This window comes from Schistocerca piceifrons, chromosome 4 (assembly GCF_021461385.2).
Source record: "Schistocerca piceifrons isolate TAMUIC-IGC-003096 chromosome 4, iqSchPice1.1, whole genome shotgun sequence".
NCBI lineage: Eukaryota > Metazoa > Arthropoda > Insecta > Orthoptera > Acrididae > Schistocerca > Schistocerca piceifrons.
In genome coordinates this window covers 464,596,468-464,668,556 of record NC_060141.1, presented here as the reverse complement: position 1 = coordinate 464,668,556, position 72,089 = coordinate 464,596,468, and the positions used below count along the sequence as shown (strand labels likewise).

The 72,089-nt window shown below is 41.3% G+C and overlaps 1 long non-coding RNA gene across 1 annotated transcript; it reads right to left on the bottom strand.

The window, feature by feature from the left end:
- Nucleotides 1-33,318: 33,318 nt before the first annotated feature.
- On the bottom strand, nt 33,319-45,508 carry LOC124794674. The gene is made up of 3 exons (XR_007016596.1): nt 45,424-45,508; nt 33,564-33,643; nt 33,319-33,439 (listed from the first exon to the last, which is right to left on the bottom strand). It is a non-coding gene; the product is annotated as an uncharacterized LOC124794674 (long non-coding RNA).
- Between the last annotated feature and the right edge of the window lie 26,581 nt (nt 45,509-72,089).

Below are 72,089 nucleotides of genomic sequence, written 5' to 3'. Positions count from 1 at the left end.
GCACCCTCTCCTGGGGCAAGGTGACCCGTAGCAGTTTTAACTAATAGTTGATATCCCCGCTACGGTCGCAGGTTCGAATCCTGCCTCGGGTATGGATGTGTGTGATGTCCTTAGGTTAGTTAGGTTTAAGTAGTTCTACGTTCTAGGGGACTGATGACCTCAGAAGTTAAGTCCCATAGTGCTCAGAGCCATTTTTGAACTTTATATCCTGGGTCCTGACACTGCGACAGAATTGGCGTCCGAGTTTGATCCCATACATTTTCTATCAGGGACAGATCTGGGGGTCTTGCTGGCCACTGGAGTATCTCAGCCTTACGCAGACAGTTCATAGAGACACTTGTTATGTGTGGGCGAGTGTTGTCCTGTTAAAAGAATGTCACCACGATACTGTCACATGAGAGTTAACACACGATGACATAGGATGTCCGTGGCGCACCGTTTTGCCGTTAGAGTTCCCTCCTCACTACCAGCAGTGACCTATGTCATACGCGCTGGTTCTCCGTATCATGACACAAAGGGTACACTACTGTGCATCTTCAAAACACTAAAAAACGAGAGCACCCCCAGCTCGCCGCCGTGGTCACTGATGGTCATCCAGGGTAGCGCCGGACCACGAGTCTTCATTGCACACAATGCGACGCCATTTATTAGTAGTTCAAGCTTCCTGTCACGGCATCACTCGACGCGGAGTTGTTTGTGTTGTGGTGGGGTTCACGGCAGCCTTCGCATGGGACGGTAATTCCCTAGCTTAGATAGCAGGTTATCAGTGCCAGTTCTACCTGCGATCTGGTTACAACAGGTTTCTTATCTGAAGGTCAGGGGTATCATGTTACACTTGAAGATTTGGAAGTTTGTGGTAAGAGTCTATGGGACCAAACTGCTGAGGTTATCGGTCCCTAAGATTACACGCTACCTAATCTAACTTATACTAACTTACGCTAAGGACAACACACACCCATGCCTGAGGGAGGACTCGAACCTCAGGAAGGGGAACCCGCGCGAACAGTGACAAGGCGCCCATGCGCCCCCCCCCCCCCCACCCACCCGGAACCCTCATTCAGCCTTCGCATTAGAGGTAAGTGTTTGAGTTATACTCGAGGTCACCCAGGGCACCCCCATGCTACCCACGCTCCTGTGGCAATTCTGTGTGATACATTCGAGATCACGACGTAACCCGATAATGATCAAGTGGTCGACAGACACTTGTCTGACAAAAAATTGACGCGGAAATGCTCACTCTCTTGGTCCAATAACATTGAAGCTCCTCCACCCCCAACTCAACATCTATAATTAGAGCAGTTACTTAGGCCTATTGGTTCGATGTCTGTGCACCATTGAGAGAAGTTGAGATTTGCTATAAACAAATTATTATAAACAATATTTTTGTCCTACGATTCACTTATACTCTTTAATGAAAGGGTCAGGATATAATAACAATGATATGAAAAATAGCTTCAGGTTTATTAAATACATATTTGCCCCTCAACGACTGGCGAAAAAGTACTAGAGAAAGGTATCATTGAATCCCTGCAGCAGCTGCGTTAATCCATTCGACTTTACTGTTATTATCATCGTCATCGAGTGCACCTAGAAACATTTAACAGCTCGTGTAAATGATAATACATGCAAGGGTGTCCGTGGAGAAACATATTATTGTAGAATGGAAAGAAAGAACTACTACTTATGCATTCTGGACTCGCATTCGGGAGGACGACGGTTCAATCCCGTCTCCGACCATCCTGATTTAGGTTTTCCGTGATTTCCCTAAATCGCTTCAGGCAAATGCCGGGATGGTTCCTTTGAAAGGGCACGGCCGATTTCCTTCCCCATCCTTCCCTCACCCGAGCTTGCGCTCCGTCTCTAATGGCGTCGTTGTCGACGGGACGTTAAACACTAATCTCCTCCTCCTCCTCCTCCTGCTCTTAATGACTGGAGTTAATTCCATGAGAACACTGAAGAAAGGCGTCAGCTCAAATAACGGATCTCCAATGTGGAAGGACTAGGTATTGAACTCTCTCCTCCTCCTCCAATGTAGCAAATCAGTTTCGGTAACAGACTGTGGTGTGGAGTTAGTAGTTACTGTATTTGGCTGTAGCTATCCATTTTCAATATGGCAGTGTCAATGAAAAGTTCAACAACACACAGTAAAAAAGCATTACGTTCGATAACTGCGCTATTCACACACAAACACATAAAGAGAGGGAAAAAACTACTACTTACATTCGCAAAATTCATTCGCCGGTTGGCTATGAGTCATCGTTTGGAGAACCAATAGGGCACGTCAGATCCTCGAGTGTACTATCAGGCGTCAAGCATTTCTCCATCACGCATTTTCCTTTCCCTAGGTCTTTGAATAGGTACACTTTTGAATATGTCACGTAACCACAACATTTTTATATGTTGTTTTTATAATTGTAGTTTTGGAGTGATGTCACCATTCCTTCACACTGCATTCTCGCGTCATTCCAACGCTTTCCTGGTGAAAACGAGTCAACAAGGAGCCGTCTGACGAACCTTCCCACTCTCTAATGTCCTAAACGATCTGGGCAAAGCAACGATAGAGGATAACATCGCCAATACTCGTCTAGTGTTGGTGAACGCGACGAATGCAACACCTTTAGACGCAAATTGCCCAAATCGTCATAGAGACCTGCACATCTGCACAATATTCGCCCTTTGATGGACCGCACCAGAATGCCTCGGGGGTTAAGCAGCACCTTTACATTTATACTTATCACTGTCTGATTCCTGCAAGTAATTTATTAAACGATTGTGCAAAAATAATGCTTATGCCATGGTTCTTGGAGGATAAATGTATGCTGATTCAAATTCAATACTGTGCTGTTTTTATGCCCGCATTTTCTTTTGAGCAGTCAATCATGACAATTGGCGCTAGTACTCTAAACTTCTGTGAGCCGAACATGCATCCATATTCATCATCCTCGTAGTAAGAAGAGTCAAACATTGTGTATATATCATGCACTAGACTAATATTGTTACTGTGCCGGTCGAGCTGCAGATTATCGTATAGGTCATATACACAGTTCAGGAACCCTCTCGCGTAGGTTAGTTTACAGTTGTTGAGTATTCTAGAATTCTTCAAATGCCTTCTCCTGTCTGTCAACAGCAACAGAATAATGAATCGAGGCATTTCTTGTTAACGGATGTGTTTATTGTCCAAATTCTATTGAATGTCGTCAGTATAACTGGATATTCGTAGAGTTACTATGAATGGAAGCTAAATGGCACCTAAACTCCAGAACTCAGTACGCATAAAAGTTCCAGAAGCTCCTGATCTAATACGGATATATTTAGGCATTTTCCATGTAAACTTCTCCAAAAGAATTTTATTTTGTAGTGCTTGTGCCTCTAGAATTTATGCATTATTATCTCTAGCACTTCAAATGAAATCAGTTCCAGTTTGGCGTTAGTAAGGACGTTATTATTATCCTTACAGAACCCCATAAGCAGTTTGAGAGGGATACCCGTACTAACATGATTACATATTGGTCCATCTATGAACCATTTTGCATTTTGTGGAGGATTCAGGCCCAAATTTGATGTGGATATGTAAGGTTTGAGTGTTATTATGATTTCAGTTTCCCTTGCGCCATCGACTTCGACGTCATTAAGCTCATATTGTATTTCTTGAAACGAAAGTTGAACGCATTACATGTAACTTGCGATGTTTCCACTGGAGCACTTCCATCATTCCTCGTACATAAGCGTCCCAAGTATTATGCAGCTCAGAACTGTTAAATCATCTTGATGTTGGATGAGAATTCTTACTTCGTAGTTATTATTAAATGTCATTGAACCAAAAGGTCTGTGGGAGATTTATTGCTGATGAATAATTCATTCATCATATTGAAGAAAGATGCTGTATCGAGTGATGCCATTGTGAGGTTTCAAACCTGTAAATTTAAGAAACTCATAATTGTGACATGTTCCGGCAATGTGCTTCCCTTGCAGATTGGTGTGTGGATTGGTTATACTACATACCAATAATGATGCTGCTACTTCAAGTGAGGGCATATGACAATTTCCTCCCCTCTAAAATAAACCAAGCTAAAAATCATATGACTGACCTTCATGACACTGGGCTTCTAAATACAGTATAGAATCGTATTTTGATTGTGGATCCACGCAGCAGAAATTCAGTGTAGGTGATTTGACATGTATTCCTAAATAGAGACCTGCATTTGAGAAGTCTTACCTTGATGGGAAATGAATGGCCATTTGTATGAAGCACAAAGATTACAAGGCATTCACATGCACGTTTTTTTATGGATCTGTTTGGATACTCAAGAATACTTGCTTTCATGTGGGAGAGCATTGAGTAGTGGTTTATTCCACATTGATCCATTGCTGACTTGAAATATCTGTTGAATTCGCCTCCATGGTTGGTCTGTACATAATAAAGAAACTGATTCATTCCATTCTGCAGGAGTCGTTCAAACACCTGAGCAACTTCCTTCCCATTCTTTGCTTTCATTGGAGGGGCTTAGGAAAATTTGGAATATGTATGTATGACCATTGAAAGACATCTAAAACCGTTATTCAGTCATGAATATTCTCTCAAATCCGTGAAACGAACCAGTCATTAATTATCTAAACCTTGTACTACATAAGAATGTTTTGCGAGCACGGCTATGGAGCACACACACTACCATCCCTAAAAGCTCCAAAATTATTGATATTTTTTTGGTCATGTCAGGTGTAATCCCTACAACAGGTGATTCTGTGAGTAGCCATAGTCACTCTCTGATTTTGTTGGGATCATCGCAGCGTACATACAACAGAGATGACGAGCTCAGGGTTTTTTTTTTTTTTTTTGCTATATGTCAATGCCTTCATCTTCACTATGTACATTGGTTAATTCGATTCTAATAATGTTAATAGCTTTCCTTCCATTTTAGCTTTTTAATTGTACATTTGGGGCGTTGTCTCATCTATGCACAATAGTCATAGATAACATTTCAGCAGATATTATTATCTTTTCCAGCAATTGCTGCTTGGGGTTCCAAGATGTTAGGAATGTTAATCCCACTAAACTGGATGTCTGCTTGAACTCCTTCAATGTGCGTGGTGTGCTTTGTTAGGCATATATGATGCTATTTCACCGTATACAATTGATCCTTGCTGACACTTTATTTTATCTGATTCACTGGCACTGTGATTGTTGATGAAATATATCACAGTACATCCTCCTTCTTTTTCTTCTTCTTGTTGGTTCTCTTCTTGTTCTTGTTTTTCTTCTTCTTCTTCTTTTTCCTCCTCCAATTGCAGTGTGTGAGAGCTGTTTTAATACTTTTTGTTATTGGATTAAACGTTTCACTGAGGGACTGTTCCTGTTCCAACGGTCCTAACTTTTAACATCTGTAATTTCAAACGACTTCGTGTTTTGTCAACATGCTTCTGCATACTAAATCGAATTGGAGATGGCGCACAGCTTATATATTCTTATACACATGCTTCTCCTCACATGTTTGAAAATATTTTCGATTATTCCTTTACTACAGTGATCAACCTAAGAAGAGCCTCATTAACTTCTTCCCAAGTTTTTCTTCCCACAAAATTTACAGGAGAATTTTTTTATATTTTCGATTTTTTCTCAATTTCATGAACCTTCACAGTTAACATTTTGATTTCCACAGTATTGTGTTTAAGATTCTCATTTATCACATTGACGTATGGCTAGATTCTGTCATTCCATTGGTGTACCTGGAATTTACATCTCGTAGCTACTGGTTTGACACTGCTATCCAATTCCGTTATTTTGGTGTTGATTGACTCAATTTTTCTGTCGAAATATACATATATGTTTGGCTTGTGCTTCATCCCATCAGAATGAGCAGATTGCATGCGTGTCATTGTGTCCACAGCCTACAATATATTAACACAGTTGTGTGTAGGTACACTATGTCTTAAGCAGAATCTGTATCAACCATTTTCAGTTTAGTAGTTTTATAAATAACCAGAAAGCAGTACTGCACCTTACACCTGCGAGCTTTATATTTGGTAACAAATTCATTGGATAACATTTCAGTTTCCACATGCACTTTGTAAATCTGCTTTTAATTCACGTTGTCCTGTTTGAAAGCAATAACAAAATTCACATTCTCCCTGACCAAGTGGTTTGGATTCCTGGAGTATGTCTAACTCAAATAGAAACCAACAGCTATCAGACGACTCTCAAAACAAAAATATTGCCGTATCTGATACTGATTTTCTACTGTAATGTCGTCAAATACGAATATGCTGTTTGGGTTTACTTTTTTCAGACAGTGAAATATTGCTGCTTTCGCTGAATGTCTCTTACGTTGCTCCATTGACACCATGGAAAATCTCCAGCAACAGCTGATATTTAGTCTGCAATAGTATTTTTTAGTATAATTGAAGTAGATCCCTTCAAGATGTGTTAATAGTGATCGAACAAGATTAGTCTTCCCACAGTCTGAGGAGCCAACATTTAAAACGTATTATCATAAAGTAAGAATCCATTCTTTTTCTTTTTCCAGTTCTTGATATCATTACAGGACATGTCAGTTACTACAAGACTCTTGTGACGTGAATGTTTCGTCCACTCAGTCATTATGACAACAATGCATTCACTTCAGCATATCGGGTATTTTATAGAGAACACAAACACATGTAGCTCTTAACTCTTTTATTTATAAGCACTTACATATAGCAGGTCATACTTAAATAAGATCACAGTTCTATGGCCACATTTGGCACACTTAGCTCATAGATCTCTGCTTCCATAGAAGCCCAGAAAGAATACACTGTTGCAGCTGTATAAAGCCTTTGCACAGTCCTGTCTTGAATATGGGAGCCTGGTATGTATTTCAGCACCTACCTCAGCTTTGCAGTTGCTGGACCCCATACACCGCTGTGGAGTTTGACTGGCGACGCGAGCTTTCTGAATGAGCCCAGTAAACAGTCTCCTCGTGGAAGCTGGGGTTCCTCCATTGTGGATCAGGCGACAAAAACTGCTTGCCACCTATACTGCACATATTTGCAGCTTGCCTTAACATCCAAATTGCTGTGTCCTTTTCTACGACATGGCAATCCGTCCCCCACACTGGTAGCCGAGATCAGGGATTACAATTGCAGTCCATGTCCAGCCCCTACTCACTGGACTTGAGTCTTTCCCTCTACCACCTTTCCTGCAGGGCCACTCACGTGTACCTCCGTGGTCCATGACTTGACCACAACTACGTATGGACCTATCGCCAGTCCCAAAAGACTCAGTTTCTCCTGCGGCCTTCTGCCGCCAATTTTTCTCTATTTTCAGCAGGTTCCAGGGCTCAGAAACAGTATACACCAATGGCTCGATGGTAGATGGTCATGTTGGCTTCACTTATGATCACACTGGACATACTGAACAGTGCCACTTGTTGGATGGATGCAGTGTTTTCACTGCAGAGTTTGTAGCCATCTATCACGCTGCTGATCATGTCCGATTCTACACAGGTGAGTCCTTCCTCATTTATAATGACTCCTTAAGCAGCCTACAAGCTCTCGACCAGTGCTTCCTTCGCCATCTTTTGGTAATAACTATCCAGGAATCTGTTTATGCCCTTGAAAACCAGTGGCCAAGACATATTGGAATCCTGGGAAGTGAACTTGCTGAGACGTTAACTAAACAAGCTGGCCATTAACCGACTCTGGAGATCATCACATGATAGACTGATCTCCAATTGGTCTTAAACCATAAAGTGAATGGGACACCCTAAGTACACCAAATAAAGTATTTGTTATAAAGAAGACACCGAATGTGTGGAGGTCATCTATTAGACCACCTGCAGGGACTCTGTTGTCCTTTGCTGACTCCTCGTGAGCCATACTTGACTGACTCACGGAAATCTCCTACATCACAAGGACTCACCCCAGTGTTACTGACGGTGGTCCGCATATTGTTGGACTGTCCCAGTCTAGCCACCCTGAGGCAGTCTTTTAACATTCCTGAGGCACTACCTACAGTGTCAGGTAATGCTGCCTCAATGGCTCATCTAGTTTTAAGTTTTATTCATAGCGTGCGTTTTTATCACTCAATCTAAGGGTGGGCATCTGGCCTTCTTTCCCAGGCCTTCACCCTATCCTCCATTTTAGCTCTTCTTCGCTCTCTCTGATGTCTGTTCGACTTCGTACTCTTCACCATCTGTGTTTCTCTTATCTTGTGTTTTTAGGCTGGAGATTTCAGTGTCTTGCGGAGTGGCTGGCTCATCCTTTTTTATTCTTGTGATCAGCCAGCCTAGGCCATCTAATATATTGTTTTAACACCTTCTGCCGTTTTTTCCCTTTTGGTTAATGTTTATGCTCTTGACTTGCTTCTTTCATTTTCTACTTCTGTGTGGTTACACAGTTCATTTTATGCATTTTATTCCTTTCCCAGATTTTAGATGATAGGATTCTTTTGCAGCAAAGTGTTAATCTGAGACATGTGTGATGATGGAAAAAGAGACTACTAACAAAGCAGATTTTAGATGACAGGATTCTTTTGCAGTAAGGTGCTCATCTGAGACCTGTGTGACGATGGATAAAGAAACTGATAACAAAGCAGTTTAGTCCCTTTACTCACCAACCCAACCAACCAACTGCAGAGTAGAACGATGGTTTCTCCCTAGAGTATGGCGAGCTAACTCCAACATATTACTCCACAACATCTCTTAGAAACACTGGACACACGATTGCCATCTTAGTCGACACTCTACAGCATGCCCTATTGCATAAATGATGTATGCGAGATTTTTAAATGTCTGCCCCTGTAGATATATTTTAATTGTTCCAGGGAAGGTTCCTCCTGTGACCAAACGATCTCACAGTGTCACTGATGTGGAGCGAACATTTCCATGGAACAAAGTGGACAACTGCATTGATGTATCACGTAGGCAAACCCATTCATCCATGGATACTACCATTTTGGCACCACCACATCATGGACTTTCGAACACAACCACTGGATATAGATTCTGGTCTGACATCATACCCACGCTGACACATTTACAGCTACTGTTATTTAAACTGTAACTAATGTTAAACAAAATGATTTCCAAGTTAGGTTGCTGCTGTCACTGCAGTGACTTCACCTTGGCTGCAAGAAATGGCTAAGCAAGATTAGCTAAGTACACATATTTTCAGCTACATTCCTATTAATCATCATCAACACTAATACTTACTGTTTTGCAACAGAGAGTGCTGGTATGTCTCTTGATGTCTTGACCATTGATGGTTCTCTTATGACTGGGTAAATTATTTATTGATCATTGTTGATATGTATTATTTACATCAGTGTATGCAACTTTAAAAAGAATAAATGGTAACTGATTGAAACCCTCAGCTGTCGACAGGTGTTGTTGACATACCTTGATGGGGACAGCTGAAAATGTGTACTCTGACCGGGACTCGAACCCATGATACCTTGCTTACATGGCAGATGCTCTATCCATCTGAGCCACTGAGGACACAGATGAATAGTGTGACTGCAGGGACTTATCCCTTGCACACTTCCCGTGAGACCCACTGTCATGTCTATGTCTAGGCTTGATCCAAGGTAGGCAAAAAAGAATGTACTGGTACTATTTGTAAATGAAGAAAATTTTCTGAAGCAGTTTTTCAGAAAACATTTTACTTGTAGCATAATAAATAAAACAAAAGATATTTTGGATTCACATTTTTTTCACTATGTGGCTGATCTAAAATGACTGCAGATGTAAAATCTGGGGAATGACACAGGTCCCCTGCATCCAATCCAATGATTTGGAAACCATTCATGAAGACATGATTTGTGCACTATGGGTTGGGTAGTCATCATGCTAGTAGCACAAGTTCCTCCTGATCTGCAGAGGAATGTCTTCTAGCATAAATGTAAGATGGTCTGTTAGCAGGCTTCTTTGCTTGTCTATGAGAAATGAGCCTATGAGGTGATGGTTCCCTATCTCAGGCCACATGTTTACACATCGTGGATGCTGGTGTTCCACTTGACTGGGATTGTCAAGATACCAATATTGCATGTTTTGGCAGTTTACGCAACCATTACTGGTAAATGTGGCTCCACCACTAAACAAGATTCATGATACATTTGGAGTATCTGGTATTAATGCCCATATACAGAAGTTAACACAATTCTCATAATCTTTTCCATGCAGCTCTTCATGGAGAGGGCATTTTCATAACATCTGGTACATAACATGTGTTGTTTCAATCTTGCCTCTCCCTTTGATAGTATATGTTTTGCCAGGTACACAGCTGGTATACTTGGTGATAGGATGGTGCATAGGGAAAGTCTTGCAGCAGGAACTGTAAGAGGAGTAGGATCCATGGGGTAGATGTTGTACTAGAACCCTGCAACAAATACCACTGACATTCTAATTTACCCTATTTTTAGTTTGTTGATTTCAATAGCCATTGTTCCATTTTAAAAAGTGTATGTTTACACAAGAAATACGCTTTCTGAATATTATTACATTCTGTTCATTGGCTAGCAGTATGAGCCCCTGACTACCAATCCATTCTATGGAAACTGCATGACAATGTCACTTTCCATTCCTACAGTATTTCCAGTGCAAGTTTTAGGTGACTCAACCTGTATAGACAGGCATTGGGAAACTACTTCAGTTTATATATGTTGAGAGAAGACAAGATTAATATTACTGCTAATAACTGATGGACAGATACTTACAGACTGTATTATACTTCTTATTATGCGTGAGAGTGCTGGTTGGTACCTACTGGAGCTTCATGGTGATCCTTTCACTATGACAAAAGGAGTTATAATAAGGAGGGCTCAAGTAAATGTATCGATAATATAACAAAGGGAGTGGAGGGGAGAACTCAATTCCTATAGGTCCAGGGGCTACCTACCTTCTCTTAAGCCTTCCTATTTTTCCAAGGGGAGAGGGGGAGGTTAGGGGAGGTGTAAGGAATGTATGGGTAAGACAAGGGTCCTGCTGCAGTGAATATGACTTGCAAAACTACTTCATGTGTGTGGGTTGGATGGTGGGTCCCCAGGGGGAGGAGAACTTGAATATAATTCTCCCAGTTGCCACAGGTGTAACATTAACCCCTGTCCTTGAGATAAGAAAATCGTTATGACCGGATTACTGGGAGAATCATCATTGACAACCTACTCTGACTGTTGCTAGGCTCTGACCACTGGCACAGGTGGACACACAACGTTGCAGGGCCTCCATTACTGGCTCTGGGCTGGTAGGTGCAGATGTGAAGGGCATACTGTGTGCTTGGTGCACAGTATGGCAGTTGCCTCTTGTGGGAGTCAGACATTGGTCATCGAGAACCTTGACAATGAGTATGCCTGCCCTCATGTTTCCATGCATTCCAGTATCATACAGTTGTCACATCTGAATGCCCTACAAATCTGGAAACTGCATGGTTCGATCAGCCATCCAGGTGAAGGCCCACAATGAGACCCCAGACAAGCTCTGCCAGATGCTGATAATGCTGTCTCACATTTGTATGTGGTATCTGACTCCTCAAAATGTGGTGACACTCATACCTCTTATATGCCCTACCAAGCCTGGTAGCAACACTAAATGCAACAACACTAATCTACTCTAGTGGCTGTTCTACCTTTCACAGACATTTGGAACTCTGATCATTTACACATATGTGGGTGGTGTGTAAGTGCAGGAAGTTACAGTTAAATCTGACTATGTTTTCTTGGTGCTCCACTTTTATCACAGTCATTCATCATTGTACAGTAGTGAAATATGGATTCTACAAAAATGGGTGAATTGAAGTATTTGGGATGTAGTGTACAGAAGAATGCTGAAAATTAGATAGATTGATAAGGTAAGGAATGATGAGGTTCTCCTCATAACTGGCAAAGAAAGGAATATAATGAAAATACTGACAAGTGGAAAGGATAGAGTGACAGGATGGTAAGTCATGTGTTAAGAAATCAGCCAGTGAATTTCATTGTAACTGAATGAGCTGTAAAGGTAGCAGTTGTAAAGGAAGATAGAGACTGGAATACAGCTAACAAATAATTGAGCACATAGAGTACAAAGAGATGAAGAGATTGTCACAGAACAGAAGTTCATGATGGACTGCATTAAACCAGTCAGAAGACTCCTGACATTGGGTGCGGGGTGAGGAGGGGTGGGGTGGGGAAGAAGTACCCATTTACCACCTCCATGTGGCTAGTGCTTAACCATGCTGACCGTTCATTTGGTTGTCTTAGATTCAATATGTACTGTATGAAAAAGGAAGATTAAAGTCCTGTTAAGAATAACATTATGAAAGTCAGAGTACAATGTCAATTAGAACACAAACAAAACAGGAAATTATTCTGGTAGTCATTGTAAGGACCCTAGGTAAACCAACACTAACATACAGTGATCAGACCCAGGGAAGTGTACGTATTGTCAAGGCTCCTCCTCCACTACATTTTATTTCCTAAGCTGTGCCTCATCTCATATGTCAATCTGAAGCAGGCCTACTGTGGAATTTGCTCATTAATAATCTCTTACACTGTCACAGTGCCTGGATTCAACCTCCTACCCATAGCTTCATACATGCTAATGATGTGATTTTCTATTTTTGATTCATTTATGAGGAGACAAGTCCTGTGTTCTGCAGCCCCCATAGCCTTGTTCATCTGTGCTACATAGTTCTTTCCTGGATCTCCTTAACATTATTACATTGTTAGAATATACTTTGTAAATGATGTTTGTATTTCCAGCTTGATTTGGCTGACATTCTCATTTAATGCTTCTTTAACTTTTTCTACTCCCAAACTGAATACTGGTTCAGATAAACAACAGCATCCTTGTCTCAGGCGTAAAGATATGTGGAAGGTATCTCTATTTTCGACCGTGATTTTCGCTACAAATTGACTACAGTGACTAAATACCAGAAATTGAAGATATTGTGAGGTTGATTCCAGGTGAAATGGATGCTGCTGTGTCTGGCCTTATGCAGATCAGAAGATCTGGGTCTAATGAATCAAGAAACTATACGAAAATTTCTAACTGCTGAAGGAAAATGTAGTCAGTATGAAAGTTTCTTCAACATTTGGTTGAACTATTGGTGTGAACTCTTTTTTTATTGACATTCATTGGCACAATTTGTCTAGAAACAAAAATATGATACAGCATTAGCTATACATGGTAAACGAGATAAAAAAATGACATTCATAACTAACATAACACAGATTTTATCATTTTCAATGTATGACAAAGATACAGTATGTATGTGCATTCGTTATTTCTTACTTTAAATCAAGTAAAATGAGATTCTCAAAGTTCACTAAAAAGTTTCAGGAAAGTGACCTTTCCTGATTGGAATAATTACCCAGTTAACTAATCAGTTTAGTGAAAGTATGCAGCTTTTGAAAAAGAAACATGAGGACTGCAAAACAATTATAGTGAATTGTTAGTATAATCTTACTTTCAGATACTAGAACTTGAAAATTTGGGTATGAATAACTTTTGAAGTGCGAACCTTCTGGAAAAAATAATACTTTTATTCCAAAGAGGAGAATAAAGACTTCAAATGAGCTAGAACAATGTAGAACGAAATAAATTTTAGCGTCTTTGAAAATTTACATTTACGTGGTTTGCATGTACCATAAAACATGAGTATTTCTATAAAGAAAATATCTCATGGTGAATCAACTATACTAAACCAATTATACTATTGTCATCAATAATTGCAAAATTATACTCTGCAGTATTGAGACATTTTGCTTGAATAAGAAATTAGTCATTTCATGTGATTACTGTACATGTATTATTAGTGAAAGGTATAGAAAAGAAACAATAATAACATTGGTGTTATCAGTGTACTATGTGGCTGATCTCAAATGACTGCAGATGTAAAATCTGGGGAATGGCACGCATAAGAGGCTCCTAGCTCGCTGTGTTGCTTTGTGTTATACACTTAAGGCAACATGCTAACCCTCTTTCATGCAGCTCCACATTTTCCACTGGAAATGCAAGAATTGTGCAATCCCAATAGATACCATTACTACCATGGTATGCATTTTTACTTCACATGCTTGGGATATTATTGGTCTGACCGTGGCTCATTGTATTTTCAATGAATCAATGTTCGTACTTCATTTATTTGTTACAATACTAAAGGTTGCTGAGAAGTACACAGTGTGTCCACAAAGTATCTCCACCATGTGTCTTGCCTTTCGAGATGCATAAAGTAGGCAGCACATTGATCTCACTGTATAAGCTAGAGGCCAGGATTCACTACTAGTGGTTGCAGTTAAGTTGGGAGACATTATTACAATTAAAACAATGAGATTAATTAATTATTAATCACTATTAAATACACTGTACTCACCAATATCGCCGTAGGTTCTGGAAATGTTTTCCTCTTTCTTGACTCCGTAGTTCAGCATGTTTACATTTATTTGTGAACCCCTTCACCAATGTCTGATAAGTAATTAACTATCACTCTCTTCATTTCAGCTATTGTCTTTGGGTTATTTTGATACACAACTGTTCTACCCACACCCAGGGGTGATTCTAGAAGTCAGTCAATGTAGGGGGGGGGGGGGGGGGAGGCTAATGGTAGGAGGAGGGGGGAAGGGGGTTTGGGGGAATGGAATATCACTTAACAAAATGACAGTTGGGGACCTCCACCAACAAACTGGCAAAATTTGGTGTCACTTAAAGTAGTTTTTGGTAATTGTTTTGGAGTTCTGGGTAAAAATGTGTCTACAGAATGTGTGTGTGCCCAGAAAAATAATGTGTTTTGACCTAGATGTCCCGTGATTTCAAAGTTTTTGTCTGGGGTCAGCAGTTTAAGTGTTGGTAGGCATACCCAGCAGATTTAGCTTTCTTGGTTATTGTAAGTGGTACTCGTACATTGATATACATCCAGTGTATATTAATACATAATAACATACCATAATAACATACCATTTTATATGATATTTCTTGGTTTAGATAGTAAGCTGTTTGCCACTCTTATTCTTTTGTTAAAATGTGTTTAAAATACATTGAAACCTATATTGCTACATAATTATAAAAAAAAAGACTGAATCTGTTGAAGTGATATATTCCCTGATTTCTGATCATTTTATCCAGTGTATGATGACTCTCCTTTGCAGGGGGGGGGGGGGGGGGGGCTATACCCCCCATAGCCCGCCCCCTTGCCACCACTCCTGCCCATGCCCCAAAGGAAATAGTTGGGTTGGGACAGATCCAGTGGCTACAAGGGCCAAAGACCTTTCATAATTTTTCTGTCTTCAAAGATTTCATCTAAAAGTCATAATGACTGTTGTGGCATATGAGAAGAGTTCTCTTGTTGATCTTGTTTTAATTCAGTAGGCTAATAAATCATTCAAGTATCTGGGAACAATAGAAATCGAAAGTCAGAGTAGTATAAAAAAAGATCGACCCTATAATTTGCACTTGCATTATGCCAATACCCATTCTGATTTCCTCTGGACACAACTGCTTTTTGCTTAAGGTATGTGGATTTTCAGATGGCAAAATCTACGAATTATGGGAATTAATGTAGCCCGACAGGTGAAACCAAGCCTCATCAGTGAAAAACGTTTGATCTGAAACACCAACTTCATGTTGGTTAACAAATCACTGAAACCATTCAAAATGCACTATTCGTTTCCCATGGTCCATACAGTGTCATTGTTTCACAGCAGTAATTTTCTATGCATACATCCCAATTGTTTGATTACACCCTTATGTATTGTTGAATGAGAGACTGTAGCCTCTTGCAATAATCTCCTCACTGATTTTGGTGGACTCCGTAACATGATGTCTGTAATGTTATGAAGCTTCTGTTGTGTTAATATTGTGGCCCTACCAGTTCACAGTGTATCATGTACTGAAGCTGTTGTTTAGAATTTGTGAATTAAATCACATATGGTCTTACAATGTGAACACCTTGAAGCAGAAAAATGGTATGTAAATTGCATCGCCACATGCTCCATGAGGTTTCCTCTTACACAGAAAACCTCTTATACTAGAATTGCTCTCTCTACAAAAAGAAGCTTTTATACTGCACTGAGATTGCACAAGAGCTAGACACTAACACGACTAACAGCTGCACAGCTCCCCCCCCCCCCCCCTCCCGCCCACCCCTCCCCAACCACCGCAGGTCAACGGAACACAGGAGAGACCTGAATGTGCTACCAACACCAACCTTAGGTGCCCCACAGGGTAAGACACATGAGGCTTGCCTCTGTGGAGAGATTTTGCAGACGCACAGTATTGAAGCCATCATGGATTTCATGCAATTGTAGCATACATATAAATTCATGTACTGTGGTCTAAGGTCATAAATAGTTGCACAGAACATACAAAAGGAAATTTTTATGTAAAAAACATCATGGTACGTATTTCTAGAAATGAAACTGGAATGTTTTGATATTGTTTAGAATCTTTTCCATATTCAGAATTTATAGCTCACCTGGAATGCGGGAGGCTAGCTTAAATTACTAGCACCACTGGACATTGCCAACTGCCTTTCTTTTCCCAAATTCATTGTGAGGTTAGGAGGTATGGAGTTAGCATAAATTGCCTTTGCTACCAATTCTATGTCAATCACAAGCCATGGCTGGACAGACAGTGTCAAGTTTAAAATAGTATATAAGGTGAATGCAATATTGCAGGTTGAACTGTCATACTAATATGGATACTGTAAAACAAAAATAATAAGACAGTGAATACTAGAACATGTTTCTATTGCTATTACTAAGAATGTGTCATATCTTAGCGATTATGTATTAAAACCACCACTGAAACTAAGATAACATACAGGAAGCATCACACAACACTGATGTTATAAACAGCGGCTATAAACAACAATTTGCAGTTGTTAAGTGTTTCCAGTTTGTAGCTTCACATGTGATGATATCATGTTGATCAGTCTACAGTTCCACTTGCAGACAAAAATTCATATACAGAATATATTGGATGTTCCTTGAGCACATGCATCAGTCTTCCTCTGAACATCCTCAGGGCCAATGTTTGAATGTTTGAACATCCAGTGGTAGATGGCTGAACATGTTCATGGCTGCTGTTGGAAAACTGTCCAGTGTCTTACTTAAGTGACAGCTTGGATTACAAATGTTGGTGCGGTGCTGTAGTTGTGAATCTCTTGCTTCTTGTAGAAGAATCTTTGATTTTATTTTGTATAGACATGAGAATTGAAAGCATACTGCCAAAATACTGTCACTATTCCCAGCAGTCATTAATGTTATATCATCTGCAAAGAGCACGGTATGACAAAATATTAAAAAGAGCAGAGGGCCAAGTATGGAGCCCTGCAGCACACTTTGTTCAAGTGCCATTTCAAGAGTCATCAGTCCCTGGATATAAATGTCTTGCTGCCTGTCTCTTATGTCAGCTCACTCGACAGCACTGGATAATAATTCTGGATGAGATGAAAAACATTTATTCCTGGTCACATTATCATCGCAAATAATTCATAATCATAATCATCACTACCATTTATCAGTACGTTCTGATCCATTACTTACTTTGATATATAGGACAACTCAAAATTGAGAAAGAGAGAGGTAGAGAAAAAAAGACAAATTTTAGTTCACAGTTTACAATAATAAATTACAAGTAAGAAGCAACACAATTTAAATGGTAGAAGTTACCTTTGACTACAGATTCAGTTCCCAAAGCTGTGTTTTGTAAATGAAAATTATTTTTATTGAGTAAAAGAATTGCTCAATCAGGAATGATTTTATGTTATGTTTAAAGGAATTTTAAGCAAGTGCCAATCTCAATCACTAGGTAATGTTGTTGGATAATTTAACTGTTATCTCTGAAGCACTTTCCTGATGTAACACTGTTCTAGACTGAGACATGTGCATGTTACATATGTTTCTTCTGTTGTCACTATGGCCATGTTTACTTTGTCATAGGTCCCCAATTCTGCTTAAAAGATACTCCTTTGAAGAAAGTATATACTCATGTAATTATGTACGGTGTTAACAGGCTCATTATTTCCATCTGAATGAAGTGTGATCTATATGTTTCTAGTTTCTTTAAGTTCCAGATAGTCCTGATCACTTTTTTTGCAACCTAAAGAATTTTTTGGTGGAGACTGTGTTTCCTCAGAAGCTGTCTGTATCACTAGCACTGATAATGAATCATACTGGACACAATTCAAAAAATTAAATAAGTAAAATACTATTATTGGAATCATCAGAAAATTCAACATCCTTATGAGAACTGAGAGAACTGAAAGCAATAACAGGCACAGTGGTGTAACTTCCAACTACACTATGTCAGCTGTTGGCAATAAATATCTCTACTTACAGCAGAAACTTGTGCTGCTACCTACATTGTTACTATCCGATTTAGGAATTACATCATTTGTGCTGTTAAAAAATGCTACTTATCGAACACACTCAAGACCATTAGAAAGATTAGTAGGCACCTGATAATCTACAAGAATATTTTAGTTATCACCTGTCTTTAGAAAAGAAAATTAAGTTTTTATTATTCATTACGCAATCTTTTAACAAGTAAAGTTGGTATGGCATGACTGCCTAGGAGACCCTAAAGGGCAACTTCAGCCTCCTGAATTGGAAAGGTGTTTTCAGTTCTTCACATCTGCAAACAACTATCCTTCATGAAATATGTACATTTTGTGTTGTCTAAGTGTAACTTCCAATTGTAAGTGACTGCAATGGGTGTGTGCACAGTCTGGTGTCATGTATGAGTTGGATGATGATGAAAGAAGAGAGAGGTTGAAATCCTGTGTCAACACATAGCCTGCTCCACTTGAATAGCACAAAGGGGGCTGCTGAGTTTAACATCTGTATCCTATGGACACATCACCATCAACAGTGCTAAATGTTCTCACTTTATGAGAACTGTGGAGAAGTTTGAAATTTAATCCAGGACATTGGTGCAAAGACTGCAGGTAAGAGACTACATGTACAAATTGACTCACTGCAATTTCTGAAAGTCTTCTTTCAAGATGATATCTACTGAACATGATAAATTAACAAAGTAATTAATTTCTGAAAGATGTCACTCTCTGGCAATATGTCCCATGCTTCATACATTTTTGTGTATGTTATCATTCATCACTGGCTGTGCAGAACATGGTTTGTGGATGGAATATATTTAAATTATGGAAGGATTAAAGGTAACCCCTCTGTATATAGTTAAGGCACTGAGTTGTTTTTGGACATTTTCTTCCTTGGTGTTAACAGAATGAAAAACACACAAAAAGTGCACACATACACACATTTTGGATAAATTAATTTTTCCATTATTTGTATTCTGCTCAGGACTTTCCAGTACTATACTGACTGACTGTATGAGGTAATAAAATCACTCCATGCTCCCTAAATTTCCAACACTTACAATTTAGTAGCAGCATTGTAAAACCTGTTTCTTTAAGCATCAGCTCAACTAGATTGACTGTTACTATGCATGATACAACAACATATAGGTATCATCACCCGAAAGTCTCTTTGAACACCACATGCTTTACTAGATATGGTCATAGTGAAGGTGGTACATCCTTGTCATTCTATGATTCTTGTGCAACTGAACATTTTTCACATTAACAAATATCACCAAAGGTGAAAGAAATTGTAAATGACAGATAAACATTTTAGGATTAGGGTTTAAATGAATCCATAATTTGTGACTTAAATGCTAAGCCACTGAGCCACACTGCACTGCGTGATATGTTTCATATTCATCCACTTGATTTTATACTACACTATAGCAGCATTAATAGCATGTCTATTTTGTGATTAAGATATTATCCAAATAAATGAAAGCAATTGCTTACTACAATGGAATCAAATACAGGACTGAGTCTGAATTCATAATGGGACTCTGTGTCTTACACAGTCTGCTTATGATTCCTCAGTAAAAAATAGTATTTTTTCCAAATATTATATTTTCAGTTACAATTCATTATATAAAAACAGATAATGATATTAAAATAATTGCTGTTATCACTTTTCTTACATTTAATATCATTAAATACAAATTCACTGCACTTTCCAATTATAAAACCAAGTTTTGTACATATGTATTGGGTTCAGTTTTTCAGCTGTGATGTTTAAAATTAAAGAGTTCTCACAATGTACAATACCAGAGGTTAATTCCAAACATAGTTCACAACATATATCATCAGTCACTATAATCATTTACATAAAAGTAAGCATGCTAAACAAAGTGTTTTCACTGTCTGAATGAACAAGTTACTAAGTTTTAAATGAATTCACTAAGCTGTAAAGCAACTTATACTGTGGTGGTTGAGTGGATATCTGCCATACTATAAATCCAAAAGTTTGAAATTGGTTACCCAATCAGTCATAAAATTATTTCTGTTGCTTATTTTGTGTTTCTCATCTGACAATGGCTTATCATTAATATTAAAATGCCTAGTTGCCTCATTATTCAGGATCAATGTTAAATTTAAGTTTCTGTATAGCTAGCCGGCTTAGTCAGATCAAAGGCCAGAGGAAGTTACAGACACGTATGTGCAAGTTAATGAAAAAACTATTCGCATCATGATATTTAAAAACAAATATGGTCCACATTGAAATTACCAATAACAGTTCTATGAAAGCCTTCTATCATCCTGATGAACTGCCAAAAATCTGGTTAGCACAGTTTCACAATGTAGTGCAGCAGCCACTGGGATGGATCTTCATGCCATGTTCATATTTGTAAATGATCCAGGTGTTTGGCTTTCACACCCTGTGGTCTTTCATCAAATGCAGTAAAATTAATTAACTGACACTAGTATTCTCTCTGCTACCATTCCCATCTTCACAAAAGCACTGTTTTGATCTATTTGAACAAATAAATTGCTGTTACACAAGAGATGTGTGGACCAGGCTCAGTATATATTCAGTGTCTAGACAAATATTTTACTGTGTGTACATCTGAGAAATTTCTGGTAATGTTACATGATTTTTGGTAAAAAGTGTGCTAATTTTTTGTAGCTGGTAGCTATGTTTTTCATTGTGTGTTCAGTTTTGTTTTGCTACACAGTCTCAATCAGCACTGGAGATGCATACAAATAGCATCCTTTGCTGAAAGGAATTTACATCCTGACAACATTCTCAACAAAATGTCTTCACCTAGAAGTTGTGATAAGGCACAATTAACAGAAGAACCTATGTGAAGTTAGGTTGTTGTAAGGTGGGTAGTTAGAAAAGAGAGTAAAATGATTCAGATAACGAAGAACATGACTGAGATTTTGATGAGTCAGGAAGACTTACATTATCTGCAAGTTTCAAGCTGATGTTTGGCCATTTGTCCTCATACTGGTAACATGGTGCATGAAGTATTAAAATTTTTACTATCCAAATGAAGAAAAGACCTTGGAAGGAAACTAAAACCAAAAATATTTATATGATGTCTGAAATATGTATTGCAAATTCCATTTCCACTGAAATAGATGATCTCATAATAGTATGAGGGCTGTTCTAAAAGTATCCAAACTCATTTTTTATTATTGGAACCAACATTGGTATCAGAATATGCATGCCATCTGGTTGCAGGCATACATGGTGCATATGCTTGATTTTTTTCAGGACTGTAGAAACAACCATCATTTGGTTAGCCACTGACAAGTGAAAATGTGCAAGTGGTGGTTGTCAGATTTTGTGCTGTAGACAAAATGATGGAAAAAGTGGAACAATGTTATTGCATCAAATTTTGTCCTGAGCTTGGCTATTCTGAAGTTGGAACAGTCTGCAAGATTCAACAAGTGTTTAGGGATGAAGCAATCAGTACCACACACATAAAGGAGTGGTATAACAATTTCAAAGGTGGCCACTCATCAGTGAAGAGTGGAGCATGTCCGTGTAGACCCTCAACATCTACAAATGAGGTTGTTATCAACCACATAAGATCCCTGGTGATGGAGGGCAGATGAACTGTGAGCAGAACACTTTTAGACTAGTTTAAAATTAGTATTGAATCCATTCATTCCATTGTAATCTAATATTTGGACTTCAGGAGGATCTCATAAAAGTTTGTGTCAAAGTTGCTAACAACTGAGCAGAAGCAAACTTGTTCAGATATCAAGCTAGACATGCTGGATGCTGCAAACAGTAATCCCAACTTTCTTAACACTGAGATTACTGGTGATGCATCCTGTGTTTATGGGTATGGCCCAGAAATGAGATGCCAGTCATTGAAATGGAAGCACCCAACAACCTGAGACTCAAAAAAGTGAGGCAGGTCTGCAGCAATGTGAAATTCATGCTACCCATATTTTTTGACCCCAGTGGTGTGGTCCATCAATAGTACACCCAGAAGTACTAATGGCAATAAGGAATACTACCAAGAGATTCTGCATCACCTTTATGAAACTGTGAGATGAAAACAGCTGGATTAGTGGGCAGTGGGCAGTTCGCAGCTTCACCATGATAATGCTCCTACTCATCATTCTCAATTAATACAATGTTGGCCAAACACAACATGACTGCAGTTTGTCATGTTCCCTATTCCCCTGAACAAGCACCAAATGGCTTCTGGCTTTCCAACAAATTGAAAAACACTTTAAAAGGAATCAGATTTCAGAACAGGAAAGATTATGCCAGATCTGATGGAGCAGCTGTGCTCAATGCCAAAAGGAAGCTTTCTGTTGATGTTTCCAGCAGTGGCAGCAGCATTGGGAAATGTGTGGGGAAGGTGAGTGGGACTCCTTTGAATGTGATTAGTGTTAAACAGTTTTATATGAATAAAGATTGTTTTTATAGAGAAAAGTCTCGTACTTTTTGAAAAGCATTCGTATATACATCCATTTCAGATAGATTTCATACTGAAAAGTCAGATACTTTATGCACAGCATTTGTATATCATATCCATTTTGAATCAGAAACAGGTAAGGAATTGTTAATAGAGAAGAGCAAGAAACCTATGAAATACACAGAAGTTAGATCATGTGCACTGCACATTCAATGGCATCATGCTGCACATCACCTATAAACCAGAAACTCTCAACAGTCATTTCATTGTACATCTGTGACAATATCTTCTACACTTATAGCTGTTAACATTTCTGTACCAGGAAAGATAGCACAAAAAAAAATGACTTATTGCGCACTTGTAGTATAAGAGGAAGCATACGTGATTATACATGATTAAATGTGTAATGATGTTATGAAATGGAAAGATTGCTTTACATTTAAGTCTCCATATAAAATTATCAAAAAGTTTAAATATATGGCAAGCCTACACTGATGACACTGTAATGATGAACCTGGTCGGAGCAGTATTATGTTTGGGAGACATTCTCCTGCATGTATATTGGAGCTATGGTAGCAATCAAAGACACTCTGACACCTGTGAACCATCTGCATCTCTTTTTGCTTGATATCTTTCTGACAGCAGTGTCATCTTGCAGCAGTGCAATTTTCTGTGTCATGGAGCCAGAACCATGCTGCAGTGGTTTGAGGAGCATTATAGTGAACTGACATTCATGTCTCTGTGACCAGAGTCACCTAATGTAAATATTACGGAACCCATATGGGTCACTATTGGGTGCCATCACCATGTACATAAAACAGTGGCCCATTATTTACACACCTTACATAGTCTGTGCATAAACATCTAATGCCACCTTCCTCCACAATCCTGCCAACAAACTGTTGGATCCCTGATATGTTGAATCAGTGATGTATTTCATTCCAAAGATGGACAAACAAGCTATGAAACAAGTGGTCATAATGGATTTGCTCATCAGTGTAGTTCTTATCCCATACCACTTGCCTGTTGCAACATGACAACATGGTCATATATACCCTAGAAATAACATTTGTGATCATTTTTACCCAGTTTGACTTTAGTACACCTCTACCATGATCATCTTTTCAATTACAAGCTGTGTTAAAGATTTGAGAGGCCCTTCTACAAAATTTACACTGTAGCCTATTTTTTTATTACTCTCAATCATATTCTTGTTCTATCTATATTCTGCAAATATTTTTCAGCATTTTAAGGAGGCAACAAGGGATCTGATTAATTTTTCTTTTGGCATTCTTCCTCTTAGGGGAATGGTGATAGTTTCCCTTGGATCCATGTCTGCATCTGTATTCTGCAAGCAACCAGACGTTATTATGCCAGATTCATTCTCTATTTTTCTATTTTAGCTGGTAAACACAATGAAATGTCATCAATATTTCTGTGAATAAGCTCAAATTTCTCTCTAATAATGGTTATTGAATGAGAGACACCTTGTACACATTTTTGCACACAGGCCCTGGGCATTTTGTGAGTATGGCTCTCCTGAACACACTATACCTGTCTTGTATGGATTCCACTGAAATTTTATTTGCAGACCTCACTTAACAGACCTGTGAAGTATATAAAATTGTGCAAAAGGGGAAAGTAAGATTAGATTTTAAAAACCTATCAGTGGTGAGGTGACTAGAGATGGGGCACAAGCTCAGATAGGGAGAAAGGAAAACAGCCCTGTATTTTCCAAGGATTTGTATTAAGAAAATTGGGAAGTCATGGAACACACACCTCAGAACAGTAATAATGAATATATACAAATTTGAGTCCAGTGTGCTGTTGTTGTGCCACCTCACACAAAATGAAGTATGTTCTCTCTTATTTTACTCTTCTATATATCTTTCATTAATCTAACTTGGTTAATATCTAATGCCATCATACAGTAGTCAAGAACTGGTTCAACAAGGGTTTTGTTTGTTATATACATCACACATGAATTGTACGTCCTTAGAATTTTTCCAGTGAATATGAATCTCACATCTGCCTTTTCCACAGTAATATTCATGTTCTTGAATGACCTTAAATCAATCTAGACATATACTTCCAAATTCTCTACAGTATTTGTTTTATGTTGAATGTTTAAATAATCTCTCACATATTTTTGGAAGTATTTTGATTCAGTTGATAATGATTACCTATGGCCTATCTGAGGTTTTTTTCCTTATTTTTGAGATAGTATGTGTGTCAAATGTGTTTCCATGTTGGCATTCTCTGTAGAAAAAATAAAGAAATTCCTTTATGGTTAACAAATTTAAGAAAGGTAGGTCCATTCTGATTGAAGTTGGCCTACATACATAACTGATACCTCTTTCACAATAAGGACGGAGATGTGAGATTTAGTGTCTTTATAACATAGAAGTTCCTACATGTTGTATTCTCAATGTAGCTTATTAACTGCATTGGACAGTGCTTTTGATGCATGTCACTATCTGCAGATGGCATACTTACAAACATGAATCCTCACTGTGAATGACATCAGAGGTACTGTTGAAATTGTTGTCCAGTAATTGGGTGCATTGTCATTGTCCTTAGTCTTCCAATTCAGCACTTCAGTCTGTCTTTGTGATTAAATTGGAGCATTTGTGAACCATAAATTTTATGGTTTAAGTGCACAAAAAAGGTGACTTTTGCAGGGAATGTAAAATCTGTTTCCAAAAGTTTATTATTTCGCAGAGGCTAGATTTAGATTATTGTTGTTTTATGTTAACTAAAAATCTCCAGAATGATGTGTAAACCATAACTGATATGATTTTCAACACAAAGTTATTCAGTGTATTGAGCCATAAAAAATATCATATGTAGATACACATGTAAAACAGTTCAGGCAATCTGTCAAGATGTGCATCTTTAGAAGAAGTATGTGTATGTTTTGAGAGTAATTTCTATCTAAATTTTGTGGTTTCATTCTCAGAAGGAAGCAAGACACCACATTAAAAAAGTCATACGACCTTCCTCTAGGAAAAGTTAAAATGCACACATTTTGATTAGGCTGCTTCCTTCACAAAATATCCACCTACATCTTATGTGTGTATGCCATGAATGCTATTCGGCTTCACTGGAACACATTTTACATTTTGAGAATGGTACTTCAAAAAATACATCTAATTCTTGTGAATTAATCCAATATTAATGGTGTGCTAATGTTTTTCAGTACAATCTTAAAAATATAAAATTAATTGCCATAAATTTTCTTCTAGCCAACTTGATTAGGATTTATTATGGGAACCAAATAAATTTATACTTTATGTCAGAGAAAGAACATACTACATTTCAGTAGTGATACACTGTGGGCTAGCCGACCTTATTGTTAACTTCATACAATGTTTAATTTTAACACTGGTTGTGAGATTTAAGTGAAGTGTAGGCACAGAAGTTAAAGTATGCTGATCAGACAACTATCCCAACTGCAGGTCTTGAGGCTGTTAACTTAGTATCACCACATCTTTCAGCAGTTGAACTACTTGCAGATCTTGTTCTTTTTCTAAGCCTAAACTCTGTAACACGCTGTGCTCATCTCTGCATTGCAAGATTCACCTCCCAGAAAGCTATCTATTGAAATCTTCATGGCATCTATTTCAAAGTGAAGCTCATGCCTTTTTTTCATACACTAATTAAGAGCAATTTCATAGTACATTCCAGATTCTATTAATCTGCAAGTTTTCTTAAATTAATTGATTCAAGAGGGCAGACAATTATTCTGACTGTAACACTAGCTTGAACTGCAGAAAGGTTACAGATTGTACAGGAGTGGAAATGAAGAACGAAGAATAAAGGGAGTGGGAGCTGTTGTGAGGGATGGACTTAGAGAAGAGGTATAGGGGATACATGACAGGATAATGGAGGTCAGAATAATGACAAAAGGAAAAAGTATGGAGATAGTTTAGAGGTATGTCACTCAACTGGGTTGTACATTTCAAGAGGAGGAGTACTTTAAGAAAGAATTACGAAAGCAGTTGAATGGACAAAGGATATAGTCATGGGAGACTTGAATACACATGTAACAAATGAATGACAAGGGTATGAAAGTGTACTAGGAGCAGAAGGATGAGGAAGTAGAATGAAGAAGGAAGGAGATTGCTGGAATTCTCCAAGAGAAATAGTTTAGTGATAGATAAATCCTGACTTTGGAAGAAAGAGAGCCACAACAGGAACCTAGTACAGAAATCTTTGGTGGATTACATGCTGTATGAATGGGGCACTAAGATGACTGTAATGGATTTAAAGGTACTACCATCTGAAGCACTGGACACTGATTACTGGCAACTGGTGATGTGCATGAGAACCATGAAGGAATGGGAGAAGACAGAGATCCAAGAAAGGAGAATTAGAGTAAGCAAAAATGAAGGAGAAGGAAGTCATGGAAGAATACCAGGAGATTATAAGGGAAAGCTTACCAAAGTAGGAATCAAAAACAGGAGAAGAGAAATTGTGACAATTTAAAAATGCCGTGGTAAAAACTGTTCTAGCTAAATGAGGAAGGACAAGTGCCAGGTGGAAGGAGACCCCATGGTGCAGTCAGAGGATCAAGAAGGTAATGGGAAGGAAGGACAAGAAAGGATCGAATTAGAATGAGAGGAGAAAGAGGCAAACAAGACAACAGCTGAGGAGAGAAGAAAATGGATGGAGAAATGGACAAAGCTGCTGGCAGAAGATAGCAGAGAAACAAGAAAGTAATATATAGAATGGTCAAAGGAAGAGGAGAGGCTGAGAGAGGATGCTACAACAGGGATTAAAATGGAAAAGAGGTTAATAAAAAAGAGACACTGAAGATAATGTGGAAGAAGTACTTTGAGCACTTTCTATATCCAAATGGACTTGGAGATGAGGATAATAAACTAAATGGGGTAGAAGTAAACTCTGTGGAGAGGGGGAGGGAGGGGGAAGGAAAGACCTGACATAGAAAGGAATGGAAGTGACTATAGATGAGATGAAAGGGGGAAAAGCACCTGGTGTAGTTGAAGTAAGTGGTGAAATAGTGAAGGCAGTAGTGGAAGTTGGGAAACAGTGGCTATATTTCATGATGAGGATGGTATGTAATGAGGAGAATACTCCAGAAGATTGGAAGAGGGCACTAATTGCCTTTATATTGAAGAAAGTGAGTACAAAGGATTGTAGAAACTGCAGGGGAGTCTCACTGATACCACACTGTGCCAAGGCATATGAAAAGTTCCTGGAGAGCAGGATCCACTCAAGGGTCAAAACAAATTGAGAGAGGGACTGTACGGCCTCTGACTTGGAAGGTCAACAGTTGTTCTCATACTTGCAGTGAGATGTATCCAAGAGCACCACTATGAGTTTGAGGGAAATCCTTGTGATGTCTTTTCTCAGTATAGAAAAGGCATTTGATAGCATCTGTAAATGAGAAATCTGGGAAGCTTAGAAGAGAAGTAAGTGGAAAAAGAGACAACAAGCAACATGGAAGCGATGTAATGTGGAAATCTGAATTGTGTGAAAGTGGGAAATGAAAGGACAGACTGATTCCAGCAAATAAGTGGTGTAAAACAGAGAAGTGTATTGTCTGCTCTCCTCTTCATAGTGGTTTTGGATGAGAAAATCACTAAGGTAGCAGAAAAAGCTGGAGAAGATAAGATGAAAGCAATTGTGTTTGCAAATGACTTGACAATATGGGGAGACAGGGTGGAGGAGATACAGCAATAGCTGGATGTTTTGGAAGAAACAGTGCGACAGAGTGGAATGAAATTTAATGTAAATAAATACGAGATTCTAATTACAACTAGAAAGAAAGATAGACCGAGTAGCAGAATAAGGACTGGAGGTGCACAACTGAAGAGGGTAGAAAATGTGCAGTACTTGGGATGTGCAGCAGCAGAAAATGGAAAAAATGTAAGGGAGATGAGTGAATATGGCATATAGGCAGAATTATTCCTGCCAAGTTTTAGGAGTGTTGTTTGGAACAAAGAAGACCCACAAAAAAGCAAAGAACTAATATACAGAAGTTACTACAACCCGATATTAATCTATCCATTTCAAACAAGGATAATGAAGAAAACAGATGTAAGCAGATTACAGGCATGTATGATAGTAGAAACAAGGAGAGATAATATGAGGAATGAAAGATTAAGGGAAATAATTAAAGGGGATCCCTTGCAGTGCAGGTTAGAAGCATCAAGGCTGAGATGTACTGGCACTTAAAGAGAACGGAAAATGAGACAATTTCCAGGGAGATACGTTAAATGAAGATGTGAAGGAAGTGACCAAGAGGAAAACAGGAATAAATGGCTGAAAGTTGTGGAGAAATGTGTGTAAAAAAGAGTTGAGGACTGAACCAAGTGAACACAGAAAAATGGTGGGAAACAGGACTAAACGGTGAGGCTTACATTCAAAACAGACCCAGCCTGGGGCTGGAAACTGTTCAAGATGGTGATGATGAATCTGATAACTGCTGAAGCACTACAAAAGTATGAGCATTTCATAATGCACGGGATTAATAGCAGCAACAGTAATGGCAGAAGTAAGACATACCAAATGATATTAAACATTTTACAACACATTCTTTCCCAGTCAAACAGCCGTACATGGAAAAGAGAGATTTTGCAGCACTTAATGCTCAGGGTTTTAGCTTTTGTGAGATACCATATCAGATTTTTCTGTTCTCCACTACATTTGCTGGATGACTTGTAACTCATGACATTTCTCTTCTTCATTTAAACTGCACTATTGAAGTATCATTTCTTGAATCGTTTGGAGTACTGACTAATCTTTGTGCTTACAAATCTTTATGAGGATTGAAATTAAATTATTTCATAGTATTAAGAAATTTAACTGAAACTGCAAAAAAATCACTAAAAATGGCAACAAACATATGAGTAAGTATTTAAAAAGGAAGACAACTTGCAAGCCAATGAAGAAAAAAATCTGCATGTAAATTTCTGCTGTGTTTGTTAATTTTCAAACTAATCCTGATACTACCATCTTTATTTTCCCCAAGTCACACAATTTATGACTAGATATTTTTGCTGGTTTAACAAATTTCTTTGAATGATGATAAGAGGAAAAAATTAATTTGGTAATAAAGTAAAAAATTAATGGTCTTGGATGTTTCTGCAGTCTACAATATTGTCTAAATATTTCTTACTGTACTGAGCATTCCTCAAACATATGTGGTAGTAATCTTTACATGTTGAATGGGAAGAATCAGCCAAGTGTATCATGATTCATAGGATAACTATTAAACTGATGAAAATGAAGATCCATCTTGTTTGCAGTCTTTGACTCCCAAAAAAGTAGAACTCCTTTGACACAGATAATTTTTTAGTGAAATACTTATTTCTGCTTTTTGACAATAGTGTTATTGGAACAACATGTAGTGCATTTCTCATTAAAAGATTAAAGTCTGTTTTGGTGAAGCTTATTTGATGAAAAATGGAAAATTACATGTTGGCACCTGCTGAATTTAATTTTGAATATCTTTCCTACATCTTAGAATGTGTTACTGTAACTTCTAAGTGCATCAAATATTTCTCAGAGAAAATGATACCTATACAAATTACATTTCAAACTTGGAAAGCATTCACAATTCCCACTGTCACATGTAATCAGTGCCTAGATGATAAAAGTGTCTATAATCAAATATTACTACATAGTTGTTGTTTTTAGTGACTCCTCTGAAGGGTTTTAAATGTACATAGGAAATTATTTCGATATTACCAAATTTTTGATACACAGAAGTTTTAGACCACATCTAGCAAGAAGAGCACAGAACACTCTAGAGTAGCTGTAGACTGTGTAAAGGCAATAAATTTCTGTAATCAAGCAGCTCATTTACAGGCTCTCGTTGGTTTCAGCCATATTCCTGAGAATGTCATGATATCTCAAGTAAGTTAAGATCTAAAATTAGTTTCTTGCCAATGATGCAATTTTTATAAATAATAAACAGTGACAAGGACTGAAGAGAACACACTGTACATATCTGTACAGCACATTCGACATGACAGTGAGATCTTCACAGTAGGAACTGAGAGTAGTAGGAGCGATCAGTTGCAAGCAGTAGCCTATGTGAAAACAAAGTTTTTGGGGTGAGCTCTGAGAATGTAATTAGGTTTTTTGATTGTTAGAGATCAGACAGAACAAACAAATGACTGTTCCTTAATAACTTCACTTATCAATAGAGTGAGAATAATCTTTTGTGTCTATGGTGCAACAGAAAGTTCTTCATCTTGGGATTCAGATGGAATGTGACGTTTTATGTCTTATTCTATAAATATGGCCTTTATTGAGTATGACTACTTATTTTAGTCGTAAAATTTGTTGGTCAGTTTCATTGTAATATAATAAGCGATTGAGAACAAAGTAGTATTTACAGATGAATTTTAGACAACTAAGAAGGAATGTGGAAATAAGGATGGTAATACGCAGCAAAAAAATACTCTTCATTTAACTGTACAAAAAGTATTTATTAATTAATAATACTGTATAACAAATAACAGGAATAAAAAAGGCGGTAAAAAAGAACAACGGAATACAACGTTAATTACATAGTGGTGAAATGAGTGGACGATGAATTGAAAATGACATGAAGTGAGATGAGATGTAGTGAGCTAATGAGGTAGTGCGGATCCCGATGTGTCTCTTCCAGAAACTCCGCCTGCCGTCAGCCTGGAACACAGAAGAAGAACTGTCAGCGTAGGTATTGCATCTCTCATTAAGAGTTCTACATCAAATTCACAAGTAATGTAATGGGTTTGAAATGATGTATTACGATCAAAGTAAATTTTAATGGAAAATACCCAGGCTTTCACGATGTAAGTAGCTGTCTGAATGTTACATTTCTGTGTGTCTGAGTTTGAAGACACGAAAATTTTCTTTTCAGCAATTATTTCTTAAGACAAGTAGAGCCGTGTGTCGATATGCTTCCTGTGTTTAACGTCAAACATTTACATCTATGAAACCTCTATAATAGTTGAGACCGTATTTAGCACTTATTTGTAATGATGAGTCCAGTTTCAAATTGTTTTACGTGCACCTCAGAAGATAATGAATCTCGAGATAATAGCAACTTTGTACAATGGAGAAAAAGCATAAAAACACTTCAGTGCTTACGTTCATGTTGAAATTTCGCCAGAAAGTTTCGAACGGTCCTTTGTGGTTCCAGCCTGTACACAAGTGCAAAAACTGCGGTCGCACTGGGCTCCAAATGGGTGCGATCATGTTTGATGGGGATGCAGCCACACAAGTCCTTAGAGAAGGGCTGAAATGCCCGAGGGTGTCTGCAGTGTCAAAGGTTGCTTAGAACATCTTCCTGTTGCTCTGTTGCTCATCGCACTGCGAACTTCGTTTTCGAGCGCGAAATGTGTGAGAATCAACGGCCAAGAGAAAGGAGTGGTTTCATTGACACCACTTACGTCATTCCCTGCGTCCTTTTGGAGCCGATGGTTCAAATGGTTCAGATGACTCTGAGCACTATGGGACTTAACTGCTGAGGTCATCAGTCCCCTAGACTTAAAACTATTTAAACCTAACTAATCTAAGGACGTCACACACATCCATGCCCGAGGCAGGATTTCAACATGCGACCGTAGCGGTGGCGCGGTTCCAGACTGTAGCGCCTAGAACCGTTCGGCCACCCCGGCCGGCTTGGAGCCGATGCGCGTGTGACGAATATTTTTCTCGGATACTCATAAGAAAACCGCATGATTTCAGCGCTGAGCGTCGCGGTTCTGACCTCGATTGTAGAGGCGTCAAAAGAAGGTGTGAAATGTGGGTAAGAGGGGTGGGGTTGTGAGGACCATCCGATCGTGTGACACACCCAAGGTATCATTAAGCAGAATTTTTGTCAAATTTGGTGCCAATGTGACATTATCAACCCACCTTAATCATCACACGAATTTCTGAGCTGTGGCCTTCTTTTCGCAAGTGTCGACTCTTTGCTGTTTGAAACGTCGTCGAGCCCGACGGTGATGTCGCTGGATGCCGCGATTTCGCGCCATTACAGACGGTAGAGCACTTGCCCGCGAAAGGCAAAGGTCCCGAGTTCGAGCCTCGGTCCGGCAAACAGTTTTAATCTGCCAGGAAGTTTCATATCAGCGCACACTGCACACTGCAGAGTGAAAATCTCATTCTGGAAACGTCTCCCACGCTGTGGCTAAGCCATGTCTCCTCAATATTCTTTCTTTCAGGAGTGCTAGTTCTGCAAGGTTCGCAGGAGAGCTTCTGTAAAGTTTGGAAGGTAGGAGACGAGATACTGGCAGAAGTAAAGCTGTGAGGACGGGGCGTGAGTCGTGCTTGGGTAGCTCAGACGGTAGAGCACTTGCACGCGAAAGGCAAAGGTCCCGAGTTCGAGTCTCGGTCCGGCAGACAGTTTTAATCTGTCAGGAAGTTTCGTATCAGCGTACACTCCGCTGCAGAGTGAAAATATCATTCTGATTACAGAGAAATGCTGTACGCACTTGTGAAACAGATTTCAGACTTCAACTTCGTAACGGGTAAGAATTGTGGGTTTTCGAGATTGTGATCCTTTAATTCTGTTGCGCAGTGTACTTAGCTACAGACAGATGATGTAAGTAACAGAATGAGTGAGGAAGAAAGGCGACTTGCCTCGCTTATGCGCCTAGTCCCACGGGTGCCAGCCATGGTGCTCCTCCTTGATGTAGACGGGCACGTGAACCTTCTTCACGTGGTGGTGGTGTACTGTGTGCACGTGGTACGGCACGTGGATTATGAAGTGCTCGCTGCAAAACAAGAAGGTAGCGTCAGTCAAGCGGATCTACTTTTCCCTGCTCGAGAATGGAACATCAGCATTAAATCGTTTAGAAGAACTACGTAGTACACGTTAACGAAGTAGTCTGTACTCACTGTTTACCACCTCCCAGGTTTCCTGGCTCCGGAATGGGGTTGGCTGCCACCAGGGCTAGGACAGCCACCACGAGAAGAAGCTGAAAACAGAAAAGAAAGCATTAAGTAATGACAAAGAGCACATGGGGTGCAAGAGAATCATGTAGGAAAACAAGGGTGTCCGGAAATTGCACTGTAAAAACGGTCTGTAACCGTATTGGTTTTTCAGTGGTACACGTAAAGCACTGTTTATGACTTGCGATACTGTATTTCTTGTAGTTGTGTATATAAGAACAACGAAAGAAAATGTCACTCTGTCTCATAACAAACACAAGAAAAACTGTGATTTATCCGAATTCGACGAATTAAGCACGTGGGAGATCGATTTCAGCTTAGAAAACATAAATTTTCTGAAGCTCTAACGTCTAGCCTGAAAATTCTGAAAGAGAGCTGTAAACACAATAAAGTGCCATGTTAATGATTAACCCCGAGAAACTGCAGGCCAGCTTTGACAGGAAGTTACACACATCGGCACTGTGTCATCCGTCGACCCAAGCCATCAGAGTTATTCACTGCGTACGAAGAGGCTGGAGAACTCCGGTCGTGTGGCCAAGTGATATTCTTGCAGTTACGTACCTAATAATAATGACCTCAGTGGCGCTGTCTTCCGACGGACTGTGCCGTTCGGCTGCTGCTTCGTCTTTTGCCTATGATGTCTGAAATGCAGCATCGGACAAGCGCTTATTCTGCTCATTGCTATTCCTGTCGTTATTTCAGCTTTAGAAGTGGAGGCTACCACGCTTCTCCCTCAAATAACTCTTCTCACACAGCTCAGTGGATCCTTTTCCGTCCCTCCCACCGGATTACCTTCCTCAACCGTACCTCGGACTCTATCCCGTATCTCCACAGCTTAACTAAAGAGGCGAGTCCATTTAGGCCAGTCCATTTTGCAAAATGCGTTCAAAATGGCTCTAAGCACTATGGGACTTAACTTCTGAGCTCATCAGTCCCCTAGAACTTAGAACTACGTAAACCTAACTAACCTAAGGACATCCCACACATCCATGCCCGAGGCAGGATTCGAACCTGCGAACGTAGCGGTCGCGCGGTTGCAGACTGTGGCGCCTAGAACCACTCGGCCACTCTGGCCGGCGCAAAATCTGTATTGCACATTATTATTATTATGCAGTATTTTTAAACTCCTTAAGACCTTTTCTGTGGTCGACAAGTAGGACAAAAGATGCAACTCTTCTAATTGTTTCCTGTTTTACTTGACTTGGGTGGAGCATGCGACATGGCTCCAGGAACACTGATGAAATGTTTCCTGTGCCAGGCGCGTCTTTAGACGGCCGGTCAAGTGAAAGTAAAAGGTAGAGACAGCAGTGAAGCGTTGACCGCGCCCACCCAAACATCTGTTGCACTCAGGTGAACGCACGGCTACAGGCGTAGGAAGAGAAACCGGAGGCGGATGGGATTAGGCGGAACGAGTGATGTGGAACAAGGCCACTCTATGAACAACCCGTCCCGTCACTTTCCCAGAGCCGGCTGGACCACTCCTGGAACGCGCGGTAAGTAATGAGTGTGGTGGACAGTCCGGTGCAGCGCCAAAGGTATATACCTGACCGGTAGCTAGAGAGGGACAGCGCCAGATATCACCTTTTAGGCCTGGAAGGCTGTTTTGCCTACTGAATGTACGCAGGATCTGGCAATAGGGAGCAGCACACTATGGTGTTTTGGCAAGGAGCGCCAATGGTAGTATACTACGTGCAATCAGTCAGTGTTGTGGATCACCTTGTATTGAGTTTACTTTGTGTCCGTGACTGCAAGTTGTATCGCCTTACTTTTCGTCACTCGCCATTTGTAAATAGGTAGGAAATAGTAATAAATAACAGCGTTTGAGTTGAGTATGTATTCAAAATTTTAAACAAAAAGTTCCTTTTATCTTCTTACCGCAACACGTTTCCCTTCACACCTTATGTCTGCTATTGTGACTTATACATGGTCCGGGTAGTACGTACCGCATGGACTGCCTCTTTTTGATTTTTAAACTCTTAGATGTAAGCTAGAAGGAGAAGGCGGTTGGGAACGGAGTGAAGAAAGCATCTGATCCATCATTCAGCTTGTCTCAGAATACGAAATCTCGGTTTGGACCTCAGCAGAATGGTAAAAAGTACCAAGAAATAATAACAATGTAGACACGGGACCTCAAAGTCGTCACCTAAAAGCAACTTTTGATGGAAGCCGCGGAAACAAAATGGAAAAAGCACACGATGTTTTGGATGCGCGGCTAATGTTATTATCGCGGTAATAACTTCTTAAGGTTTGTTCTAGGACCTTATCAAAAGATTGACACTATCACACAGATTTAACAGGGGAAATAAGATAACTGGAAATGGTATTTATTTAGCAGGCCTCGTGGTAACTACAACCCACCAGCTTATGTCTGTCTACAAGCTCAGATAGACATCAGGTACATGGATTTTTCATCCAAGCCTATGAATAAAAAAATTAACATCTATTTTTAATGCATGAGAATCTAGCCTGCACTGTGTGTCTTGAGTGTTCTTAGGACAAATGAATTCCGCATCATGTGCAGGGGTGCTGGGCGTATTTATGCAGATGTCTACGATTTATTTTTCTGCTACAGATCTCATTATAAATTTAAGAACTAATACACCCAAAACTTGACGGAAACGGTAAAACAATTTAAACACGAACTGTTGAAAATTTCAACTGTCTCTTGTCTTTACACCAACCGACCAGAAAAAAATCGTTACGAAACTAGAGGTAAATTTGAAATGCTCCAAGGAATCATTCTTTTCTTAATTAACAAATTTCTCTTTGAGTCCAGGCTAGAGCTGTCGTATGAGAAGCTACAGCGTCACGTTATAATGCATTTTTACCAGTGCTTAAACTTTATGGAGTATTTTACTAAGGTGGTAAAATATACGCCACTCTCCCCTACAGCGTTTCCCCCTTGGGCATCAGCTGTACAAAACACTGTGTATGAAGGAGCCAAAGTTGAAATTGTGTTCACCGATTTCCGAAAATGTTTGTAAACAGCCCCGTGCAGGAAGAGTAAGTGACGTATTTATACTTGCCTGAAGCATCATTATGCTGTACTTTGCTTCCGAGGACGGATGAAATGAAATGATCGTGTGACCTTACTGCGCGGGAAGACCAAGTTTGCCGCTGTTCGGCCGCCTGCTGTGTTTGCGTCCAATTCGGCAACTCGCTCGTCTTTGTGACGGATATAAGATGAAATGATCAGGACAGAACGAACTTTCAGTCCTCGTGCGAAGAAAATCTTGGAACCAGCCGAGAACTGAACCCGGGATCCTGCAGTCTAGGTATAACGACGATAAACACTAGAACATGGGGCTGTGGACGCTTACAATGGATACAACGCAGATAAAAGGTATACCGGAAATATACTAACAAGGGAACCTCCCCATCGCACCCCCCCCCCCCCCCTCAGATTTAGTTATAAGTTGGCACAGTGGATAGGCCTTGAAAAACTGAACACAGATCAATCGAGAAAACAGGAAGAAGTTGTGTGGAACTAAGAAAAAATAAGCAAAATATACAAACTGAGTAGTTGATGCGCAAGATAGGCAACATCAAGGACACTCTGAGGTCAGGAGTGCCGTGGTCCCGTGGTTAGCGTGAGCAACAGCTGAATAAGAGGTCCTTGGTTCAAGTCTTCCCTCGTGTTTAATTTTTTATTTTCAGTTTATGTGTCAAACTCTTATGTTTTCACCACTTTTTTGGGACTGATTATCACATCCACAAGAGAACCTAAATCGGGCAAGGTAGAAGAATCTTTTTACCCATTCGCCAAGTGTACAAGTTAGGTGGATGGACAACATATTCCTGTCATATGACGCACATGCCGTCACCAGTGTCATATAGAATATATGAGACGTGTTTTCCTGGGGAGGAATCGGTTGACCTATGACCTTGCGATCCAATGTTTTCGGTTCCCATTGGAGAGGCGCGTCCTTTCGTCTACTAATCGCACGGTTTTCCGGTAAGGTCGCAAAACACAGACACTAAACTTATTAAAGTGAAGAGAGACGTCAATGAACGACCGGCCAGATCATAACTTTGGGAAAATAAAAAAAGTGAACTTTTCACTCGAGGGAAGACTTTAACCAAGGACCTCTTGTTCCGCAGCTGCTCACGCTAACTACAGGACCACGGCGTTCTGGATCTCAGACTATCCTTGATGTTGCATATCTTGCCCATGGACTACACAGTTTGTATATTTTGCCTATTATTTCATAGTTCCACACAACTTCTTCCTGTTTTTTCGATCGATCTGTGTTCAGTTTTTCAAGGCCTATCCACTGCACCACCTTATAACTAAATCTGAAAGGGGTGCGATGGGGAGATTCCCTTGTAATAGTAAATTTAAAGTCTAAAGACGAAATATAACATTTCATTGTTCATATTATTCTGCTTTACTATTGAGATGAAATACTCGTACGAAAGGATAAGGAACGAAGACGCTCCAGTCGAGGAGCCTAAAATGCAATGTTAACTTACCAGGAAATGATTATAGCGTCACGAACGACAGTTTCAGATGCTACTAAAAAGGCACTACTCGCTACGAAAGGTTTGTTTCTAATCATCGGACAGCAGACGTTCCAAAATGAATCACGAAAAATATTACTTCTTCCCATATAATTACATCTCGCATTACGACCAAGACAGGTAAATCTGAAAATAATCAATGTTAGTTAGGTAACTTACAGTAATGTGCCGCGCGGGATTGGCCGAGCGGTCCGAGGCGCTGCAGTCATGGACTGTGCGGCTCGTCCCGTTGGAAGTTCGAGTCCTCCCTCGGGCATGGGTGTGTGTGTTTGTCCTTGGGAAAATTTAGGTTAAGTAGTGTATAAGCTTAGGGACTGATGACCTTAGCAGTTAAGTCCCATAAGATTTCACACACATTTTTTTACAGTAATGTACTTAAAGTAAATCTTTCCGTACCCAGTCACCTTGCAGATTTAATACTTGTTTTAAGTACGTGACGTCCCACAAATAAATTATTAATATAATATCAGGGTCTTGTTTAATTTTGGAAATTTTTGAGTCTTTTTAACACCTAGTGACTGTTGCGCAGCTACCGTGCATGAACAGTAAAGATTTAGGTTTGAACCTCTCACACATTATGTGCTAGGAATTAAAATTAAAAGAAAATGTTCTTAGATCACATTCTCACTAGTGTGGTTTGGTATGCTGTGGGAATATTAATGATTAAATATTACTTGGTGAGTAACGATTCGAGGTTACAAGAAAATAAAATACGATTAGGTTTTAACGTCACGTCGAAGTCGAGAGCATTATGGTAAAGTACAAGCTGAGATAAGGCAACAATAGCCGGCCGTGGTGGCCGAGCGGTTCTAGGCACTTCAGTCTGGAACCGCTAGACCGCTAGAGTCGTAGGTTCGAATCATGCCTCGGGCATGGATGTGTGTGATGTCCTTAGGCTAGTTAGGTTTCAGTAGTTCTAAGTTCTAGGGGACTGTTAACTTCAGATGTTAAGTCCCATAGTGCTAAGAGCCATTTCTAAGGCAACAATAAGGGAGGAAGTAAGCCACATCCTTTCCAAAGAAACTATATCGACATCCGACTTGATCTGTTTGGCGAAACCATGAGATATCTAAATCTGGGTAGCAGGAACGAGATACGAACCCTACTTCTTTTGAATACGAGTCCTATTTTCTATCCGCTGTATCACTTACATTTGTCGACGTTAGATCCTCAGGTTCTACCAAAATTACTTTTTGCTTCGGTTTTGTCTGTTAAAATGCTCAATGTACATGAAAAACTGAAATCGGAACGCCATTCGTTTTTCACGTCCATCTGTCCTTCTGATCACGCACTGTTTGATCTCTTTTTCTGGGCGGAAGGATGCAAGGTCAGTCACTTCCTGTGGGACTGCTCGTAGTAAAGCATTGCACCATCCTCGAGTACCTCTGAGCTAAAAGTACCTGTTGCGTCCCTCTTGGCATTATACAATAGAACATACAGCAGCACCTGCCGCGTTGAACAAGTTAAAAAAGAAATGAATTCCGTTGTCCTTGGCCTTAGTTGCGGCAGAGTGGCTGGCAAACAGTTTGCGCAGCGCCGCCACCGTTCGACGAACGTGAGGTGAAAGCTAAAAACTGCCCTGTCTTCATGTAGAATACCGTCGAGAATCTCCTAGAACCAATTTCACACGTCTCACGAGCCAAAATTCAGATCAGCGAGGCAGCGAATGTAATACTCGTGGTTTCTGCTCTCCTTCTCATGCGTAATTTGTTACCCTATATGATTCCTGCCATTACAATCCGTGGTTGAAGTAATGTCAATTATTTGCTGCTCATAAGATGTTCGGAACTGGTAGTAGCTACAATTTCGAGGAATGTGGATTATGTTATTGGGCCTCTGACATCATGGTAGGAGCTTACTTGGCAATCCGTCGTCAGACACAGTACTATTGTAGAACAAAAGCAAACTGGTGCTTTTCATTTATTATTAGAATGTTGTTCTACCAAGAACCGACGGAAGATTCTGTTAATATAACTCGAAAAAGCCTAAGAGATACGCTGTGTGGATTTGCATAGCAGTTGTCCTCTCTCTCTTTCTCTCTCCATCCCCATCATCTTCCCTCCCTCTCTCTCTTTCTCTCTCTCTCTCTCTCTCTCTCTCTCTCTCTCCTACCGTTTTCGAGCACGGTAATATTACACCAAGTAGTAAAATCAAGACAAATATACGGACAACAATACAACGTATATGCTCTAGTTAGCTCTGTGATTTACTTTGGAGGTGACTGTGAGAAACCACGAAAATAGTTCGTTTTAACTAATATTCGAACATGTAAAACGAACACAGCCCTATGTATTCTGTAGTATTCTAGTAGTGGAAAGACACTGACGGTCTGTTCGACATTCACAACTGTTATAAAAAAAAATGTTCAAATGTGTGTGAAATCTTATGGGACTTAACTGCTAAAGGTCATCAGTCCCTAAGCTTACACACTACTTAACCTAAATTATCCTAAGGACAAACACACACACCCATGCCCGAGGGAGGACTCGAACCTCCGCCGGGACCAGCCGCACAGTCCATGATTGCAGCGCCCTAGACCGCTCGGCTAATCCCGCGCGGCAACTGTTAAAAATGTATCAGTTTTATCTTCGTGCCTCCTGTTCATGGTCCTTCTTTTGAATATGTGGAAAAATGGGAGTGTTGTTTACTGTATGTAATTTAATGCCGTATTTACTTCATATATGCGCAATAGATTCTAACCAAACAAATTCTGCTGAGACACAAACAGTCTCGGTCAAATAATCTATCATCTCGCTGTATACGCAAGCGAGTCGAAATGGGAAACATCAAAAGATGTGACAGTGTCTACCGAAATGTCTTTCAATGCTCTTGCGATAATTCACTCTATACGAGCAGCTCTTTTCTGCCTGGTAGCATCATTGACACAAACATAGTGCCTTCTTATATACGGGTAGAACACGTTTACTTTTCCAAAGAAGGCTGTTGGATGATAGAAGCAATATTTCTCCTTCAAGAAACGCAGGGTCGTAACTTAGAGTAATAGCGGGAAGATATAAGGAACTGATATGACGGTCGTTCCTCGTACGGTCTTTTATTTCTCTCCACGTCGAACCAAACGATCGACCATCTCTAATGACCTCGATGTCGACGGGCCGTTAAATCCTAACCTTCCTTCGTTCCAAATGCATAGGCAGTCAGAGAAGAACATTTCACTAAGTACCAATGATTGAAGTGGAGAAGCTACAGACACCTCGAAAAGAGCATTGACATTCAGTTCTGTAGTTCATCACTCGTTAGTACACATCATGGTGGTAAACGAAATTGGTGTTTAGTGCCTTCAGCTACACAATGTACGGTGGAGTACTGAGAATAAATATTAATGTAGAAGATGGAGCCACAGAATTTAAAGCGCGACGGCTCAGCAGACAGTAGACAACGAACTGTAAGCTTAAGGATTTTCTGACTCGCGGCTCTAGAGGTATTTACGAGGGTTATTCCAAAAGTAAGGTCCGATCGGTCGCGAAATGGAAACGACTATGAAAATCCGATAAAGCTTTGCACAGATGTGTTGGGTAGTGTCTCTAGTATAACCCCAGTTAGCATCACGCCGCTCTTCTCATTTCTGAGCTCGCAGTGAGTGCGTAAAGATGTCTAGAAAATAGTGTCTGCCGCCAAGTACGAGGGCCTGGTGAGAAATTTCGCCTGAAGCTATGCAGCCAACATTACATAACTGTCGTGCTGTTTCGTCCTCACGACAATTCTCAGCCGCATTCTGCAGGGGCAATGAAGATGCTCCTGCATCGTTTTCAAATGGAAATGTTAGATTACCCACAATACAGTCCGCAATTGTCTCCCCCTGAGTTTCATCTCTGGTCACATGAACCGCTGTTTTTGAAGACAACATTTTGACACAGACAACGAGGTGTAGGCCAGCGTGGAGAATTGGCGGAAAGCACTGGCGGCTGCCTTCTATGATGAGGCTATTGAAAAGTTGGTACAACGCTATGACAAAAGTCTAAGTCAGAACGGCGACTACGTAGAGAAGTAGCTGAAAGGTGTAGCTAATTGTTACAAGTAAAACATTTCTGATGTTCACTGTGGTTTCAATTTGGCAATCAATCGGACCTTACTTTTGGAATAACCCTCGTATCTTTTGTGTGCGAGGGAAACTTCCTAGCTGCACCGATTCCTGATTCGATGTTACACTGTCGGTACGCCAATAACCTGATTGGTAAGGATGTTCGCTTGTCGAAGGAAGACAGGAATGTGTCACCTTCAGTAAAACTATCCATTGTAGGTCACTGCAGTATTCGAATGAACTTCCAGATTCACTGTTACTTTACTCCTTTACGAACGAAACACTGGCATAGGGGTCTTCACCGTGATGCGGTAACAACCAGTTTGCAGATAAAAGTTGTACATCTTCTCCAGGTATCAAAAGACAGTTATGGAAATGATTTGCATTATTGGGACGGAAAGGATTAATCCAAGCTGAGTATCACGCGACTACAACATTTTTCTATCTCTGTCACAGATGTAAATCTAAAATATCGTCCTTTGCAATGATTTTTTCCTTTCGTGTGAATTGTTTACCATAAATATTATCTATTCACCAACAAAATCAAACAATAATTACACAAATTTACCGCTTTCGGTTGTAACCATAAGCTGTTCTCAGGTCATAAGAAAACACAACACATGTTGAGGGACATGCAACGTCTGCACTGCATTCAATGTAATGTACTGCGATGTGAGTAACACGATTTGAAGTATATGCTGGTGACAACCGAACGCGTGATTGCTGGCAGCTTTGTATGATTTTCTCGGTGAATAGTATTTTGAAACAAACCAAGTAACGCTGCACTCCGTCGCGATATAATGTCGTGCCCTATCAGCTTCTCCGCAGTTACTGCGTTATTACTGAGACCAAATTACAAGCCGGCCGCGGTGGCCGAGCGGTTCTAGGCACTTCAGTCTGGAGCCGCGCGACCGCTACGGTCGCAGGTTCGAATCCTGCCTCGGGCATGGATGTGTGTGATGTCCTTAGGTTAGTTAGGTTTAAGTAGTTCTAGGTTCTAGGGGACTGATGACCTCAGCAGTTAAGTCCCATAGGGCCCAAAGCCATTTGATTTTGAACCAAATTACAAAGTATCTCTCGAGCCTGAAGAAGCATTGCCTATAGCTGAACCCTCGCAGGGCTGAACTCACAGTCCTGTCATCCTGACTAACGCTTTCTAGAGTTACCCTCGCGCCCTTCTGACGAGCGCTGGTATTGTTTTTTTCACATGGTCGGTGTCTTTGTGGTAAAGTTTCGCAGTGCGGGCCCAAATATCTCAGTTTCGATTCCCAGTCAGTCCTAGGGTATTTACCTGTTATCATGTTTTTTTTTTACTTTCTTGTTAATGTGGAAAAATGACAAGTTGCGCAGTGTTACAGAGCCCACGTTAAGCTAAATTGCGTGTGCAAGTAGTTGACCGATAGTAAGAAGGTAAGGGCATCCCACAACCAATATGACCATACTTATTACAGCACTGTGATGTTAAAACCAACTTTCGGGCTGATGAAATCTTTACCTGTCACCTGTCCCCACTCTTATTCACATGAGCAAGAGCTTCATTTCCGATAGCTGCGCTGACGACGGGAAGGTAAGCGCCAAGCTTCTTCACGAAATATCGCTATCACAGTATCTATGACATCCCAGGTCGCTAGAAATGACGCAAAAGTTAAAATTCTGAACCCGAGGCGTGACGTTAGAATTTCGATTTCAGGTCTCAACCAGTAAACCCTCAATCCCCGACTCTACAAGGAATCAAAGTCCCCTGTATACAGTGGCTATAAACATCTTATTACTTTGCTAATGAGTTAACGTTTCAAATATATGACTTTAAGTATGTAAGCGAGAAAAAGATTAGAAAATGATTGAAATTATGGTAAATGTTAGTTGGAAGTCGCAATGTGCTCTCATGACGCACTAGATGAGTATAGTACGGCTAATTGGCGCTCTGTTTTAAGCAAGGGCTAGTTTTTCACGCATTTCAATCTCGTGAAGTCGTAATTCCTAAACTACGTATTGCACAGTGAAATAATTTTTCAGGTACATTCAGTGGTCTGTCCGCAAAAAGTATTGCAAATAGAGTTCTTAGTATATAAGTAACAAATTAAAACGTGATACCTAATTATGAAGTTTTACTGGATGATGAGCAAAATTTGCAGTGAGTGACTTTTTTCTTTTCATCATTTCACGAAATTTAGGCTGCCAATGGGAAGGAAATCGTTTCTGAAGAAGAGAAATTTGTTAACATCGAGTATAGATTTAAGTGTCAGGAAGTCGTTTCTGAAAGTATCTGTATGGAGTGTAGCCATGTATGGAAGTGAAACATGGACGATAACTAGTTTGGACAAGAAGAATACAGAAGATTTCGAAATGTGGTGCTACAGAAGAATGCTGAAGATATGTTATATGGGTAGATCACATAACTAATGAGGAGGTACTGAATAGGATTGGGGAGAAGAGAAGTTTGTGGCACAACTTGACTAAAAGAAGGGATCGGTTGGTAGGACATGTTCTGAGGCATCAAGGGATCACCAATTTAGTATTGGAGGGCAGCGTGGAGGGTATAAATCGTAGAGGGAGACCAAGAGATGAATACACTAAACTGATATAGAAGGATGTAGGTTGCAGTAGGTACTGGAAGATGAAGAAGCTTGCACAGGATAGAGTAGCATGGAGAGCTGCATCAAACCAGTCTCAGGACTGAAGACCACAACAACAACAACAACATTTTTCGAGTGCTTCAGCGAGAAGTTTTGTAATAGTTTGAAATTGCGTGTAAGGTTTGTTGGAGGTCACTAAGTGTTCTGGTTCTCAAATACTTGATAAACATAGTCTGGGTAATTTTCGTGCCATGAGTTGTCCTGTCTGAAGACATATAGACAGTTTCTGTCTTACCATGTTAAGTATTTCACATAAGATTATAGCTCTCGATGGGTAGTTTATGGCAGTAATTTAAATTTTTAAGTTCCATTGGTAATTAAGTGAAATACTGAAAACCAAAGTTTTGTTGCCCCTGCAACTGGAATTATGCAACAAGTTAGTCGTTTATGAATGTATTAGTTATCCCGATTACAACAAAAGATGAATGCCACTGTCAACAATGCCAACGTTGATATCTGACCTTTCCCTGTCCAAATTGGCCAGTGCGTCATCTATAAAGAGCTTGACATTTAGGTTTCCTCCCATTCTTAGCCCAACTCATACATCACGAGTGGCGTAGCAGGTGTTTAACGTTAGCGACTCCCGACAAGTGCGGTTGTAGGTACTTACGATGCACTTGAGGAGAGCCATTCCTGCGGCTGGTTTCGGTGCTCGCGGCTGCAAAGTGTTGCTGCTGCTGCTGAGAGTTGCGCTGCGACTGCTGTGGTGCCGACCTGGGGTGGCGGGCAGCTTATAAAGCGCGCAGCCCCACCAAGCTGGCCGACGGGTTTCACTTTCCACGGACGCGCCGCCGTCCGCCGCCGGGGCGCATCCCACAGGCTGGAGCAGCCAGGGGTGGGAGCGAGTACTTCCACCGGCTTTTCCTTCCGGAGCAGGAAGTAATTGCCAGAGGGACTCACCGCTGCCGGCGTCACGACGGCCCGTGGACAGCTATTGCCTCAGCAGCGCTCCCGAATGTCGTCCCCCGCGCAACCACGCTGCGTGATAGCACGCACGTGGACGTTTGGCGTGCATCCAGGAGCGAGCATCGCGTGCTCGATTCACGTTCCACTTGCCGCTACGTCGAAGACACGACGTCCCTGTCGTCGCTGTCTGTGGGGTGTGGCGTCATGAATAAAGGGCCGGGCAGCTGAGACAGGCCATCGTAAATAAGTCCGTAACAAGTATCGGAGTGAGGTTTTCAGTAAACTAAATTGAACGAAGCGAAAAATTTTGTGACGTACGGAAGTACACTACTGGCCATTAAAATTGCTACACCACGAAGATGACGTGCTACAGAAGCGAAATTTAACCGACAGGAAGAAGATGCTGTGATATGCAAATGATTAGCTTTTCAGAGCATTCACACAAGGTTGGCGCCGGTGGCGACACCTACAACGTGCTGGCATGAGGAAAGTTTCCAATCGATTTCTCATACACAAACAGCAGTTGACCGGCGTTGCCTGTTGAAGCGTTGTTGTGATGCCTCGTGAAAGGAGGAGAAATGCGTACCATCACGTTTCCGACTTCGATAAAGGTCGGACTGTAGCCTATCGCGATTGCGGTTTATCGTATCGCGACATTGCTGCACGCGTTGGTCGAGATCCAATGACTGTTAGCAGAATATGGAATCGGTGGGTTCAGGAGCGTAATACGGAACGCCGTGCTGGACCCCAACAGCATCGTATCACCAGCAGTCGTGATGACAGGCATCTTATCCGTATGGCTGTAACGGATCGTGCAGCCACGTCTCGATCCCTGTGTCAACAGATGCGGACATTTGCAAGACAACAACCATCTGCACGAACAGTTCGACGACGTTTGCAGCAGCATGGACTGTCAGCTCGGAGACCATGGCTGCGGTTACCCTTGACGCTGCATCACAGACAGGAGCGCCTGCGATGGCGTACTCAACGACGAACCTGGGTGTACGTGTGGCAAAACGTCATTTTTTCGGATGAATCCAGGTTCTGTTTACAGCATCATGATGGTCGCAATCGTGTTTGGCGACATCGCGGTGAACGCACATTGGAAGTGTGAAATGGTTGAAATTACTCTGAGCACTATGGGACTTAACTGCTGTGGTCATCAGTTCCCTAGAACTTGGAACTACTTAAACCGAACTAACCTAAGGACATCACACACATCCATGCCCGAGGCAGGATTCGAACCTGCGACCGCAGCGGTCGCGCGGCATTGGATGTGTGTATTCGTCATCGCCATACTGGTGTATCACCCGGCGTGACGGTAAGGGGTGCCTTTGGTTACACGTCTCGGTCACCTCTTGTCCGCATTGACGGCACTTTGAACAGTGGACGTTACATTTCACATGCGTTACGACCCGTGGCTCTACCCTTCATTCGATCCCTGCGAAACCCTACATTTCAGAAGGATAATGCACGACCGCATGTTGCAGGTCCTGTACGGGCCTTTCTAGATACAGAAAATGTTCGACTGCTGCCCTGGCCAGCACATTCTCCAGATCTCTCACCAATTGAAAACGTCTGGGCAATGGTGGCCGAGCAACTGGCTCGTCATAATACACCAGTCACTACTCTTGATGAACTGTGGTATCGTGTTGAAGCTGCATGGGCAGCTGTAGCTGTACACGCCACCCAAGCTCTGTTTGACTCAATGCCCAGATGTATCAAGGCCGTTATTACGGCCAGAGGTGGTTGTTCTGGGTACTGATTTCTCAAGATCTATGCACCCAAACTGCGTTAAAATGTAATCACATGTCAGTTCTAGTATAATATATATGTCCAATGAATACCCGTTTATCATCTGCATTTCTTCTTGGTGTAGCAATTTTAATGGCCAGTAGTGTAATTTTCAACGTTTATAGCTGCAGAATTATGAAAGCGACTTTGTCTATTTCATTGGGACGGATTACACTGAGTCGACATAAGCCATGCGATGCCTCTTATTATAGTCGGGCCTACTCTTGCCCGGCATAAAGTAGCAGCTCATGGCATGGACTCAACAAGTCATTGGAAGTCGCCTGCAGAAATACTGAACCATGGTGCCTCTGTAGTCGTCCGGAATTTGGAAAGTGTTGCCAGTGTAAGATTTTGTGCACAAGTTGCCCCCTCGATGGTGTCCCATAAATGTTCGATGGGATTCATGTCAGACGATCTGGGTGGCAAAATCATTTTGCTCGAAATGTTCGGAATGTTTTTCAAACCAGTTGCCAACAACTGAATCCTGGTGACATAGCACATTACCATGAATGGCTCCAAATGCTCTCCAAGTAGCCGAACATACAGAGTGCCCTGTCCGTTCCATGTAAACACAACCCACACCGTTATGGTGCCACCATCAGCTTGCATAGTGCAACATTGACAACTTAGGTTCATGGCTTTGTGGGGTCTGCAGCACACTCGAACACTATCATCAGCTCTTATCAACTGACATCGAGACCCATCCATCCAGGTCACGGTTTTCCAGTTATCTAGGGTCCTACCAATACGGTCGCAAGCTCAGGAGAGGTGCTGCAGGCGATGTCGTGCTGTTAGCAAAGACTCTCGCTTCGGGCGTCTGCTGCCATAGCCCATTAACGCGAAACTTCGCCTCACTGTCCTAACCGATGTTCGTCGTACGTTCCACTTTGATTTTTGCGGTTATTTCACTGAGTGCTCGTTGTCTGTTAGCACTGACAATCCTACGCAAACACAGATTCTCTCGGTCGTTAAGTGAAGACCATCAGCCACTGTGTTGTCCATGTTGAGAGGTAATGCCTGAAATTTATTATTCTCAGCTCACTCTTGACACTGTGGATCTCGAAATGTTGAACTGCGTAAAGATTTCTGAAATGGAATGTCCCATGTGTCTATTTCGAATTACCATTCGGCGTTCAGTCTGTTAATTCTCACCGTGTGTTGATAATCACTTCGGAAACCATTTCACATGAAACATCTGAGTACAGATAACAGCTCCGCCAATGCACTGCCTTTTTATACTTTGTGTAGGCGATACTGTCACCCCCTGTATATGTGTAAATCGCAGTCCCATGGCTTTTGTCACCTAAGTTCAAGGTTTAGTTTGTTATAAAATAACATTTGTCGCTGTCAGTCACGAACGAAATATTATTTTTTGTGGCACTGGAAGAGCCTTATGGTGGTTCTCGTGTTTAAGGGCCCTTAAGGTAGAGTTTTACTGCCTTCCACTAGCATTACATTTATGTAATAATATATTTCTTATAGTTCTGCCTTGGGTGAATCGTCCTTAAAAAATACCCTAAAACAAAAATCCTCGATTATGCGGTACGGCTAACTACTTAAAATCTTCGGGGGACTAGATTCTATATCTGACTGCCTAAGCTCACGTAATTCCTATAAATACCAAAAGTTGTACGGCTCCAGGCGATCATCAATTTCAAAGAATAAACAGACAAATCGAAGTATAATTTTCACTCTCTATAGCATATCTCACGCCTTCAAATGAAAGATACGAGGGTCACTCCAAAAGAAATGCACACTATTTTTTTAAAATCCATCTTTTATTCTGCATGTTTGAAAGTTTTACAGTGTGTAGATACATCTTTTAGGAACATTTCTCCATATAATTTCCATCCCTCTCAGCTGCCTTACGCCATCTTGGAACCAGCGCCTGTATACCTGCATGGTAAAATTCTGGACCAACCTGTTGGAGCCACTGTTTGGCAGCGTGCATAAGGGAGTCATCATCTTCAAACCTTGTTCCACGAAGAGAGTCTTTCAGTTTCCCAAAGAGATGCTAGTCACATGGAGCCAGGGCAGGACTGTAAGGCGGGTGTTTCAGTGTTGTCCATCCGAGTTTTGTGATCGCTTCCATGGTTTTTTGACTGACATGTGGCCGTGCATTGTCGTGCAACAGCAAAACATCCTGCTTTTGCCGATGTGGTCGAACACGACTCAGTCGAGCTTGAAGTTTCTTCAGTGTCGTCACACATGCATCAGAATTTATGGTGGTTCCACTTTACATGATGTCCACAAGCAAGAGTCCTTCGGAATCGAAAAACACCGTAGCCATAACTCTTCCCGCAGAAAGTGTGGTTTTGAATTTTTTTCTTGGGTAAATTTGCATGATGCCACTCCATTGATTGCCGTTTCGTCTCTGCTGAAAAATTATGGAGCCATGTTTCATCACCTGTCACAATTATTCCAAAAAATTCATCTCCACCATTCTCGTACTGTTCCAAAAGTTCGCTACATACCGTTTTTCTTGTTTCTTTGTGAGCCACTGTCAACATCCTGGGATCCCACGTGGCACAAACCTTTTTTAACGCCAAAACTTTCAATATCTGCAAACACTTCCTTCCCCTATCCCAACGTAACGTGACAATTCGTTCACTGTGATGCGTCCGTCAGCAGTCACCAATTCGTTAACTCTCTGCATATTGTCTGGAGTGTGTGCAGTACGAGGCCTGCCACTGCGAGGACAATCCTCAATATTGCTGTGCCCGCTTTCATCACGTAACCTGCTTGCCCACCGACTAACTGTATTGCGATCGACAGCAGCATCTCCTTACACCTTTATCAACCTCTTGTGGATGTTTCCCACTGTCTCGTTTTCACAGCACAGGAATTCTATGACAGCACGTTGCTTCTGACGAACGTCAAGCCTAGCAGCCAAGTGTAGAAGACAAGCTGTGACGGCGCCACTCACGGGAACAGGTTGAACTAAGTTTGAAAACAAGCGGGAAGAATGTATCTACACGCTGTAAAACTTTCACACATGCAGAATGAAAACTGTATTTTTACAAAAATAGTGTGCATTTCTTTTGGAATGACCCTCGTAAATTGAACTGTAATATAAAAAATTCGAAATTAAATGAACACCCAGTCCCCGAACACTCTCGTCATGTAAAAAATACATCACCGAATGCTGAAAAATCAAATCTTGATTATAGTATGGAAAACACTCTAAATTCAAGGCGCTTCGTAAAATGTATCCATCCATTCTTAAATTGAAAATCAGTTAACGTCAAATTTAGTTAGTTCTGGCCTGGCGCAGTTCAAACTTACGGTAAATAATGGTATCGAGTAGGAAAATGGCAGCAAGGGTGAGAAGCCCGTCCGGTTGTCCGTGCGGTCTAACGCATAGCTTTCCGTGCGGGAAGGAGCGCCTGGTGCCCGGCACGAATCCGGCCGGCAGATTTGTGTCGAGGTCCGGTGTGCCGGCCAGTCTGTGGATGGTTTTTAGGTGGTTTTCCATCTGCCTTGGCGAATGCGGGCTGGTTCCCCTTATTCCCCCCTCAGCTACACTATGTCGGCGTTTGCTGCGTAATCAAGTTCTCCACGTACGCGTACACCACTATTACTCAACCGCGCAAACATAGGGGTTACACTCGTCTGGTGTGAGACGTTCCCTGGGGGGTCCACCGGGGCCGAACCGCACACTAACCCTGGGTTCGATGTGGGGCGGCGGAGGGGTCAAGTGGACTGCAGTAGTCGTCGTGGGATTGCGGACCACTGCGGCTGCGGCGGGGACGGAGCCTCTCCGTCGTTTCTAGGTCCCCGGTTAACATGACATAACATAACATAAGGGTGACAAGAAACATCAGGTGCCGTCAGCGTATACGCCTGGAGGCCTCATTCAGTATCTTGAAGAGACCTTTCTGGCTGTCAATAAGGGAACAGGTTGGAACCAGTACAGATCGTTGGAACTAACGATGTCTACCGTGTTGGGCTCCGAGATCATACTTAGATCACTCGATCGACTGGCAGATACAACTGAGAAGAACAGCCCTGTCCATGGAGTTTAAACGAAGTTCACAATGTGCATCATTGTCCCCAACATTGCTCGTAGTCCTGTTGGTGAGTCGAGAGGAAGGATTGAACCAGGGACTTTGCTCCGGTTCTGTAACAAGCTAGGTTGCGACTTCGTGTAAGTGGTTATTAATCAGTGAGATTATTAATCAGTGAACGGTTAACTGGAAAGTCATTTGCAGACAGAAACTGCGGGAAGTTAGCCAATGTGGAATTCTGGAATCTACTATGAGTTCCATACGCCATAAAATTTTGCTGGGTCGGCTCCCAGTTTAACTAAAATTAGGAAAATTTAATACAAGAAATGAATTAATCACGGAATTGGTAAAAATTACTAACATGATAACATTAATAAAGAGATACAACTGAATAGTGGAATGAGCGTTTGGGAACAATTTAAGTACACATGATAAATAATTCAGAGCAAGCAGGAGCTTAAGTCGCAACGAAAAGATGAGATAATGAGACAAAAATCTAGAAATGTAAGGCCTGCCTTTTGCACGTCAGGAACACTAGGCTGGACGTAATATTACAAAGGAGGAGGGATTTGTTTGAGAAATAGTCATCACCGTGTAACACAGTTTATTGACATAAAACATCATATTAAAAACTTACAAAGTAATTTTAAACTTTCATTTGTCTTTATCTGTTATTTAATTATTTACCTCACTTGTACTATTATTATATTATGTTCTGAGGTATACTGCGATGACAAAAAGCAAGTCCTAGAGGTGCATGGGAAAAGTTCCCACTAACATAAACGGTTCACAAACACAGAGGAACAGAGATAAAAAGAATTTTGCCCCTCACAATAAGTCCAAGGTTCAGAGGTTCATTCCTATTGCTACGATTGAATCATTGTGAATACGAATACTGTAAGAGGTCCATGATTAAGGAATTTGTTGTTAGCGCACTCGAGCAGATGTAATTTCGATGGATTGCTCACGCGCTGCCTGCGATATGTAAGCTATAAGAGAATCTCAGACCAAAGAGCAGTGTTGACTGCAGTAGGAACTGTGTGTTAGTAGCAGTAAGTAGTTGCTAGCAGTCTGGTGTATCGTGTGGAGCGATGTTGTAGCCTGAGCGATATAATATAAGGTAAAAGCAGCCTCGCACATATGTAGTATTGTTATATTAAGTCCCATGTAAATTTAAAAAAAAAATCTCTTAATAATAATATTTCTCATAAAAAGTAACTTTTGACAATCATTCATTTCATTTTAAAGAATTTACTAATTTCTCCAATCCTTGGTCATCCCATTATTGAAAGGAAAAATCAGTTGTTTCTTTTTATACATGGCAAATCTATCGGCCAGCATTGCACTGAGCTGCGCCAGAAAAATTCCTTATAGGAGCAGATATATACGCGTTATCCGGCGACCTAATTGAGGTAAGATATTTCAATTTATTCAGAATGAATTTTCAGGACCATGACGCAGCACTGCTGATGTCCAGTTTAAATTCACAGTCAATTATTGAAAGGTTATAAGTGAGCCATAATTTTATTTGTATTATTGATAGGTTTCAGAACTTATCTGTTGGGCAGTTAGCACTGAATGTGAATTATAGAATTATATTTTTTACTGTTGGGAGGTTATTAAATAAATATCTTTGGGAGGTTACAATACTAAGGAACACTTTCCGACAAAGAAATTTATCTACATCATCTTCTACATGAAACTAAAGTACACTGGCGTGAAACACTTGCAGAAGTCGTGACTATTCAACAACAAAGCAAAATTACTAAGACTCGTGAAGACTTAAAGGACACAAATGTAAACCGTATTGACACAAAGAGTAATAAAATATCATGCAGAATTAAGAATGAAATTAATACAAAATGGTATTGAAATTATACACAGGGAAATTACCAGCACATGGTATGAAGAAAGTTACACAATCTTAAAATTGATAGGAAGTGAAAAGTAGAAGAAATTAAATACATACAACGAGGAAAGTTCATACACACATTGCAATTAAAAGGGAAGACAGACAATTGAACTTTAAACCTATGCTAGAGTAACGAACTTCTTACGCCACGTGTTCTGTTTATACAAAGCAAGGACTGGAAAAAATTACTAAATACACGAAATATACACATGATTAAACTTAGGAAACTATAAGAATCTGACTACCGAACTTGAAACTGAACTATCAAATCAAACACGTACATCAGTCACCCATTAACACACTCACCAGAGCCAAGTCTCTCTTAAGACTACCGTCTTCACTCACCAGAGGTTCAATTCAGAGTGACGTGAGCACGTTCTCTCTACGACGACCTTCTCCCATCTAGCCACCAACTTAATTTCTGTCGAATGAGTACGAAAAGGGTAAACAATTTCTTTGACTTAACTGAGAAGGCTACGTTGGAACACTGTTGTACTGTAACTACATAAAAGACAAGGTCAACGCACACAGCCCCACACACATTCGTATAGAGGATAAAGAGAGAAAGGAAATCTGGAAGCACAAAATGTAAGTAATATACATAGGACTGGTTACTTACTGGAAAAATGGATACTTTGAATAGCTCTATACTACTGAATGTGACAGACACGAAGTACAAAAATAAATCACAAATGATTGAGTGCGAACAGCACGAAATACAAATTAAATAATACGAAACGAATCTAACAGAGGCGTTTCATGTGGATTTCCGGTACAGGGTTGAGAAATGTAGCGTCCACTTAAGCGGGTGAGGTGTGCACAACACATCAGAGGTTACTACGCATGTGTCCGAATGTGTGTGAGGTCCACGTAGAGACTTCTTTATATTAGGCGATGTTCCATCAAATACATGTAATGGCAGCTGTAGGGGACCCGTATGTGTCAGTATAAGATCAAAATAAATGCCCCTGCGGGCGACAGTATTAAAATCCTAGTGATAACTGCCGAAGTATCCGCAACCAAGAGCCCGATCTTGAACAGCTCCTAAATAGCAGTCCACGTAACACTAGGTACAGGAAGCTGGGTAAAACCTGAAATGCATGACAGAGAGATTTTTGCCGAAAATTGATCTATATGACGAAAGAAAAGGCTAATGGTAAATGGAAGTGGTGTATCAGTTGCAGCGGGCAAGAAACTCAAATCCACCGAGATAGAAATTCAAGATGTATGCAAGAGTGCTTGGGCAAGACTTAATAACAAGGATGGGCGTAAAACCGTCGACTACTAGACTCATCTCCGAATGAATCCGCAAACTTTCGAGAAAAACTAACTTGAATAGAATCCTATTTGCCCAATCAGTCTCTCATCATTGAAGGAGGTTTTGACAACCAACAATCGGTCAGGAAAATTACAGTTTCATTAGTGGTGGGCGTAACAAGACTGCAAAGATTGCGCGAAAGGTTACTAAATGCCTGATATGAGGGCTTCGTAGTAAAGATTGCTTGGAAACACTCTCATGATCTGACCTCTTTGAGGAAGCTCACGTAGAAAGTGGTATCAGTGATCAAGAGGCAGTTATAGGATCACCGATTATCGAAGTATAGATGTCAGCTAAAATAACTAGAAGGATTTATGTGTTCAACTAAGTCGATAAAGGGACGGAGTGTCGTACTCAATAAAGAACTCGAACCATTTAGATTTGGAGAGGAGCATGTAGAACTGTGGCTCAAGTTCCGAATAACAGCTGACCGTCCATTTGATAAACATGCTCCTAGCAGAACAGTTCATGATGGAAAGAACCCTCCACCAGTCACTACAAAGAAACGTCTAAAGAAACAGAGACTACTGCAGAATAAGTGTAACGCAAATCATAGGTTGTAGACTGAGAGATGCTGAATGAAAAGCGTTAGGCTGACACCATGACGTCTTCAACGACTACCATAGCAAAATATTGTCGAAGAAACTCTCACAAAACGCAACAAAATTACGGGCATTTGTAAGAGCTGATAGTGGTACCAGAGTTGCCGTTCAGAAACTGATGGACGAGACAGAACTGAAAACAAGCGTAGCAAAGCAAATGAAAAGGCAGCGGTACGGTCCCAGTTTAATTCTCCACTGAAAAGATGAGTGATACGGATTTCTGTGTCAGTGGTGTTCAGAAGCAGATGAAATAAGTGAAACCGAACAAAGATTCAGGACCGATAGAATTCGTATCAGATTCTGTATAGAATTTGTGGCTGTATTAACCTGTCTTTCAATCGCACTCTATCGTAGATTCTTAGAACAGAATTCCGTGCCCCGTAGTTGGAAGAACGTATAGGTCATACAAGTGTATAAAAGGGTAGCATAAGTGATCCATAAAACTACCGTCCAACATCCTTGACACCTTGGAATATATTCTAAGCTCAAACACAATGAGGTATCTTGAACAGAATAACCTCCTGCATGCAAGCCAAGGATTCCGAAAAATGACACCATGTGGAACTGAAAAATGACATCATGTGGAACTCATGAGACCATGTGGAACCTAATTCACTTTTTTCACATGACATACTGAGAGCCATGGACCGAGGTAGTCAGATAGAAGCAGTATTTCTAGATTTTCAAAAGGCATTTGACTCAATATCAAATCCACGTTTATTATCAAAAGTATGATCGTATGTGGTAGCAAGCGAAATTTACAACTATTTGATTAAGTTCCACACACGGTGTGAAGCAGAAGTAATCTGCAAAGGCTCTTCCCAATTCTGCGTTAAATGTATACAATTCTATTTAAAAAAACACAAAGTTAGTCTCATAATTCGCCAGCTTTACACCATAAGAATTACTTTTCGTATATGAGACCATTTGCCACATTGTCCTATATAACTTAGCAAAAATAGCATCCTGATGTCTTTCCACGTTGAGAATATGTTTGGGATGACCTGCCTTCGCACTCTCGCCTTGTATAAGCGTAATCAGGCGAGCAGCAGTTTAAGCTTCTAAATCGAAGTATACTATGTGGTGTGTTAAACAGACCAATCGAGTAACATGAACGTTTTAGCCATAGGCAAAAATAATTAAATCAAATCCCGCTGTAGGTGAAGAGACCCATAGACTTCTATTAACAGTCGGCATCTTGGTGAATGAATGGAGGAGACACGACAGGTGCGTTCAGTGATACGCCTGTATCATGCATGTGACGATAAATTATTAATTAAAGATCTATTTACACTCAAGTTCAGTAAAAACAGAACACCATGAACAACTAGAGATATGACGCCCATATTCGCAGGACGTGTACATTAGTACTTCAGTCACCTCGGCGCAGCATTTGCCCTGTTACCTTTAGGTACAGGATCCGCCATAAGCCCTGATAACCTGTTCTATGTGTGACGCTATCGACCCTTATAAGACACGAATGGTATAGTCATCGATTCTGCATACACTTGATTCCAAAGTTCATATGTGGTGGTTGGAATTGTTTCACAGCGCCGCATCCATTTTTTCACCATACCACACTCATTTTCGATTTGCGACACGTCTGGTGATCTGGCAGTCCAGGGCAAAAAGTTGACATCCTTTTATACCAAGAAGGCAAATGTTCGTACAGCAACATGTGGTCGTGCATTGTCTTGCTGAAAAATGGCGTCTGGAGTGTTTTGCAGAAAGAGTGAACAACATTATGGCGCGACTCGCAGATGGCAAGAGTTTCGCCAAGATTGATTTGCGGGACACTTACTTTCAGTTCGCTCTGGACGAGCCATAATGGAGCAAACTGGTCCTTTACACTCTGCTTGGGCTCATTACCTATAACAGGCTTCCTTTTGCTATTGCCAGTGCTCTGGCTATTTTTCAGTGGTACTTGGGACAGTTGGTGCTGCACGTACCCGTCACAGCGAACCATCTGAACGACGCTCCAGTCACTGGCAAAAAGTCCAGGAGTTGGCAGCCAATCTTTATGCCTTTTTTGTTATTCTGCAACAAGCCAATCTCAAGTGCAATCCAGACAAATGCGGTTTCTTGTGCCCCTCGTTTGGAATATCTTGGTCAAGTTCTCAGTGCTTCAAGAATATACATCTCTATGCCGTCCAGCAACTTCCAGTCCCAAAGGACACTAAGCAACTACAATCTGTGGTCGCCCACTTCATTGTTATCACAAGTTCATTCCAATTGGCCCGACCATAGCAGAACCGTCCCATCAGTTTTTACACAAGAATGCGAAGTGGAATTGCACTGCGAGAGTAGCGCTTGCATCCTACGTCCTCAGTTATCTGCTGAACGTATTCTAATCTGTGTCTTCCCGTAGAACTTTTACCCTTTACCCTGTAGTAACAAGTGGGTACCTTAACACGTGTCCTAATATACTGCCCGTTCTTCTTATCACTGTTTTCCATATGATTCTTTCTTCTTCGATTTTGCGGCGAACCTCCTCATTTGTTATCAGATCACATGATTTTCAACATTTTTCTGAAGCACCACATCTCAAACGCTTCGATTCTCTTCTGTTTTGGTTCTCCAACTGTCTGTGAGTCACTACCAAAGACGCTGTGCTCCAAATGTGCATTCTCACATTCTCATAAATTTCTTCTTCTGATTAAGGCCTGTGATTGATATGACTTCTCGGCCTGGAATGCTCCATTTTGCATGTGCCAGGCTGTTTCTTTTTTGTTTTTTTGTTTTGTCCTTGTTGCTTCGTCCGTCATGGGTTATTTTACTTCCAAGCTATCAGAATTGCTTAAGTTCTTCTACTTCATGACCACCAATTTGGATGTTAAGGTCCTCGGTATGCACATTTTTGCTACGTTGCATTACTTTTGTCTTCGTCCGGTTTACTCTCGATCCATATTCCGTACTCATTCGACTGTTCATTCCGTTCAATGCATGGCGTAATTCTTCTTCGTAACTTTCGTGAGAACAGCAATTTCATCAGCGAAACTAATCACTGAGATCCCTGTGGCCTACGATCCAGCAAAACCTTTATTTGTAGCAGCTGATGCTCCCGATTTCGATTTGAGAAGGTGTTTATGTCCTACAGCATTCATATCCAAAAGTCTGAGTCAGGTGCAACGCACCTAAAGCCGAATAGAAAAGAAGTATCTGGCTGTTGTATTCGCATCAAGAAATTCCACGATTATGTGTGTGAACGACTTTTCATGTTGCTGACTGACCATAAACCTCATTTACCGTAATTCAAAGCAGTCGCCAATATTCTGACCAAATCAGAGGTGGGTACTGTTTTTGTCTAGCTACTCATACCATAGCATACATCATTCAGTAGCTTAACATACCAATGCTAACATCCTCTCCAGGTCCGGAACCGCGCGACTGCTAGCAGCGGTGCGGTTCCGGACTGAAGCGCCTAGAACCGCACGGTCACAGTGGCCGGCTTATTTGACTTTTGTTAACCCCATCTCCCTAGGACACTTTCGCAACATGAAGAATTTCTCTGTCCAAAATGTCAATAGAGAGTTCCTTGGTCACTATATCAAAGGAATTTATGTCTTTTAAGTTATAATGACCAAAAGTTTTGTCTTATTATGCTACAGATGATATAGAAAATCCACAAATTTTTGTAAAATGCCAGGCAGTAAAAACATAAGTTGAATTTAAATATTGACTAATTAAATGCGTAGCGGGAACAAGTCTCTGTAGCCGAAACACCTAATGCGTTCTTATGCAGTGGTGCTGTACTCGGAGGTAAGCCTTTTCGAATCCTAATGGAGAAAATTTTCCCAGCCAGTATGTGGTCCACAAGAGGAGGAGAGGTGATGGCGTCAAATTTCTCAACACAAGTCTTTGCGCCAATGTCCTGGACTAAATTCCAAACCTCCCTGCAGTGTATTACGAAGGTGAGGACATGTGGGCACTATTGATGGTGATCCATCAGTTGGATAATCTCGACTGCCCCTTTATGCTCATCGACGTATGCTATGTGTCGCCATCGGATTTCATCCTCTCCATTCCTTTCATCCATAACAACACAAACTCAGTAGTATACTGCACAAGCAGCGACAAGTTATCCAGACGACACGGATACGCTATTGGTACTTGAGTACAGATTGGAGAAATGCAACGGAGCACAACCTCCACCAGGAGCTTGCCCTGAGCGGCGGTGCAGGGTTCCTGCATCTGCTCCTCTACGCACATACTCCATGTATGAGACTCTCACATGAACAGAAAAAATATTTCTTCTTATTTTTTCAAATTTAAACCTCCTGCTGTGTCATACTGCGTGAGAAAATGAATCAGGAACGCAGCCAGCTTATTCTGAGTGTGGAAAAATTTAAATTACTGTAGAGAAGTAGGAAAAACAATCCTAAAATGGTTGAATATAGTGTCTGTGAATGCTGCTTGACAATCACATCAATTGAATATCTAGGTGTAACGTTGCAAAGCGTCATGAAATGGAACGAGGCTTAACGTCGGTTGTAGAGAAGGTGAATGGTCGACTTTGATTTATTGGGAGAGTTATAGGAAAGTGTAGCGCCTCTGAAAAAGAGATAGCATACAGAACATTTGTGCCACATGTTCTTGGGCGTGTGTGTGTGTGTGTGTGTGTGTGTGTGTGTGTGTGTTTTTGGATTCTTTGTGAATTTATTTTGCCAGTTCGTGTGTTTGCGTGGTATGCGTGTTTATGTGCAAGTAGATGAGACCTTTAAAATTTTTGTTATTGATCGTTGAATAACAACGTGAAGTGAATCCCACACCTTTATGGTCTATGTAACTAACCCCTGTATTAGCAATGGAGCGTTAATGGCGTCTGCCACGTCGTCGTTTTGAAGGCAAACTGCTTTAGTCAATTCATTTCGTCAGCATAACAAGAAGGAACAAAGTGTGAAATGAGCAGCAGTGTCCGCAGCTCATGGTCGTGCGGTAGCGTTCTCGTGATGACTGGGTGTTGTGTGATGTCCTTAGGTTAGTTAGGTTTAAGTAGTTCTAAGTTCTAGGGGACTGATGACCATAGACGTTAAGTCCCATAGTGCTCAGAGCCATTTGAACCATTTTTTTTTTTTAGCAACAATAAGAATGCTTACTGATGTGTGTGGTTAAATACTCGACCAAACAATGTGCTCATATGACTTGCTTTCATAAAGCAGTATGTATCCCCTGAAGAGGATATTTAAGTTTTCTGCTCTTTGCAGTGTGTTACAGGATTAGTAACTGCAGTGGACGAGATAATTATGTTAATTACACCATTCACGAAATAGTCGGTTGCTACGGAACAACACACGGTGTAATGCATTGTAGGAATTAGCACACTTGAATCGCATTAGAAGGGACCGCTATTTAACTTTCCTGTGGTTGGAGAACAGATTTAAGAAAGAAAATTCAGAGATCTCTCCTAAGAATAAGTCTGAGTTTATACATCACTATCAATTAAGTTTTAATGTGTCATAGTTTATTACTTGCTGTACCTTTAGAGCATGAAGCACTCTTCATCAGACACCTTCGTCGTGGTGCCTTAAAACTAGACCTGCAACAGGTATTTTGATATTATGAGGTCTCCCATAAGGCTTCAGGAGTGCAGCCGGATGACACCCAAACCTTACCACGATTTTTCGTTTACAAACAATTCAACCATTCGATTGGCTGAATGGTTGTTAGCTGAAATGTAGTGGCAAGATGTCGACGTCATCTGTCTGCAATCCTGAAAGCTCATGAAATATTCAAACATTGTCGCTTGTCTTGCGCACCAAGTTTGCACCTAGAAGTTGACTGTAGGCTTCCTTTGAAAATAGAAACGTCTTAAATGACAGCAACGACTATGATGAAATAATGTAGGGAACGCGATGAGAGTTCGTCCTCCCCCTTACTTTCAGGTAATTGGAAACAACTCTTCCCAGAATGCAGTTAGAGGTCTGCTACCTAATGTATCGGGCAATATCCTGCTTTAAAATGCGTTAACATATGCTCTGGTTCAAATGGCTCTGGGCACTATGGGACTTAACTTCTGAGGTCATCAGTACCCTAGAACTTAGAACTACTTAAACCTAACTAACCTAAGGACATCACACACATCCATGCCCGAGGCAGGATTCGAACCTGCGACCAGACTGTAGCGCCTAGAACCGCTCGGCCACTCCGGCCGGCAACATATGCTCTAAGCCTCCGTAAATGCGGAAAGATAATTAAGCTCTTGTTTAGTCCATGTAAAAATACGCGTAGCAGTTTCTCACACAGTTTTTGTTTTACGTTTTTTTTTCTTCGAAAAGTGCACAGTGTGCAGTAAACTGTGAAAGCAATAAATGTTACCTGTTGTGTTAGCTTTCTTTTAAGATCTGTAAGTGGAAGGAAATACGGACAATAGAAACAGCAGAGAACAGTTATATAACATACGTACAGCTACAGACCCGGCATTAAAATTTAGACAGCAGGAATGATGTCAAGATGCGAAATTGTAATTGCGTAGACAGAACAGGGGGAAGAAAACATGGCTAAAACTTTTAGGTGATTCAGGACTGTAGGCCGTGTGAAATTACGAGGAGCTTTCAATAATTAGTGCTACACCTTTTTTCTGAAAGCTGGTTGGTTTTATTCAGGAATGCAGTAACCATATTATTTCCCACTGTTTGGCTACAAAACCCTATTTTTCAACATAGTCTCATTTCAATGCGACGAGCTTGTGCAACCTTACTGGAAAGGCCTATGCGCCCACTTGGTACCACTTTGCTGGTCGACGTCGGAGCCAACGTCTTGCTGCCCCATCATTCACGTACTGCTTCCCGCGGAGGCCACACTTCATTGAGTCAAACAGATGCAAGTTGGACGGTGCGAGATATGGGCTGTAGGGTGGATGAAGTAAAGTCCAATGACGTTTTGTGAGCTCCTCTCCAGTGCGCAGACTTGTGTGAGGCCTTGCGTTGTCATTGAGAAGTAGACGCTCGTCCCCATGTATGTGGGGACGAAGACGCGAAGTCATTTATTCAATTTTCTGAAGATAGTACAATACACATCAGAGTTGATAGTTACACCACGATTGAGGCGGAGGAGGAGATTAGCGTTTAACGTCCCGTCGACAAGTCATTAGAGACGGAGCACAAGCTCAGATTAGGAAAGGATTGGGAAGGAAATCGGCTGTGCCCTTTCAAAGGAACCATCCCGGAATTTGCCTGAAACGATTTAGGAAAATTACAGAAAACCTAAATCAGGATAGCCGGAGACGGGTTTGAACCGTCGTCCTCCCGAATGCGAATCCAGCGTGCTAACCACTGCGCCACCCCATTCGGTCGATGGAGGATATCAGACACAATAAGCCCTTCACAGTCCAGAAGACCGTCGCTGTGGCTTTATTGGCTGAAGGTACGACTTTGAAAATTTTATTCGGAGGAGTGATGTGGTGCCACTCCATGGATTGCTGTTTTGTTTCCGGTTCGAAGTCATGAACATACGTTTCATCGTCGTTCGACAACAAATTGTCACGGTAAGTCGCGTAACGCGCAAGCAATTCCTCACATACCGTCCTTCCTTCCTTTTCACAGCCTTCTGTTACGCGGCGAGGAACCCATTGCGCACACTCCTTTGAGCACCCTAAACGGTGCAGAAGTGCTTCGGCACTACCATCAGTGATGTCCAGTAGAACAGCGAGATGTCCAGTAGAACAGCGAGATGTTTGATTGTCATCCGTCGATCACCTCAATGGGAGTGTCCGCACGTATCAGCAGTGCAGGAGTCGCAACTGTGTGCTTCTTTCTGGGACTAGGGAGATCGGACAGATTTGCAACGATCTTATTGCAGTGACGACAGACGCCTCGCGCAACGACTCACCGTGCTTTTGTTCACGGCCAGGTCTCCGTAGACATTCTGCAAGCGCCTACGAATATCTAAAAGCTCTGGTTTTCCGCCAAAAAGAAACTGAATAACAGCTCTCTGCTTGGAACGCATCTTCGCTAAAGATGTCATTTTGAAGGCTACGTATAGCTTCGCCACCAACCAGATTTTAAGGAAACTATAGGGGCCGAAGCAGGAATATTCAACGATGTCCACTACAAATTCCGCTTTTTTTTTAAACCGAAACTGGCCGAGAGAATAACGTGTTGCATTACTTATTGAACAACTGCTGTCTGCACAAAGAGTTGCCGGCTCTGAAAGCAACAGTGGCTCGAAGCCGACCAGGCATCTAGTCTGTCTGGGCTTCGACGACAGACAGGGGTACGTCATTCCATGCTGCTTCATCACTATACCAGAATTCATGAACCATAATTGTTAGCGGGTAGTGACGTGCTAGTATCTCGGCAACCTGTGACCACATGTTTTCAGTGGCTGAGAGATCTGGAGAATGTAGCGGGCAGGGCAACAGCCGGAGACCATCTGTATCGAAGCCTGTGTAGTATCTGGTCTCTGTCTTGCTGAAAGATAATTTCACGGAGACTTCGAAGATACAGAGCAGCCACTGGCCTTAACACGTCAAAATTGCTTGTTATTCGAACCACATGTTATTGTACTGTGATACAACTGCAACCTTTCCCAGTTGTTGGGCCCGTATGACGATGCCAACTGGCAACAATCATTCTTCCTGGAACCCCCACGCAAGAATATGTGGGATATGGAGAACAGAGTTTCATCTGAAAAAAAGGTGATATGGTATTTTCGTGTGACCAGCGTTGTCGGTGCGCTTGTCCCTGCTGTGACAACACACGTAGCAGCAATGATGTTTTGTTGTGCTGATAGTCTGTGATGCTCCAGACGTCGATGCACCATCAATGTGGATGCTTGTGTTGTAGCAAAGAAGTCGAGGCATGTGGCGCTGGTGTACAAACCCGTATAGCCGAGTGAACAATATATCTATCATAACTGCGTAGGCTTCCGCGGCCAGAGTCAGTCGACATAAAAGTTTTCTGGTTATGCTAGCGCGTCATATTGTATAAATTACTGCTGGACCCAGAAGAAGGCCATTGCAACTGTGGCCGAAACGTTAATTTTCTCCAGCAGTAGTTCATACAATATGACGCGGTATTATACCGAGAAAACTTTTATGTAGAATATATCTGTCCTCTCCGACGCTAATCATCTTGGGTTCCTGCTTGCCTTTGAGTATGGCCTGCATAAACCCGTTGACTCCGTATTCGCATGGCAGTCATGGGAACTCGAACTTTGCAAGTAGCAATGAGCAAACGATAAATTGCTATCTCGATAGATCACGCCCTTGCCGCCATCGATATATGGAGCTCGTTAGTAGACGTTTCCCCTCTTTACATGGGGCAAAACACACACTTCTCACAAGCAGCTAACATTCAGATGTTTTTTTATACAGGATGCAACGGGTATAAGTGAAGATGTTTTAACATGCGACACCTTAATATATACACATACAGTATTAGTGTGTTTGGCTGCTTTTCTCTGTGTTTATCAGTCTTCCCGCAAAAACGCCTTATTATTTACTACCTGCTGTTTTCTGCACGATCGTAACTGCACCACAAAGTGGATTACCTCTATCAGTATAGAGTAACCATTTTACGCCCACACATCCACACCTCAACGTCTGACCTGTCCAGGGGAAAAATACGCAAATGTGCTTCGAGGTACTACCCAACCTAAAAGCAATGACGTAAATACTGACGTAATATTATTCAGTACACCGTCCTCAGTCACCAATAGAAATATCTGCACCCGTTACACACTGTATATTAGAAACACGCAGCGTAACTTTTCCTTGTATACAGAATGTTGATGACGTTACTCCTACATACCACATACTATATGCGATTGCATTTGAACGCTAATTATTTTGCACATCAAGTGTTAGTTTGACGTTTACTTCATACCATCTTCGTGGTGCTGGGATTGCAATGGCCAGCAATGTAAATCAACAGTATTAGTGCCATGAAACACCTGACTTTATATCTAGACGTTCAGAACAATAGTTACCATATAAAACATACAGATTTTCGTAACTATTTACTAGACTGTATCACACATTATACGGCGTGTACCACAGTTACTAACCGAAACTGACACAAATGTGAGGGGCAGTCAAACGAGAACCAAACATCCGCCACGATATGACCCTAGAATGGTTTCATTGCCACTTGGAGAAGAGTCGATCTCCTCTAACTGAAACCAGCGTCCACGCATGTCTTTCCTCTGGTCGCCAAAGATGTGAAAACCAAACCGTGAAAGATTCGGAGTGCATAGAGGATGCTGCTGTGTTTGCCAGACAAATCGCTGAAGTGTGGCCTTCGTCCGATTGGCAGTGTGGGGGCAGACGTTATCGTGCAACAGAATGATTCCGTCCGACATCTTTCATGGACGTTCTGATTTTATGAGGCCTTGCAGTTTCTGCAGAGTGTCTTCATAGTGCTGTGCATTGAATGTGGTTCCACTCTAAAGGCACTGGACGAGCAGAAGGCCTCAGCATTTGATGGAGAAGGTCATGATGATCTTACTGGAACTTGTATGAACTGTTTTGGAATTCTTTGCCAGGGAAGGTGTGGGATGTTTCCACTGTTGTGTTTGCCATTTGCCTCACATTGTCGGAATACTGTCGGACTGAATCATCCTGTTGCACGGTAGCTCCCAACCCTACACTGCCAAACTGTTTGGTAGGGAAGCACTGGCCGGCCACGGTGGCCGAGAGGTTCTAGGAGCTTCAATCCGGAACCAAGCGGCTGCTGCGGTCGCAGGTTCGAATCCTGCCTCGGGAATGGATGTGTGTGATGTCCATAGGTTAGTTAGGTTTAAGTAGTTCTAAGTTCTAGGGGACTGATGACCTCAGATGTTAAGTCCCATAGTGCTCAGAGCCATTTGAACCATAGCACTCCTGGAAGAAAGGATATTGCGGAGACATGGCTTAGCCACAGCCTGGGGGTTGTTTCTAGGGAAGCACTATCACATCCTCCGTACAGCCTGAATCTTTCACCCTATAGCTTTCGCCTCTTTGGCTACCTGAAGAAAGACGTGCGTGGACGTCAGTTTCAGTCGGACAACGAAATGCAGGAGTGAATGCAGTTGTGGATCCGTCAGAGGCCGTCCGTGTTCTATTAAACAGGCATTGATCGTCTCGTCTCCCGTAGGGACAAATGTCTTAACGCTTTTGGAGATTACTATTAAAAGGAACCGTTACATGGTCTCGTTGTGCTGGGTGTTCCATTTTCATTTGACTGTCCCTTGTAGAAGCAAAAAGCTTCAGTAAACATGGATCCACAAACTGCGAGGTGATTGGAAATGTGTAGTTGCGAGTGGCTGCTGACTTCAGCATGAAATATTGTGTTACTTACACAAACTAATCTGAAATCTACACTTTTAGATTAACTCCTCATCTCATTGTTTCCAAACTTAACCCATGCTCAACCTAAAAATGAAATACAGTACTACTTAACACGTTAAATTTTATATTTTACTGTACACTCATGATTGGTTAAGGAGTCAATCCATGCTTCATCGTAACATTTGGATTCAATACTCCATTTGTCACCACAGCGAGATAGAAAGTCTTTCAAACTACGAAGTATCAGCTCAAGAATCTTGACAAGACAGTGCGTCTCTCTGATTCAGTTCTTCACCGTATCATCCGCAGTACTGTACATTTCACTTCTGAAATGATCCCCATAAAAAACTTGATTATTGAGGTTAGATGATCTTGAGGTCAAGGTACAATTCCTTCTCGACTTCTTCGTCGTGGACGATACTGGCGCTAAACATCAGCAGCAAACTGTGTTGGTGTCCCGTCATGCATGTACCCTCTCAAAGCATGGACCGTGGGTGAAATTTAAGGCGAGCTAGATGGGGACTTAATAGAAAAGTTCAGAAGCCAAACACATTGCTACTAACTAAGACAATATTTCATACTAAAGTTCCTGGCAGTTCGTAACAAAACATTCTCAGTTATCCCACAAAACGTTCGCTAGTGTACCTAAGTGTATTGAGTCGGTTTGCCTCCATGATCAAATACTATCAAATGTGTCAGTTTTCGCTTTTGGTTGTGATACATCGTATATTTTTGGTCCCGACCCGTTAGGCGAACGCGTTAGTACACCACCTTCGGCATTCGGAGAGACGTGCCGACTCTGGATCTAATCCACCTAGTGGCATAACGACAAGATCTGGTGTGGTTTTTAGGCGGTTTGCTACCCCCAGCTCGCTGAATATCGCGCTGGTACTGACGCCCTACCTCAATTACACGATGCGTAAACATTTCGAAAACGATCTCACATATTCAGACGATCCGGCAACCCTCTACAACTAAAAATGCCAAATCCAGATTAGCATGCCACTCTTTGAATGACACTTGGTAAGGCCATCAAAAAGAGGAAAGAAGGTTACGTCCTGTATCTTCTTTCGCTGTCAGGGCACAACTTGTGCCACAATACAAAAAGAGTTACAATTATTTTCTTTAGGCTGTATGGTCCTATCTTTCCCTCACAAAGATTCCGATGAAGACGATCCATTATCTGCCAATACCAGCAACTGTTCAGTGCTATGTGCTCTCCTTTTGCTGACTAATATAATTTCTCAGGCAGGTAAACCACAGAGTGACCCAAAAGTCCGTTAACATGTGTGGCTGGATTGAAGAGTTTTTAGCAAACAGAACACAGCATGTTGTTATCAATGGAGAGACGTCTACAGAAGTAACCTCTGGCGTGCCACAGGGGAGTGTTATGGGACCATTGCTTTTCACAATATACATAAATGACCTAGTAGATAGTGTCGGAAGTTCCATGCGGCTTTTCGCGGATGATGCTGTAGTATACAGAGAAGTTGCTGCATTACAAAATTGTAGCGAAATGCAGGAAGATCTGCAGCGGATAGGCACTTGGTACAGGGAGTGGCAAATGACCCTTAACATAGACAAATGTAATGTATTGCGAATACATAGAAAGAAGGATCCTTTATTGTATGATTATATGATAGCGGAACAAACACTGGTAGCAGTTACTTCTGTAAAATATGTGGGAGTATGCGTGCGGAACGATTTGAAGTGGAATGATCATATAAAATTAATTGTTGGTAAGGCGGGTACCAGGTTGAGATTCATTGGGAGAGTTCTTAGAAAATGTAGTCCATCAACAAAGGAGGTGGCTTACAAAACACTCGTTCGACCTATACTTGAGTATTGCTCATCAGTGTGGGATCCGTACCAGGTCGGGTTGACGGAGGAGATAGAGAAGATCCAAAGAAGAGCGGCGCGTTTCGTCACAGGGTTATTTAGTGGCAGACTCTGCAAGAGAGGCGCTCTACATCGCGGTGTAGCTTGCTCACCAGGTTTCGAGAGCCGTGATAGCGTTACGGAGATGTTTAGCAAACTCAAGTGGCAGACTCTGCAAGAGAGGCGCTCTGCATCGCGGTGTAGCTTGCTCGACAGCTTTCGAGAGGGTTCGTTTCTGGAAGAGGTATCGAATATATTGCTTCCCCCTACTTGTACCTCCCGAGGAGATCACGAATGTAAAATTAGAGAGATTCGAGCGCGCACGGAGGCTTTCAGACAGTCGCTCTTCCCGCGAACCATACGCGACTGGAACAGAAAAGGCTGGTTCTGACAGTGGCACGTAAAGTGCCCTCCGCCACACACCGTTTGGTGGCTTGCGGAGTATAAATGTAGATGTAGTAGATGTAGAACATTTGGGATTGCACTAATTCAATGAATAATGTATGTTTGTCTTGAGATGCGGCACGTTGACTTTGCCAGAAAAGGCCCAGTTAGTGAAACTCCACTATCAGATTGGGAATCCGCGACTGCAACCTTACGGTTAGTGTTCCCATTAGAAGAACATTCGAAAGGGTAAAGGTCGTGTGATAAGTGTCGCTGTGAAGAAATTCATCACGAAGATCGCAGCCACGGGTTGTTTAGGCGGGCGGCCCCATAGTGGGCGACAAGACACAAGTACTACTGCCACTGGGGCAGTTCGGGAAGAAATGGAGATTTAAGTTGTTTCATCTTAGCATGATGAAGTCAGTGATCGCGACGTCTCAAGTCGCACCGGCGTTTCACGCATTACTATTTAGAAAACTCTATGTCACACCCACCAATGTTATCCGTAAAAAATCCAGCCACCGATTTTGTGAAGTGGAGAGCATTTGCGGTGGCACTTTAAGAAATGGGAGAGGATGACGACTGGTTGTCTAATGTGTTGTCGAGCGTCAGACCCTGAGGGTCCGTTACCACCCATTACTTCAGACTTTGGGCTACCGAAGTTCTTCTAACTGTCGTGAAAACTCCACTGGATGACGAGGATGTCAAGGTGAGGTGTGGATTTACAACATCAATATTGATCGGATACTTTTTGTTCGAGAAAATGCCGGGTCCTCCTTTCCAAACTGTCATAGTGACGGATGCGAAATGTACCGATACGTTACAGAATTGCATCATCCCTAGCCTGGTTGATAAACACCTGCTAGAAGGTACAACTTTTATGCAATATGGCGCTGCGCCCGAGAGTGCTACATGCCTGTAAGATATCTCGCGCACATCGTTTTGTGGGGATCGCATGCTCAGCCACCAATTCCGTCATGCTTGGCCTCCCAGGACCCGAGATCTCAATCCGGGTGATTACTGGTTGTGGGGCTACCTACAGGAGCAATCGTCCGACATCGTCAGGGATGCTCAAAGAGAACATCCGATTTGAACCATATCTACTGATATGCTGTACAGTGCTGTTCACAACATTGTCCCTCGACTACAGGTATTGTTTATGAATGACGACCAGCATGTCAATCATTCGTTAACAATCAGTTGGTATGCTAATTGTTACTTTTGTGTCATAATGAACACCATCTGTTGGTTATTTTGTGCTATTTTCTTGGTTTCAATAAAACCCCATGTCACTTAAAGCGTGTCTGTTTTTACCTCTCTACGTACATTATTCCGCGAAGTACTGGATTTTCAAATATTAACGGACTTTTGTTTCACTTTGCGCATAGCGGCAGTCCAACTGACAAAGCACTTGTACGTAGTGGTGAGCTGTCTGATAGACGCGTGAGAATCTCGCGGAAGGAAGCTTCCGCCACCAGTACGTCGGTTAACGCCGCTGGGAGCGAACAAACTGAACGTCGTTCGGGAAGTGGCCAGTCCTCTTGCTTCCGGTTTCCGGTGGACCCACTGCGCAGAACGGGCGACACGAGTTTCGTAACCGGTGAAAGTCGATATGTTACGCATATGAAGGACACAGTCCTGCTCATATTTAAGACTGGTCCGGAGAAAGTTTTTTGACGTGCGGACCACGAAAGCGCGGTCAGTTGCCGTGCCTGACGTTTCAGCGGGGTAGAGGTCAGCGTTTGGAACCAACGACTGCGTCCTCTTTCTGGCTAGCGGGACGCTCCAACTTTGTGCCTATAACCACAGAGTAAGATGATTAACGCTCTGGTCTAGTACTATGGAGAACAGAGGCTCAAACTGCCGCTTAGTTGTCTTGATTTTAGTACTTCGTGGTTTCTCTAAATCACTTGAGTACAATGCCAGAAGTCTTCACCAACATAGCCACGAATGACTTAATGCCTCATCCTTCTCAGTACAGCTAGTGCTCCGTCTCACGTACTAACGATGAAGACAGATGTTAAATTTTAACCTTCCTTCCATGTCATCCTCATGCCTGAGAATTAAAACAGCACTCTTCCTTGATCGTGTATTTCCACATTCCGTTTAATCCGCCTCCTGGTTTAATATCAGAACATTATTCGTATAAATCGCAGTGCTTTCCTTCGCGTAATAGGTATTACAAAATAGTCTTTTGCAATTTATCATTTTATTTCCTTAATTGTAGCATAACAGGATGACAGGACATCTGTTAAGGCAATTAGAAATAACTACCGTAGTACTAGATTGAGATGAAGAGAGTAAAAACTGTAGGTGATTAAAGGGACTGGAATATATTCAACAAATCACTGAGGGCGTTAAATGCACTGAGGTGAAGAGGTTGACGCAGGACGAGAATTCGGCACCGATGACAACAAATAAGTCAGAAGCCTGACAACCCAAAAAAAGAGCAATATTTCATTTGTAATATAATATCCCAGAGTCGTTAAATTTTTATTTTTGTTTTGGTTATTGTTCGCAGCTGTGCAGATAAATATCTTTCTAGCCACATTCTTAAGATCGTAATAATACGATGACAACTGTAAATATATATATAAAGAATAGAGAAATATGGTAATCTGCAGTGAGAAAAGTTCTTTATGTAGAAGGTCGCGCTTTAATGCAAGATAGACGTGGAAGATAAAGACAGAAGTGTCAATATACTCATGACATTTGCAATTTAAAAATCATTTAAGACTAGTTAGAAGTAGTAATTTGAATGGAAAATAATAATAAAGATAATTATTCATATACCTTAGGAAATATTATTGTCCGTATGTAAACATCACAATCCCATCGTTATTTCTAGCCATGATACATTGATTGTGGAATTCTTTTACTTTATTTATTATTTGGTTGCACATTTCATTTACTTATGTTTAGTGTGAAAATCTTTGGAGCAAGCGCTGTTAACACAGTTAATGCACGATTTTAACCTATTTTATAACAATTTTCTATGCAGCCTATATCACCTGCTTATAACAGTGTTAACCACACACAGTCATAGAAGCTACTGGCATTATCAACCAAGTCATTTATAAATAGCTTGTCTGACGAAACGCTAGTATTCCTTCAACCCTCCATGGTATTGAGCCAGCGTTTTTCTGCAAGGGACTTTACACAATCAGCTGAGTATTTTACTACGCGATCAATGCACTTCTTTTACCTAT